Raw genomic sequence first — 67,626 nt, forward strand, 5'->3', positions numbered from 1 at the left:
TCAACATCCATCCACTCTGTCATTAAGTTTCTCTGTGGTCCTCAAAAACCCGATATAACCCCCATTCAACCAGCAGATGGCACAGTGCTCCAAAAGGAGAGGACAGCACACAGTTACACTTACTGTGTATCATTAATGTGTGATTAGCTAGCTAAACATGCAAAGAACCAAAGAACTAGCAGTTATCATAGCATAGAAAAAGGTCCAGGATTTGACTTTATGTCTGCTGGCAGCTGCCTGCTTTACACCCTGTGCGATTTCAATTTATGACCAGTTGGTATACTGCTCTTAAAGTTATGCCCACAAAGTTACAACCAACTTAGCTTAGGCCAGATAAAAGTCCCCTAGGCTCACTTTCAACAAGGACTTCCCAAATGCTTTAGTGCTTTGGCCCTGATTTTTGCTGCACTAGTAAGGATTGATGGTTCTGCTCTCAGCAAAAGCCTTCATCACTGCATTTTGATAGTGTGGCAAAAATGGAAGGATAGCAATATTGAAATTATACACAAAAAGGAAAGTGATAAAGTGATGTGTGGTACCACCAACAGCATCACTCTTCTTTCTGTGACAGGTCTCATAGTGGGTTTGGAAAGGACAGAAGCACGTCTGATATGATCTGTGTGACCTGCCCCAATAAATCGCTCTCTCTTAAAGATGGCATCCAGTTACAATTCCGCCATCATGGCACCCTGCTTAATTTAATTCTGCACTAAATTCTTACTAAAATATTCTTACTAAATGCAGCATCTCATGTGTAGACAGTCATACAAGTGTATGCAATGTACAGCAGCTGCAAAGAGATTTGGACATTTTTGCCATTGGTGAACATTAAAACTTCATTAAGGACTGGTTTCCCAGACCCAGGTTAAGCATAATCCTAGATTCAAAAGGCTTTACAATGGTAAATCAACATTGACATTAAAATTTATTCCTAGACTGACTCAATCTGTGTCCAGGAAACCGACTCAATGTTTAACAAAGCCTGGAGAACAATTCCAACCAGACTGCACTAAGGGTACTGTAAAGCACAGAGGTGGAAATGTGTTGGGGGGTGGGGGGTGGGGGCTGGGGCTGTTTTTCTGACAAGGGTATCGGTGAGCTTGTGTTGATTGATGGGACTGCTGAAGTCTGGGAAGAAAGTGCTCAAACAACAGAGGTGGATGTGGGTCAACAATATAACGATATGAAATACACCAGCTCACCTTTTTGAAATGTCTTGGAATGGTCTTTTTAAGCCTTTTATGCATGGTGCCTACATATGTGAACTGTTTCGTTATTTTTTTTTTAAATAAAAGCAACAGTATTTGCAAAAAAAAATCTTTAAAAATGTGGATGTGTTCCTTAAAAAATCTGTGCATTGGGGTTAAAATAAATGCCACTTGGTGTGATTTTTTTGTTTCCCGAAATAATGAACTTAATACATTTTTAAGTATGGCACAAATGTCCAAATACTTTTTGGGGCCACTGTACTGTCGTTTGAGCTTTCTGATAAACTCAGGGCTTATTGTTCAGCAGCAATCCCCAATCACCCAACCCTTCAGTTCCCTATTGAAGGAGGATCAGGCCCACATCAGCATAGTCGTTAGTTGTCTGTGCTCCAGTCTTTCAAAAGAACACAGGGCTCGTGGTCTACAAAGCTTTGTGACAATCCACATTTCTCTATGGTGTGAAGGACTAAATGGTCTACTGTTCTCATATCAGGCATCTAGAAGCCTTCCACTTCCACTGCCTTCAGAAAAATCTCCCAGAAAGACTGCATGCATCCCACAAATTAACACCATTGGTATTGAGGCAAATGCCATATTCTCTGGGTTTGTCGCATTATTCAGATGGCCAGAATGTATATCCTATGACAAGTTTTATGTGCCTACTAGTATTGGCTACTTGTAGGAGGTCTGGTAGACAGAAACATCATTATGAAGACTAACTAAGACATGTTATAAAATGGACTAACTTCACTTGCAAGGACATTGAACAGGACACCTTCAAGATACATTATGAACAAGGGAGTTTGCTAGGTCATAGGTAAGGTAGCTGCTAAGCTGGAAAATCACACTCTAGAGACTATTGCGGCACAACTGTAGGATGTGGATAGGCATGTCTACAACTGATAAAATAATCATTTTGCCCAGCGTGTTTCTTTAATGCCATAGACAAACCACCAAAGAGTCCAATAGCAGCTGAGACACCAATCTGCACCTCCTCTGCTCCTATGTCCTGACTTTTTTCATTTGTATATTACTATCAGTAGTCCAAGTGTTGCTCTCTATGGCCACATACATTTACATTACTGCAAAACAAACTGCAGTTAAACTGAAGTATATATGTGTTCATGTGATTTTCAGCTGATCATCCATATTTATTGTTACTGTGAACAATTTAACATATGGCTCAATCTGCACACACTGCACTTTCCTCTGACAGTGTGTCACTTCATGCAGCCACCACAGAATATCTGAAAAGAGAGAAGTCAGGGAGAGAGAATATATTGAACGTAGAAGGGCTGAGGAAAAAAAAATATGGAATGGAATTGCATGTGTGTCTGTGCATTGCGTACAATAGCACTATTCACTGTCTGATGGCCCTGACCCAAATGCAGTAGCTATTCATCACTTCACCCTTCCATTACTGAGAATAATGCAGCTCTTCCATTCAAATGAACACATATACACACATATACAAGTGGCACAGCTGAGTGAGTAAAAGTAGCGAAAGCATTGTCTTGTGTTCACTAACAGCATTATACTGTAACAAGGTCCAAGCTCAGGTCTTCACAAGAGACAGTGTTATGGCAGTGAAGTATATTATTATGTAACAAAACCATGAATATACTCCTTCTAACATAACATCTGTCAACTTTAACTAAAGGCTTAGTTAAAGAGGTATTTGGCTTAGTTAAAGAGGTATTTGGTTGTTGGCAAGTGTGAGAGCTCAAACTGTTCCCATTCTCCACATACGTGTATATGTGTGAGAGAGACTGTGGCATGTCTGTGTTAATCACACAGGTGGTGATGAATGGCTTGTAAAGTGTGCTTCTCTAGGGATGCTCCTTGCATGCTCTGGAAAGGAGCGTGAGTCCGTTTCACGTGATAAGATCTATGGCCTTCAGCAGCAGAGCTGATTCTCTTGTTCAGGGGCTGCTTTCTCTGAGCTGTCAGATTTCAAGAGTGTTCTCATTGTTCAGAGCTGAGGTGGGGTTGATGTTTAATACGGCAGCCCATCTGATGTGGTGGTTGATCGATTAGGAGCGAGATTTCAATGGGCATTACATCCTCCTTTTGTCAAAATACCACTAAGATGTTGTTGCTGTGAACCAACTGAAGAGACCAATTCTATTCACCTAAAACCAAATTATTCTTCCTTGGTATCATATAAGGACTGAGTGGAGATCATTTGCAGATTTTTGCCTATTTGCCAACCAATATACTTGCATGTACCGTTAATATGTGCCCTAGCGTTCAGTATTGCATTTACAAAACACAAATGTACAGAAAGTGAAGAACCCCAGGGAATATGTGTTGTGACACTGTAGTAAAGAAAGAATGGATAGAAGTAATATATTGGATGATATAATAGATGTGTTGTGAATTTCATTTCAACCCCAGCATTACCAGATATGCATTATACATCCAAAAGTTTGTATATATCTGAGCATCCAATATCTCATTGAAATCAAAGGTTTTAATCCCTTAAATTGCCAGGGCCCAGCAGCAGGCCCAAAGTTTTATTAGACACTTCTAAAACCTAAGAATAGCTCAGCCAGTTTAATTGAAGTCTCTGTAGCTACTGAATAATAACCAATAAGTCTTAGCATGTAATAAGCCTCGGATTTTAAGGAGTTAATAAGGCGTTCGTCTCTTCTATGCTGCAGTAACAGCCTCTACTCTTCTGGAAGGCTTTACACTAGATGTTGTAACATTAATGTAAGGATTTGATTGCTTTCAGGCACAAAAGCATTAGTGAGTCAGGTTTGGTTGATTATTTCTGGATTACAAATGCCATTCCAACTCATCCCATTAGATCCACTTCCCTACAGCACAATGATGGGGGGCTTTAAACCGCTGTAGCCGACGCTTAGCACTAGGCATGGTGACCTTCTCCAGAGCATCCCATTCTTTTGCCATTTGTTTTCTATTTAGATTATACCAGATGTTTTTATTCTTGGCAAGTGAATTCAGCTATGGGTGCTCCTTAAAGTAGTTGAATTTACTAATAAGAATGGGTGTCTGGATATTTTTGGACATATAGTGTATTTCCTTGCTCAATCTATCAGCATTTGCCCAATGGATAGCACTGCAGATTAGCAAATATGCATTACATGCATCTTCAGAGATACATAAATCAACCTTAACACAAAAGGTGAAACTGCTAATTGATTTTCAGTAACGGTGCTCACAGTGTCAGGCTGTAGATTGACCTCAGTTTTCCTCGACCGATCCCCCTGAGGTTGCAGACTTGCGTGATTACCAACTGATTATTCTGACAGAATAGGCCTGTGAGGATCAGATTTATTAGGCCTGCTAACTGTAAAACATAAATTCTCTTGCTCAGCTTACTCAAGTAGTTTGTGAAAATGCATCATCTTTATCACAAAGGCCTCATGAGTCATCAGAGCTGCCTTTATTCATTAATGCATCAACCAAATTTGCACAACCCAGCAAAATCCCAGCTGTTGAATGAATTCTTACACTGTTCATTTGTGTCCTGCTGGAACTGAATAAACATTATAGGTGGTAATTCAATGCTGGGGGCTTCCTGTGAACAAATAAATGGTTTCTCCAATACATTTGAGCTTTCTTTGCCGTTCCTTCTTTCTTGACTGCTTGCATCAATGCCCCAGTAACGTCCAAAATTCTTTTACTGACAAATAAAGCTCTAAACAGTCTTTGTGGCAATGACTGTTGCACTACATAAATAAACTTTAACTTGACTTCACTACATAGTTAGGTGGACTACAAGCGGGTGGTATTTGTGTTGTATATATACACTTATACAGTAACATAGACATACAAACATCCATACCTGTATACCTGTATTAACACAAAAAAAATTGAGAATAAAAAAATATTTATAGTACAGAGTACAGCAGCCAGATAGGAGTTAGCAATGCTGAATAAGATAAAATAAAATAGAAAAAAGAGTGAAGTACAAAAACAATGTACACAGTGCTTAGGTGTAACAACTGATGAGTGTTATGGTGTAAGGAAGGACAATTTTCTGGAGTCTGGTTGTTTTAACCCTCTGAAACAGGTGATGGACGTGAAACAGATGATGACCTGGGTGTGTTTTTCTCTGAGCGTTTTCTAGTTTTAGAGGAGTAAATTAAAGTCAGTGGACAGTCAAAGTCAGCTAGTCACTCCTATCTCTAAGCTGACATTTAGATAACAACATCTGAAGTAATCAGTGAGCATCTTGTATTTTATATCATGTGAAAACATGTACTTTAATGTGTTTTGGTAAGTTTATGATATAAACAGAGTGTAATAATTACATACACTATATTGCCAAAAGAATGTGACCTCACTTTGTGCAGTCATGCTGGAACAGGAAAGAGCCTTCCCCAAACCTCCCCAACATACCCAGATTTGTCCATCAGACTGCCAGGTGAAGCATGATTCACCCTACAGAACACATTTGTGTTTTACATGACTCCAGTTAACACTTCGCATTGCGCTTTGAAATCTTAGGCTTGTGTGCAGCTGCTTAGCCATGTAGACCCATCTCATGAAGCTTCTATTGCACATGTATTGTGCTGATATTGTTGAAAGAGGCAGTTTGGAACTCTGTAGTAAGAGATGAAACAGAGGATAGTTATTTTTACACATTCATTGCTTCAGCATTTAGTGGCCCCGCTCTGAGTTTACAAGATTGATCACTTTGTTGCCAAGGTGTTGTTGCTCTAAATGCTTCCATTTTACAATAATAGCACTTAGGGCAAATCTAGTGGGGCAGAAATTTTATGAACTGGCAAAGGTGGCATCCTGTGGCAGTGCCATGTATAAAGACAGTGAGCTCTCTGTTTTTGGGTGTCCAGTTACTTTTGTAATGCTTTTGTTGCCATCTACTGTATGTTATGCTATTAAGAAAATGAACTTCTAAAAATTGACTCACAAGTCATGTCACTCTGTATTGCTGAAAAAAATGTGATTGAAAAACAATATGGCGGTGGGATGTACTATGTCATCTAGGGATTTTATCTAATATTTGAAGAATATTATGTTTGCATATACACTAACCTTTCTGGAACACTATTCTGGAGTGCTATATTAAAGTATGCCAAGCAGAGCGGAAGGTCCCCTCCTGTCATACTTCACCTCTTCAAGCTAAGAGTGGGCTAAGGGAGCTACTTGCTGTGGGAGTGACAAAAGTCTTGTAAAGGCATATTAAAATGTGGAAGATGGATATAAAGAAGTGTGCTCTCCTGGTTGGAGGAGATAACGGAACTACATAATGCGTCTATGAAATGCTGGGAAAGCTAATAAAATAAAAAATGAATAAAAAAAGAGCTGGGCAAAAGAAAAGGTCATATTGCATAACAGACCCATCAACAAAAGCACCAGCTCAGGCTGTAGATGTGTATAAATCTGGAACTATTTGCATGTAGGAACTGATGGACAAAGGTCTCATGTAATGGTTTCATGTTTTTTTTTTCTTTCCAGAATCTGCTTGATGATGGAGGATCTCTGTAATCAGTCTTAAACCACGCATATCAAATTATTAAAATGACTTGCTGCAGTCAGCTTTTCTGCAGGTGAACTTGACCTACTCTAAATGCCAATATGAGAAATAAAGGGATTGGTGCAGCATTGCCTGGGGGGTATTCAAAAGGTATTCATAGGAATACTACATGGCAATAAGATTCCCTAGAATGAGGACTCTGAAATACACTTAATGAACTGTACAACCAAAATGTCTGTGACCTACTTTCATCGAGAGAGACAGAGAATATCTTTTGCAACAGTGGCACTAGAAGTGGACAAAAATATTCCCTGCTGTATGAAATTCTGTGTGTTGAGTTTGCACAAATGTGGCACTGAAATGCAACAATGTAGGGTAATCAATGTAGGAATTTTCCAGATGTAACATCCAGCTGTTTCCACACTTAACCTTCCATTGTTATACAATATTTGCATTGTTCAATGATCGATTTTACCAGATGGCAATGACCAGCCAAATGCAAACAACTGGTAATTACGATTTGGTGGCATGACAATGTTCGTACTTGATGTGAACAATCTGAATGCACCATAACTGTGCAATTCAGTATATTTGAGCTAAAAGACTCTCATGTCTGCATCTTACTGACCTAAACAATCCTTATTTGCAGGGGCAACTATCCTCTCTTGAACTGCTGACCACGGATGGTTGTAGCATCACTGGGTTTTGAACTAGCAATCTGTTGAGTTGTTGTTGTTATTTAATGTCACCTTACATGTGTATGCCCTGTAACCTAATTTACTGATACACACATTATAATTATTTGCTTTCCCTAAACTAAAAAACGGCAACCAAACGAGTCAAGTCAAACAATCACACTAAATAAACCAATGGAATAAACTCAGAACACAAAGATTGATAGCATATATTTAATCATTATTTTATCATTTCTATTGTGAGTTAGACAAGCATTTTGTGGCCTTATTGAGTTGAGGAAAAGTGTGTAAAGAGCTCCCTGTCACAGATGTCATGGCTGATAAATGTGTATTGTAGTTAGGTGGTGCCTCATGGCAAGAGAAGAGAGGCTGTGAGGAGAGTGCAGATAAAACTGTGTGTAGACACCTATGTATTTTCAGAAAAAAATCTTTGGCAGAATTGGAATGTTGATCATAGGTTTTGTTTGTAATGGAGGAACAGAAATGGGCCATATAGCTGATACACAGCTATCTCACAGCAGGACGTTAAAGGATCAATTAACTGACTGCTCTTTTGCACACTGATGAATTTGATTTTGTGTGTGATTGTGAGTGTGTATCTCTTAAAATGAAGAAGAAAATGAGAGAGAAACTGAACAAGATGGTTTGAGTCATTGTGAATCCTCTAGAGAATCTTTCAGTATCATAAAGGTCATGTCCTGCACTCTCTCAGGAGTGTGCTCCCTCTGTCTCCGATTAATAACACTGAGCCCATCACAGTCCCCTGTGCTGTGCGGCTGGTTCTCGCTGCAGAGGTCTCTTGATGAAAGGACTATCTATCAAATGATCATATGTGGTACCATGAAACACCGTGAAAAAAGAGGTGATTTCTAGAAGCTACTCTTGTACAGCTACTGGCCCAGTTTCCAAAAGGAATCATCATGTTACAGTGGCATACTGTAACTATTAGAGCTGGGCCATATATAGGCCTGTTTCAGTTCAGGCCAAAAATATCAAAATTCAAATACCATGTATGTATGTGTAGGTCATTAAAAAAACAACTTCTACACCCAAATAGTACATTATATTTTGAATAGAAGGCCATTTATATTCAACCATTAGCTGCAGACCCCCTATATAACATTTAGAGCCCTCCTTGTGTTTAGAAGCCACAGTTTCATGGCCTATCCAGTGCACTATATTGAGAGTATGGAACTATTTGAGATTCTGCCATTGTGGTATACAAACTCAAAAACTGCCTAAATTTATCATTACACAAAATTAACTATGGTGCCTGAGAGCACAACTGTGTAAAGAGTGGATTAACTCTTAATTTTCTTTAATATGAAGCAAATCGCTTCCCTTATAAAAAGTGGTGAACTTGCATGTCGCTAAAATGCAACACATTCCGATTTAAAGAGTGAAAGAACATGCAGAGTTGAAGGCTAGTTTAAGTCCCGATGAAACACAGCAAGCCTTAGATGTGTGCCGGAATGTTGAAACTTCATATTGGATCTGATTTTAGCATGTACCTAGGCTATGGGTCATTGGTTGTCCTGCAATATGATGCAGTCATGCTTGGGTATAAAAAGGGCATACAGGAAAGGCCTAGTGCTTTATGAGCAAAAATAACGCTCCTCAGTGCAAGGTATTTCACCTTCTTCAGTGCGTAATATCAAGCCTCTGCAACTCATCCAGAATGCAGCGGCACCGCTTGTCTTCCTAAGTTCCGTCACATCACTCCACTGCTGCGCTCCCTTCACTGGCTTCCTGCAGCTGCACCCATCAGACTTAAAACTCTGATGCTTGCCTACAAAGCCAAAAACAGACCAGCCCCCTCCCTACCTAATGGCAATGGTCAAAACTCGAACTGCACCTCAAGCCGTTCGAGCTTCAAGTACAGCTCAGCTTGACCCGCCATGATTCAAGATGCGTGTCAGACAAGCATCAAGACTTTTCTCTGTCCTGGCACCCAGGTGGTGGAATGAACTCCCACTGGCTGTCCAAACAGCAGAGTCTCTTGCTGTCTTCAAACACAGACTGAAGACACATGTCTTTTTACAGCACTTAAGTGAGCACTGAGTTAAGTATTTATTGTAATGTATTGTACTGCACTTATTGAAATGTACTGCAATGCACTGTTTTTATTCTGTTCCTTTTCCTCTAGGTATCAACATGGGCTTTCATTTCTAGCAGTATCTGAGCTCAGGACTAGCTTTCTCTCTAACCTATTTGTAACTAGCAAAGATAGACAAAGCACTTTTTGTAAGTCACTCTGGATAAGAGCATCTGCTAAATGCTGTAAATGTAAATGTAAACGTAATATCATCAAAGGTTTTAGGAACCCATGGAAATCTCTGCGTAAAGGATAAGGCCAAAAACCACAAATTAATGCCTTTCAAACCTTAGATGGCACTGCAGCAAAACAATTGTCAGTAAACAGTGCCAGCCTCTCTGGGCTCAAGGCCATATAAAATGGACTGATGCTTAGTAGTATGTATTGTGGTCAACCTTATAGATTATTTATGGAAATAATGAACGTTGTGTTTTCTGGGCCAAAGAAGAAAAGGACCATCCAGACTGTTACCGGTGTAAAGTTAAAAGCCAGCGTCTGTTTTAGAAATCTTGCTCTTTGGTGACAGCTCACACTGTACGTTTGAATCGCCTATCGTGTACAGCCAAAGCCTGCGATTTATATGCTCACACTGTACGAAAACACTTGGTCCAACTGACATGACGCGACATGGGTGCTCACACTGCACGTGAAATGCAGCCCCTACAGACAGCTCTGTCTACAGTAAAGATGTTTAATTCAAAACAACATACTGCGCCCCACGATATCCTAAATAAAAAAAAAAAAGTCTGTATCTCAAATGGCTCCCTGCTCCCTACATAGTGCACCACATATTAAAATAGTCACTTCTGCACCCATAAAGTGCATCACATGTCTACTAAATTGCCTTCTGAGATTTAGCCATGTGTGCACAGTTCCATACTGGACAAACAGCGCGCTATTTTGGTGCAGAAGCCAGATTCAGCCATTGACAAACCGCTACAACAGCTTTGTGCCATACTGTGCACTGAAGCTGAAGAACAGGCGGTCTACAGATAGCACTACAAAGACAAAAAAACACTGTATTTATTTATACCTCGCAGTTCAACTCAAATGGGGCAAAGTCGTCATATACGCTGGTGCCGCAAATATGGACTTTTTTTGTCTCTGTGTAGGAGCAAAACCAAATTGGTAAATTGGGAAATCGGTTCGTGAGGCTGCTTAGACTGTGAGACAAGCGAACAAAATTTCTGACATGTCAGAAATCCATCCGGTCGTCCGACCGCTCAATCGGAGCTTATTTAGGCAGTTAATCGGGCATCGTATCCCTCCTCACACCGCACGGCAAACGACGGCCGATGAAGCTGAAACCGACCAAATCGGGCTTAGAAACAAATAGTGTTTGCCCGGCTTTATGGTATGTTTTGGTGGGGGGGAACACATTTTGGAGCAACATATGCTGCCTTCTAGGCGTGTCTTTTTCAGGGACACCCATGCTTATTTCAGCATAATACCAAACCACAATCTGCAGGTGTTAGAACAAAATGACTGCACGATCAGAGAGTGCAGGAGCTAGACTGGCCTTACTGTGTTTTAATACACTCAAAATATGACAACAAAGGCCCCATACAGTTGCACTGCTGAAGTTTTGTATAACTGAAGAACAGCAAAAAAATCTGCTTTGAAAACTAGATCAGTTTGTGTTTAAATAATCCTAAAGTGATTATTAAGTGCTGGTAAAAGCAAATGTAATAAACACGTGGTAAACATATCCCAACTTATTTGAAACACGTTGCAGGCATCAAATTTGGAATGAGCATATATTTACAAAAACACTAAATTTCATACTGTAAATAAAATTTTAAAAAAGATTGTGGTTTTGTATAATTTTCAATTTAATCCACATCAAATAAAATATACTAATCACTTGCTTCCTGACTTTATTAGCACATACTATCTCAAAACTGGGTTTGTCTTGGACTTCCAGAAGGCATAGAGTGACATTCTCACAAAGCTGTTCTTCTGTTAATCAAAATATGATTAAGTAATTGATTGATTGATGGATGATTTTTCTGTCACTTTCTAATTATGTTAGCACGTAGGCCCTTCAGTTTAGCCCCTAAAGTCCTAACCAAATGGGACAGCTCGCTTGGCTGTATGTACCTGACACTACAGGGAAAAATGTTCGATTGCATAATTTTCTGTTGGGTGTTTTAAAAATTTAACCATTTTGTTTCCAACCAAAACTCAAGAATGAAATAAGAGTGCTACTACAATATGTGCAGCATATAACCCCTTAAATGACCAGGACCCACTTATTGTTATTATTAATAAGCCTTAATTAGTATTAATAATAAGCCTTAGTATGTAATAAGTTTGGGATTTTAAGGGGTTAAATACAACAAGCATGATGATTCTATTAAATCAAAATGAAATAAGAAGTACAGAGTTTTTAACTAATTACAGAGTTAGTTTAATTCTCAGACATCATTAATCATTCAGTTAAGAATATTGCATGTTTGTGTGGTAATCTTAGGCAAGACTGGCAACAACATAATCACACATTGTAAGCGCTCCTGTATTACATTACAGCTAATAACTGTAATCTATCAGTGTTATTAGAAAACACTGAAAACATTGCTTTATGGTTGTATACATTTGACAGTCCAATAATGACATCTGCATTAATTCAATTAGCATGCAGATGGTAGGTGATATTATTATTTAAAAAATGCTTCTGGCCATTATCATGAACCTGAGTTAAAATTGAATTTTCTTATTATCTAAATTACCTTACATGGGGACACTAATGTGTCACTGGCCATTCTACCATATATGGACCTTAATGGCAAAGACAGACATTTGTAACACTCACACACAGGTAGGTGGTTGTGCTCTGGTAGTAAGATGTGAATAACGATTATCAACTTTTGGGAAGGAAAACATAACAGAAACAGACTATGATGCTTTGAGAAACAAACAGTGCTTATTTAGTTTGTTCCGTGTGAGTGTAGTCTGACTGGGCTACAGTGACATGAGGGTTTCCGCTGTGATCCTCATAAGAAATCCTCAGTTATAATCAGCGGCTTCAGTCCCCACTGGGAACACAGTCTACCTTGATTAGGATGTGTGACATAACAAATTCCTTGTAACAGTGTCATTCTACCTAGATAATATCAGAATAAGTTATGAAGAGAATAGTACTATGTCTATTTTAAATCAAATTCAACAGTCTATTGAAACACATGGAAAACGCATTTATTTGATTTGTGGTCACACATTTCTAGCAACAGACTCACATAGAAAGGACTGGGAGGTACTGACACTTTCTATAATGCAATAGCAGCTTCTAAAACAGCTTACAAGTGAGGAGTACATAATTATACAAGTAGAAACAGGTACCATAATTATACAAGTAGATACAGGTACCGTACGGACACATACTAAAACCACAGGTGCTTTTACCAAGCTTGATCAAGTGCAAGGATGGCTTAACCCATTAAAATCCCAGGCTAATTACATACTAAGGCTTATTATTCAGTAACTACAGGATGCAAGCTTATTGAGCTATTCTTACGTTACAGAAGTGTATAATAAAACTTATGGCACATGGGCATGTAAGGGGTTAGACTAGATGAGTAAGAGCATTCAAAAATGGTTCACTGAATGATCAGTGTCATGTTTGTTTCTTTAGTTTTGCACTGAGCTACAGTCAGGTCTATAAATATTTGGAAGTCAACAAAGTTATTGTTATTTTAGCTGCTACCACAGCATCTTGGAGTTGAAATTAAATAGTACTTCCACCTTTAATTCACAATACTTGTTGCAAACCCTCTGCAGTCAAAGACTACCTGAAGTCTGGAATCCACAGACATCATCAGACACTGGGTTACTTTTCTGGTGATACTCTGCCAGGCCTTTACTACAGATATCTTCTGTTCCTGCTTGTTCTTCAGGTGTTTACCTTTAGTTTTGCCTTCAGTAAGTGAAATGCATGCTCAGCTGGAGAATATTTCTTTACCTTAAAAAAGTGTTGGGTTGCATTAACAGAATGCTTCAGATCACTGTCCATCTGCACTGTAAAGTACAGTCCAATGAGTTTTGAAGCATGTGGCCAGAGCAGATAATGTAGACCTATACACATCTGAATTCATCTTGCTGATTTTGTCAGCACTGACATCATCAATAAGAACAAGGGAACCAGATCCCTTGGCAGCCATACATGCCCATGCCATAACACTACCTCCACCATGCCTGACAGTTGAGGTGGTATGCCTTGGATTATGAGCAATTCCTTTCCTTCTCCAAACTCCTTTTTTCGCATGATTCTGGCACAAGTAGATCTTTCTCTTACCTGTTTATGAAATGCTGTTTTTGAAATGTACAGGCTTTTAGATGTCTTCTGGAAAAATCTGATCTCGTCTTCCTGTTTTTTCCAGTGACTTACATATTGTGGTAAACCTTCTGTTTTTGCTCTGGTGAAGTCATCTCTTAATTATTGACTTTGACACAGATATGCCTACCTCCTGATCTGGTCAACTGTTGTGAAGTGGTTTTTATTCACCAGGGAAAGAACTTTTGGCACACTCTCTTTTTTTTAGAATGTACCAAATAGTTAATTTGACCACATCCCTTAACAACTTGCTTCACTTGGTAGTGAAAACTGAAAACTCTTTTATCTGCTTACTTTTAGGTGAACCAATAAGGGAATAACACACACCATAAAACAGTTGAGAAGTCAACTGTCCTATTACATTTGAGCCCCTAAAAAGGTGGGAAGGGTGTTCTATGTGTGAAAATGGTTGAAATTTCTACACTGTTCATTCAATCTGGATTTAAATGCACTCAAATTAAAGCTGAAATTCTGCACTTTAATCACACATTTGTTATGTAATTTCAACTTTAATATGCTGTGGTAGATAGGTAAAATAACAATAGCTTCATTGGTATCGAAATATTTATGGACTCGACTGCATGAGACTAATAAAAAAAGATTGTGGGGACAAAGACTTCTACTACTTGTTTGCTACTTTTGCATACTTTGATTAATTTTTAGCTACATTATAACTCTAGTGTAACTTCTACAAATATCTACATTTGAGGTAAGGGCATTGTGTAAATATGATTTTTTTGGGGGGGGGGTCATTCCTTCAACTATAAATGCAAGTAGGTTTGTTTGGTTTTGTCTATTTGGCCTAAATTAGCCAAAATTAACTGCTAGGATTGCCATGTGGGATTAGTGGTTTGTATCTATTATGGCACAGTTATATAATGTATGCTGAACAATATTTGTTTAACTGATTAGTTAAACAGTTGATAAATAAATCTGTCAGACAAATCATCTCTTTCAAATGACACTGGGGCAATAAGGCTGGGCCTTGTATGTATCCCTTCTTAGATACATTACACAATTTTTACTTTTAGTTGATCCATCTCACTTCCCTGCCAAACAGTGTCTTTTCTATTATTCATAGCACTGACCCTCTCTGTGGCATTGTCTTTGCATGGTTTCTGTCATTTTATCCTTAAAGGGCCTATTTAAGTTTACAGTGCCAGACATTTGGATGGATGTTCACAATCTATAATCAAACAACCTATATTCAAACATTTTGTCCAGCTTTTAGATTAAAAAAAAAAAACAAGTGAGTGCTTTGATGTTATACTTGTAATACTTATTGCACTCTTGTGCTGTTCCATTGAGATTATCTGGCACCATCCAAGGACACTAGATAAGACAACTCAGGTAAGTCATGCTCATGCTTGGGTGGTTTTCCCATTCAGATGGGATCAAGAGCAGTGTGGCACAACTCTAGTTCTGGGGAGGCAAAGCACTGCACAGTTTAATGTTTTTCCAGCTCTAAAACAACTTGCCCAACTCAAGAAGTAAAAAAGGTGCAAGAACAGGTTTTAGGCATCTGTCTGACTCAAAATGACTCACAAATATAATTTAGTGTGATGACTGTGTCTTAACTCTGCTGAAAAAGGACCACTAGAAACCATTAGCATTAAAACCTAATGGTTTTGCTTTCTAATGGGAATTGACTTAATGGTTTCCAATAGAGACCACTAGTTTCCTGTAGAAAACATTTAGATTCCAATAAGAAACCAGTAAAAACATTTAGAATCAGCCAGTTGTCACCTGTTAAACCATTACGGTCCTTTACATTGTGATATCCACCCATTTAAAAAGCCAAAACACATTACAAAACCATCAGGAACCAACAGAAATGTTTCATGGTTTCTATGGGTTGGATATTTTCAGCAGGAAAAACCCTTCTAGCTTATAAAAAGGCAGATTATGTTTATGCAAACACTGTTTCAAGTGATTTAGTAACGTTATCCCAGAGGTCGGCAACCCAAAAGTTAAGAAGAGCCATTTTGTCAACAAAAAACCTTGTGAGCCACAACAGTTCATGTACATTTTATGGAAGTAACGTTTCACCATCTTTGCTGTAAATATGTCTCCGCATGTGCTAACGTTAATGTACTAATATAGGCTAAAAATATAAAATAAACAAAAACGCAGACTTACTTTGCTCTACTCTAAGCTGTAGCTCAGCTATAGCCACTTTTCTCGCATCTCCCGCAGGAAACATTTTCACCATAGTAGAACAGTTTCTCGTAAAATGTCTCCTGGTGTTCGTCTTTTTATGAAGCTGAAGTCAGCTTTTTGTTCGAATTTTCCTGTTCCACCTTAAATGGTTCCTGAGGCGCCAGAATGAGGCTAAGTATGCTAACTGTTGCACCATTTAGGGTGGAACGTGAAAATTCAAAAGAGAAGCTTGCAGATTAATCATATCAGGGAACCAGCTGGAGTGCTTCGCAAACACGTCCAGTTGTATCCAAATTATGGATCAAATCTCAAATCTCAAATCTATCTCTGACTTTTCGTTAGCTACTAGCTAGGCGAGACTGTTTTCTGTGCCGCTGTGTGACCGACAGTCTGCACGCAAACCTTCAGGATTAAAGGGTAAGCAGTTGTACATATAACTCGAGTTTAAGCCCATTTATTGTTAAAACTCTGTTAAAAACGGTCAGCAGAGTTTTATTTCACTGCAAATGAGGATTATTTTATTTTTACCTAACTATCAAATTCTGCTGGGGAGCCGTAACAGCACAGTAAAAGAGCCGCATGCGGCTCCGGAGCCACGAGTTGCCGACCCCTAGTATATCCAAACATTTCACTTACTGGTTTTTAATATACTTTGCTATTCAACAAATATCTTCATTTAAAGGACTTCAGCCATGTGTCTGAATCTGGAAATGTGAGAAAACTAACAGTATTTTATTAATTTTTTTTAATCAGGCGCAACAACCATATTCACTTTAAAGGCATTTTGTGTGGTTCCTAAACTGTCGTTTACAAAGAGGTGATTACTGTCGTCTTCAAATACAATCACAATATTTTGTCGCCCCCTGCCGGTGAGTAGAAGCAACAAGAATTCACAGCATTTTCGCCGTTGTTATGAAAAGGTATTTACTTGTTTAAAATAATTCTGCGACTTACACCATTTTGGTGTTGCTTGCGTGTTTGTTTGTTCTGTAACAGATATGATGCCTGGATTACCGTGTGACCTGTCCAAGCTTTCAGGAAACCGCAACAGAAACATTCTAACGATAGAACAGCGCTGGGAATATCTGTCTCACTGTGACATTATTAATTATATCAGTTAGATTGCTGTAATTTTATTAGATTATAAATTAATTAGTATAAAAAGTTATATAAATTTGGGCAGAAAATTGCAAAGCCTCTTCTACCAGGAAACATTCCCACGCTTTCAGTTAACCGCGATTTAAACAGGGAGTCAACCATACACGGGACAACCCTACCCAGCAGTTTTGGTCGGAGGTCAAGGACAGGCTATCGGGGATTTGGGGGATTGTCATTCCTGTCTGTTGCAGTATAACACTTATTAATTACCTTTCTTCATTTTCAGCCCCCAATCACCTCAAAGCCTTTATATTCATATCACTTACAGCAAATCTTAAAAAATAATACAAATCCTGGTCTCAGTTTTTACAATAAATTAAGAGCTGAACTGTCTTTCCACACGCCTTAAGAAAAGCTTGTACACAGAATCTGAAAATTACTCATATCATAATTATAGCGTGCAAAAAAGGGGGGAAGGGGGCATTATCTCTCTGTTTATTGTTTTGTCAGATGTTTTTGTCTGTCTGTCCTGTCTTTACTTCTTTTTCTTCTACTTTGTCTACCTCTATCTCTCTCTTTCCTTTCATTTAGTGTGGTGGGATGGGTGGGAGGGGAGGTGTTGTGGGTGAAGGAGGAGGGACTGCGGGTGTCTGGGTGGTTTGGGTGGTTTGGGTGGTGCATGACAATGAATGTACAGTGAATTGTGCGACATTAATAATTAAATAAAATGGAAAAGTTAATGTCCCCGTAAATGTGGGGTGGTGGTGTGGCCGAGGAATACTGGCTCAGGCAAAAAAGAAGAAGAAGGGAAAAAAAAACAATATACGGGACACAAATAGTGTCTGGTTGTCATATTGTTAATGATAGGTTGTTAATTGTGTTAATAATGAATATTAATTATTGAGAATATTTCCAGGGGCCTTGAGTAGATTTTTTTACTGAACCGCCAAAAAACAACAAAAGAGAAATATGAGGCATTGTCTCTTCTCCTTCTGTTTGTTAATAGCTTAATAAATAAGATGGAAAGCGGTTTGGACGTTACCCCCAAAACAGTTAATTACAAATAAAATTAAAGAAGTGTCCTTTAAAACGATCCACAGATATTACCCAGTGAATGTATTCTTACAAATGCCTAAAAATGATATCAGCCTCGGCTGCAGCTTCTGTAACGAGCATCCTGAGACCCTGCTCCGTTTACCTTGGTACTGTTCATATATACGATGCAAATCAAGATTACCCAAGATATGTAATTGACAACATTTTAGTTGATTTCTCTTTACTTTTTAAAAATGTATTGTTGGATTCCATAATATTTGCAATCAAAACAAGAATCATTATTAATTTATTTATTTTTATTGTTAAATTCTATATTGACAAATGCAAATTCAGTAACAAGAGGCCTTTTTTTCTCAATCTACATCTTAAAATCCAAACACTACTTTATGGCACTGAAACAACAACAAAAGGCAATAAAAACTATTTCTATCCGCCAAACACACACTGTTGTCATTTAATGCATTTATGTAACTCCATTTTTCCACCCCTAACAAAGAGTTTTCTCTTTATTTCTTCCTTGTCATTCTATTCTTATGCTTCCCTGTATTCATGTGGCTATTACTCAATAAAATAAAATAAAATAAAATTATATTATATAAAAAAAATAAAAACATAAAAAAACACAGGCGCCGTGCCTGTTCCTGCGCTACAGGAAGTGCGTCGCTGCGGGCCAGAACTGACGTGGCGCGAAGGGCGGAAGTGCTTGTTTGTGTTTTGGTTCTAAAGGGAAGTTGCGAGAGAAAAGAAAAGGAGGGGACGGTCGGGGTTCGGCGGAGTTCAACATCAGCTCACCCCCAAAATCCAGAAGAAACGCTCGTTCATCCCAGCGCCCTATCGCCCGAAATCACTTTACACGTCCAGGTAAAATAAGTCGGCGCGTCTCGCTGCGCCGAGCGTTTTGCCTGATTGCCGATCAGCAGCTCAGTTAGCCTGTTAGCCAAACCGACAGTAAATAAGAGGCCCGCTGCCCTAATTCTGCTTACAAAGAGTTGCTGTCTCTGCCCGCCCTGCAGTCCAAATGAGTCCAGTTCTCATTGAAAATGTGATATTGTTATAATACCGTCTTCATAGTGACTCTGAACTGTGTCAAAATGCAGCCAAACTGACTTGTGCGAACTAAGACGAGTATTAGAGCTGCTGCGTCTTTTACCAGCGTTTCTGTTATGAACAAATCGCAACACCGTGCTGCTCAGGACAGAAACATTACTCTGGGACAAGGCGATGCGACTCGTGTCGTCAGCATGTCTCTGTCGATTTACGCATCGAGCAAACAAGTAATTAGGGTGTTTTCTTTAAAAATGGCGGCCTCCAAACGTAGCGCTTTTGGAAAACAGAGGAACTGAGAAAATAGAGGGAAATAATGGGACGATGGTGTGAAGCCGGCATGCTAGGCGATATAGTTCGGGTCTCTGTCAGCCAGTCAAAAAGGGAATTTTCCGCTCCAAATGTTACCAGTGTCAACAGAGTGGAATAATCCAGCTCAGTACGTCAACTTCCTTGATTCGCCCTCGACCAATGCAGCGTTGGTTTGGTTTGTCATCATTACGCTATGCGGACAGTGCCCACTGATATTTCTCTGAACTGATGTTTTAGAGACAAATGCGACGTTTATGCCATGGTAGCAGGCGTGCTGTTCTCAGCAAGAGATATTTAATTGCTAGACACACGCGGTTGCCCACAGACGCGACAGATACATGGAATCGTTACTTAGCACCACACGTCATGTGTGTTAAACTTAACCTTTTTCGCAGAGGTTAGGCTATGACTTTGGCATGACGGTGACGTATCAGGCTTGTCTTTAAAGATTTAGGCTACGTTAAACATAGTAGTGCGATTGCATGTGAGAGTGAGTGTGTCTGTCTTCTGTAAAGTCCGAGTAGTGCTCGGCTGTTGGGTAAACATGTCAGAAAGTGTTGTTGCGACATCACAGTATCAGTGCAGTGTTGATTTCATTGTTGCACTCTCCCATCACAGAACTAACATGCTGGTCCTTAACGTACATGCAGTGTATGTTAGATTATTTGCTCTTTGCTTAGCATGTAGACACTGATGTCTAGGCTGATCTTAGTCACCTATTGCGCTTTAACTTGGTGCCATATGTACAAGTATGTGTGCAATAGAGATGTCATATCAACATTGAACTGATATCAGCAGATGTTGGATCGGTGGATGTTGGATTTTTAATGTCGTTTTAGCTATGTCTTTCTTTCTGTGCGGTAGTAGTGTTTGATTAGTTTGAGCACAGTGGCCTACTTTTAGATGCTCAACATATCTGAAGTACTATAATTAAAATAGATGATTTTAATGCTAAGTAGTTTTTGAAGAAAAATGTCAACATTTTTATCACTCAGTATTCAAGATTTCAATATCTGTAGTGGAAAAGAAACAGAGGTATTGTGCCACCTGTAGTATATTCAGTGTCATGCAAATTCAGATACCTCCCTTCATTTCTTTAATTTGCAGTCAACATGGTTGTTCAGGTGTCTCTGTCAAGAAAAGAGACAGAGAACATTACACAAAATTACATCAAAGTCTTAACAACTAAATATCATATCAAATTTATTAATGTTTGTTGTTATTTCTTTATCCTTCTTTTCAACAGACTTTGCTTTCAGTTTTTCAAAAAATCTGTGGGAATATTTTCCACACCTTCATAGTTGAGTCTACAAGTCTAGTTGGTTGCATTTTCTTCTTCTCAAGATCCAAGTAATCCCAAACACATTCAATGGCTTTGAGGTCTGAGAACCAACACCTGCTTTTGTTTTGTTTGATTTGCAAATGTTTTTCTTTTCAGACACATAACGTGGAGTTGAAAGGATGGTCAGAAATAATTAAATAACTTTTTTGTTTATTAGGATGAAGTTGACGATGGCACAAGCAAGCACAAAAATAGATAATGTTGTAAAATTATGCATAATATTATGCAAGAAAGAAGTATAACTATAATACAAATAGTAGCGGTGAATGAATATCACAGTGATGATGACTGTAATAATATTGCAATCAAAATCAATAATATTGATAGTATATTATCATTATCATATTTTCTTTTTATATAGTATATATATAAAAAGAAAATATGTGCATTTTCTGACAAAATCAATAGGATTAGACTATACATTAATAGCTTTTCCTATTTTCACTTATTTTCCTTTGAATTCCCCCTCCCTTATGATAGTGGATTATCTTTATATATAATCATATATGTAATCTTATAATCTTAAATATAATCTCCTCTGAAGCATCTCCTGAAAAAATGAATAACTTAAACTTAATGGCTGTTTTAAATTAAAATTAAGTACGTGAGGAGTGGTCTCCAACCTGGAAATTAAATACATAAAGGAAGGTGTCTGACTGTGTGTGTGTGTGTGTGTGTGTGTGTGAGAGAGAGAGAGAGAAAGAAAGAAAGAAAGAAAGAAAGAGAGAGAGAGAGAAGTAATGTGTAATGATATCAGTGGCAACATACAGACATCAGTTCTGTTACTTTGATATACATATATATATATATATATATATATATATACACACACTTTAACCCACAACTTGTCAGAGATTTTTGACAACTTCTTGCCTGAGTCATGCTGGCTTAGTTCTTTCCATTGAAGATACAGATCTTACTCTTTTCTTACAAACAGTCAGTTGCTAAGTTTCCATCCAAAGTGTTGTTTGCAAAAAATGTTTTAAAGCTGCAAAAAGTTTGCTGATGTAGGCTATGGAAATGGAAATTGTCTGTAATATTTAATGAAAGTTGATACTTTTCCTGGTCAAATTTAGTAGAAAAGTTGTTTATTGTTACCCAAAATTTTGCAAAAACTTGCATTGTAAATGTTTTTCTTTCCTCTGGGGGAATAATAGTAAATAAATAAATATATAGAATAAATTTAGATTTTGCTCGCTCGACTCTTACAGCATACAGAGGCGAACATAAACAGCATGGTGGAGAGGTATAGTTGAACTGAGGAGGAGAAAGGAATGCTGCCATTTCTCAGAAAAGGCTACAGGCTTTCTAAATGGAAAATGCTCAAACGTCTTTGTATGGCAAAGAATCACTTACATGATGGTGTAGATGGAGAAATAATAAAGAATTTTAAAAATAAATAAATAAACATTATCAGTAGATCGTGGGGGATGTTGTGGAATCAAAGAGTTTTCAACACATGTAAAATTACTCATAGAAACATGTTAAACACTTTTTTTGTACCAAAACTTTTGCAACCACAGTTTCTTGCATGAAATGACATAATTACATACAGCAGTTTTCTCACTATAAGTCAGTTTGATGGAGCTGGATGGATTTTTTTAAACACTTTTTCCTTTTGCTGCTTGCAATTTGTGCAAAAAGTCAATGAGAGCATTATCACAATTTATGATATATAATTTGATAGAGCTTCTTTCTCAGCATGCACACACTGATATCTAGGCTAAATAAAAAAACAGCCACCTATTAAACATTAACTTGATGCTTAAAGCCAAATAGATTAGGCCTGTTCTTTCTATGGTATGTGATGCATAAGCTGAATTGGGAAGTCTTGAAATCCTATGGCGGATTCAGACATTCAAGAAGAACACCCTAGTCTGAATAGACCTCGCCTGGTTTGGGAGTACCTAGCCTAGACCAGAATTTCATCATGACCAGCAATCAGCGACAAGGACTGGCTTGCTATGTAATTATATACTGTGTGTAATGGTGGACTGTTGGTGTGTTATGTGCTCTGTTATGACAGAATGTCACAGAAATGATGAACTAATTTCCATAGCGGTAGTACTTCATTCTTCCTTAATGAAGTGAAAGCAGTTGTCGGTTACTCTGATGTGATTTGCACTGGAAGTCACTCATCATAAAGCTTGTTCACATGTAAAGCTTTAGAAACAAAAACCAAGAGAGCCATGTTTGAACAAAGGCTAAAAAAGCAAAACCTTTATTACAGTCAAGACGACATCGGAACTGGGCATTTAGCACTATGCCGGCAACAAGACAAGGAGTGAGAGAAAACAGAAGGCCAGTGGTCAATGTGAAAGTGCTCATTTCTTCATTTTTTGAAAACTTTGTAGCTCTTACTGGAACAGTGCAGTGTGAGCGTGCCAGACGGAGAAGGGGACATAGACAGCTGTCATGGCCAATCGGGGAGGAGCGACCCGGCCCAACGGGCCCAACGCGGGCAATAAGATCTGCCAGTTCAAACTGGTCTTGCTGGGAGAGTCAGCTGTGGGCAAGTCCAGTCTTGTGCTTCGTTTCGTCAAAGGCCAGTTCCATGAATTTCAAGAGAGCACAATAGGAGGTAGGGGATTCTCTGAACATCTGCCTGTATCTTTATGCATGTGCTTGCAAGATTTTCTTTTTCTTTAGGTAACCATTCGAATGAATGAAAGTAAATACAACACTATTGTGGTCTAATCTTACACTAAATATTTTATCACAGTCTGTTTTAATTTCACTATGGTATATGTAAAAGGGTACGTTGGTTTTCTTTACATCATGTCTGCTCATTTATTTGAACTGATCCCACTAGAAGCCTGTACTTCGTATTGTAATGCTTTTGAACCATTCTAAACATGACACTGAATGTGGTCCAGAAAAACAAGCCAGCTCATCAGTACCAGTCATTTTAACCCGCTGTGGTAATGTGTGCAGCAGATTGTGGGCAGCCATACAAAGCCTAAACAGTTATGAGAAAAGGTGTTTTTAACACTTTACTGAATTTTGCAGTCCTTTAATACAGTATGATCTTCATATACGTTGTATTAATAATTAAAAACAGTCTTATTTAACAAATAAATGAAACAAATTTACACATCTTTAATGAACAAATTGTTTAAACAGTCAAGGTCTTTGGTGGAAAAATTATGGGTGATTCTTGGAGAATGACCTCTTAAATCGATGCAAATAATTTCCACTGCTCTGAGCTTTTTGTAAATGTAAATGGCATTAGTTTTTAAGAAAACAAAACACTATGTCAGTTTCAAAATCTAGTTTCATTCTGTAGCACAATTTCAGGCTATTAGTGATACTAAACTGAAAACAGTTTGGCTAACAGAATATGACACTGATTTGAAATGCAAGAGTTAATAAGTGTCAGAGTTGCTTATATAGAAACTAGCAAACTAAATCTATATTTTAGTTCAGAGTCTTAATCTCAGTCTTACTGAAATGCCGTGATACAATCTGTAAAAAAAGTAAAATAAATGAAAAACAGCTATATATAGAGGAGAGTTCAACCAGTGTGTGTTTCTCTGGGCCAGTACCAATTATTGGTAAACAAAGAAGCCAATAAGCAGTATATGGGGCTGATGTCATTTTGATTTAAAGAACATATTGTTTAATGAAATACTAAAAGCAAACATGTGAACTTTACAAAAATAAAGTACATGGAGCTTCCACACAGTATAAACATTAAGAAATAATAAGAAAATATAATTAAATATTTTCAGTTATTAGTAAATAGATAAATGGGTGTTTAAAATAATAAAAGTAAAATATATAATAAAGTAAATAGCTGCCCAAAATCAAGCACAAAAAGATAATATGGGACAGGCTTTGATTCAAGCCATGACGTGCTATAAACACGGGTATTTAGATAGCATTAAAGCTTATCTAGTGTTTCTATTATTATTATTATTATTATTATTATTATTGCAGAGTTTCTGTCAGTTGCTAGAAAAACTGGTTTATTAAGTTTATTATTATGTGCAGGATCTACAGATTAAGCAAGTGTGAATTAGTGAAGTTATGATACAGAGCAAGTGGTGCGTTTTGCTAAACGACTCAATTGATCAACCTCCGCATATCCTCACCACTCTACTCATTGTAGTACAAAATACATGCGCTGCCCTCTTTGGTTTGTTTATTTTTCGAAACATGTGCAGCTTGTTACCCTTGTCTCTTGCAAAAGCTGGGCAGACAAGAAAAAGAGTATTTGATCTCAGTTAGGGCTGGGAGTCGATCCCAAAAAGAATCGTCCCTTTGATTCTAGTTATGCAGCAATTGAGAGTCATCTCCAAAGCTTTGGGCTCTATTCCACACGGTGACATTTAAGTTTGCCCACACCTGCGTGCCCACAAAGTGTGAGATATTCTACTGTCACTGTCTAGACAGTCTGAAAATCCTTCCTTACACAACTGGCACAGCTGTATTTCACTTTAAAGTGGCAATCGTAGTAAAATGTAAAATTTGTCAAAAGAAATTGGCTTACAATCAAGCATTATTGCCTGTGCCAAAACCTCTACCCACCTGACGGAGTATCAAGTACAACTTTGCCGGCCCCGGTTAGTAAGCTAAGTAAGTTCAGCTTGTGTTAGCTCTCAAAGTTCCTTGTGAAGGTCAAATATTGTACTCTATATTGTACTCTTATTTTGCCAGATGTCTTTCTATATGTGTTCATTTTTGGAATCAAGGCTATTGTGTGGAATCAACTCCATTAATTCTTGTCACTTGGAATCCAAAATTTCTCGAATTGAACAGCCCTAGTCTCACTCGAAACATCATCAGGAATTCAGCCATTTCATAACAATTGGGGCGGGACATTAAGACAGGCATACTGAAGTTTTGATTGGTTGTACTCATCAAATTTATATCAACCAATCCAGTAAGGCTGCAGGTGAGGCACTGAACCAGAAGCATTTCTGTCAGCTGTGGTTGTGCTACAGAAGGACATAACTCTCACATAAGGCTATTGTTAACCGGGATGCAAGCCCATTTCCGATGAAAAGAGAATGATAAATATTGTAATGGATTTTCAGCCAGGCCACTAATCAGTTGACCCCTAGTATAGAATACCGTGCACAGAACTGATCAGCGGGTACAGAAAGCATTTTGTTGACTGTAAAAGTTTAATAGTCTGAATTGTGAGTTATATGATCTGTGTGTGTTAAATAAACTTTATGTAATATATGATATTTATGATGCTCAGATCAGTTTTCGGCACTATTAACTCAGAAATCCAAACCATTCTAAAAGGTTCCTTTACTTTTTCTGACAACTGTGTATGCTTTCCCAACCTGGCAATGCTTTTTTTTAAAATTGTTTATATCCTGTTTTCTTCTGTATTCTACAGTGTGTCTTAATATATTTGTTATTTTAGCGTGATGGTATTAAGTCATAAATTTGTTTAATTGAAATGCAAAAAATAAATAAATACTTCGCAGAGAGATGTTTATCTGAGTCAAACATACCTTTGTTTGACATACCTTTGAACTGTGCAATTTGTTAGAAAGTGACTGCATGTCATGTTACAGAGAAAAAAAATAATTAAATAAGAAACTTGTGCGGTCTGTTCACATGCGTAGGACAGACTAACATTTGGGGGTGTTGTGATTGTTTTTTTTTTTTGTTGTTTTTTTTTTATTTATTTATTTTTTTGGTGTATATTTTGTTCTTGTCACTATGTGCATTTAATGGATTGGAAGTAAAAATGAAAAGAGAGAAAAAGAAATCCTTACTTGAGACTTCATTTTGGCTTGATTTACCAGGCTGTTGGGTGACTGACTTTTTTTTTTTCAATTTGTTCCAGCGGCTTTTCTGACACAGACAGTGTGCTTGGATGACACAACGGTGAAGTTTGAAATTTGGGACACTGCCGGACAGGAGCGCTACCACAGCCTGGCTCCCATGTATTACAGAGGTGCCCAAGCTGCCATTGTGGTCTATGACATCACCAATGAAGTGAGTCACTGGTGTGTTGATTCACCACAGCGATTTAACATTGGTTTTTTGCATGTTGACTAAATACTTGTGTTTCAGTGCTAAATACTCACACATGATATTTTGGTAAATTGTTAGCCCAGCATAGCTTGCTAACGGTATTTTTACTGATGGGTATGGTTGCAAGAGCTGTACCCTGTAGTATATACAGATCTTCCTCCTTTTAATTTTGCTACTCTAAAGGCTATTTAGTAGTGCAAGTAACTTTTATTTTCTGTCTTTTCCCCATTTTCAACCTATCCCAGTCAAATCTAATCAAAATAATATCTAATTAGTCTGTATGCTTCTTTTCAGAAAATATTAATTTGGAATTTCTGGTCATTGACAAAGAAGCTAATTAATAAATTAGATGTGAAAATAAACTCCCTCCACTTCACCTGACAGTGAACTCATTTTAGATGGTGTAGTGTGTATGTTAATCAATGCTTTATAATATTTGTCTACTACCAACACTGATCAATATGTGGATTTTAAGTAGAACCGTATTATCACACATTAGTTCTCATGTTTACTACTTCTTCTTTAAATGTGAATTCCATGGATAACATGTTTTTGAATTTTGAATATGGTCTGCTATATGTACAATGTGATCATACTGCTAAAAGCTTCACATCTGCAAATGTATCTGTTTATTTATTTTTAGCTATTCTAATTGAAAGGTTTTCTTGTCTTTTAATAGTGACCACCAGCCAGTAAGCCAACATTGTTCCAAAAGTCAAATAGACAGCTCATCTTGGGGAAAAAAAGACCCCAATGTAAATACTGAAAAACAAAAGTTTCTAACCATTAGATGCTGTTACTCTCCTAAATTGCAAATGCTTTTTTTTTAACTCTTAAACAAATTAAACTCTCAAAGTTGTTCTAATTCCCTAGGTGACAATATTACCAGCAATAAAAAAGCAAACTTAAGTGACAGGCTTTTGGGGAAATCAAATGTGTTTAACACGCTGTCCTTTTCTCAGTAACACCAGTTTTTTTAATAACTGTTATGTGGCTGAAGAAGTTGCTTTCTTCCTAGCACATTCCTCAGCCTTACTATGAATCTCTGTTGAATACATGCATCTCTAGACTGACAGTAAGCTCTTACTGTACACTGACATGCCAAAAGTCATGGGATAGCTGTATGTAAATTGATTATGAAGTGGTGTTACTTCAGGGGACCGCTTGGGACCAGCCACACCTGTATAAGTTGTGAGGTGTTATTTTGTGAGTGAGGTTGATTACTGGCCAGCGTGCTCATGGCAAGGCGACATGAATTATGGATGGGACATTCCATTTGTACTGGGAATACGACATTAGCACCCACAGTGAACAGCGCAGTGGCCGCCCACGGGTGCTTAATGATCGTGACCAGCGTCTGGATAGAATTGTTTCTGGCAGATATCACATCCACGTTCAATGCGGGAGGCCCACACATATATTCCACATGGAGTCGCTGCACTTCACAGCAGTCGCTGTCCTACACGATATTAGTTCCTGTCCCACGACTTTTGGCATGTCAGTGTATGTTCAGTTTACAAAAAACCAAAGTTAATATGAACGGTATTAAACAAGGACTCCTCAGCTAAAGGGGACTTCTTCTTTTTTTAAACTGAGACTTGATGTTCCATTTCTCCATGTGAAGCTGAGCATCTACCATAAAAGATGGTCAAAATGAAAAAAGCACTTGAAAACAGCCTTTTAGTTTATGTAAGAATTTTTGTGTGTACATATTTACATATATATGAATGATTGCTTGTAATAAGCACACTGTAATGAATAAGTAACGATTGTTTGAAAATGAGTGTAATTTTCTAAATTTTGGTTTATAGGTGATTTATAAAACACGATTGTTATGCCTATAGTAAGTAACTAATGTTATACTAGTAGCTGCTTTGTCTAATTTACTGCTAACCAATTTCTTACTTTTTATGCTATTTAGGAGTCGTTTGCAAGAGCAAAGAATTGGGTGAAGGAGCTCCAGAGGCAGGCCAGCCCAAACATTGTCATTGCTCTTTCTGGAAACAAAGCTGACCTTGCTAACAAAAGAGCTGTTGACTTCCAGGTGGGTTTCAAAGCAGTACCAAAAAAAAACATTGTTTGCAATGCTAATTACAACAGTGATTTGGTTTTGTTTGACCTGTATTAAATTGAAATCAGTACTAAAACACAATACCTGATGTTTTTATGAACTTTAATACTTTCTTTATGTTTGTTTTGTAAAATGTGCTACTTCCAAATTTGATGCCTAAAAAAATTTGGGACAGTAGCTTGTTTATCATTGTGTTATATCACCTTTCCTTTTAACAATACTTAATAATCGTTTAGAGACTGAAGACATCGTTTGAATTTTTTTTGTTTTTTTGGAGATTTCCGTTGTACAAGTCTTCAGCTGGCCTTTCTAGTAGCACCTGCACTCTTTGATTACACAGCAATGCTGTTGTAGCACATACAGAATGTGGCTTGGCTTGTCATGTTAAAATAAGCATGGACGTCACTGAAAACAACATCATCTAGAAGGAAACCTGTGTATATGTCTTTCAGCCGTAATGGTGCCTTCACAATTGTCCAAGTTTCCCATGCCATGGGCTGTAATACTACCTCATACCATGACGGGCGCTGACTTTTGAACTTTATGCTGGTAACAATCTGGATGGTCCTGTTCCTTTTTTGGTCTGGAGATCACAACATCCATTATTTCTGTAAACTGTCTCTAAGGTTGAGTCATAAGACCACCAATACATGTTTGTACTGTGCATCAGCCCATTTCAGATGAGCTTATGCTCAGAGAAGTCACCAGCATCTCTGAATGTTGTTGACATGTTGCTTCTACTGTGCATAGTACAGCCTTGACTTGCATTAGTGGATGCAATGACTAACAGTGTTTATTGACTGTGGTTTGTCAAAGTACTCCTAAGCCTAATAATATCCATCACAGAAACATGTCGGTTTTTAATGCAGTGCCATCTGAGGGATTGAAGGACACAAGCATTCAGTTTTGGTTTTCGTTTGTACTTCATGAGATTTCTCCAGATTCTCTGGATGTTTTAATCATATAATACGCAGTAGAAGGTGAAATACCTAAAATCTCTGCAAATGCTTGTTGAGGAACATTGTTCTTGGAGTTGGATCATTCATTTTTCTTTTTTTGACAGTGTGATGGGCCTTAAACCATTCTTAAGCAAAAAGGACTAGGTCTTTCCTGGATGCTCCTTTTATACCTAAGCATGATTGTATCAGCTGTTTAAAATGTTATTTGAACATTTTACAACATTCTTATATAAATGTTCCGGTCACAGATTTTTTTTAAACGTGTTGCAGGCATTGATATAAAAAAATAATTAAATTGATAAAGTAAAGCATTAATTGTCTTGTCTTGTACTGTTTTAACAAGATCAGTTTTTTTTGCTTTTCATGTGTTGTACCAAATCTTTTAGAATTGCGGTTTGTATGTACGTGTAATTTTATTTCATTTGTTTTTGTGAAAGAAGTTACATTAGTCCATGAGTCCTTGAGACAGATTTTCAATGGTTGACTGTGTTCTTGGGAAGTTGTTACCAGACAGATGGATGTTTTTTCTGTGTCATTTTCTTTCAGTGCGTTGACTACTATTGTTATGGAAATGTGTACAATATCATGTACAATAACTCTCTCTCTGAATTGACATGCCAAAATCATAAGGCAATTATTCAGTAACTGCATGAAATAACTAAATGTGTAAAAGTTCCCCTTAAATTAACAGAAAATGTCTTTTATGGTCATAAATATAATGCTATATGCTTACAATTTACTGCTGAAAGCCAAAAATCTTAGATGCTCTTTGTATTTTTTTATAAAAGTAATTTTTACAGAGCATTTCACTGAAGAGACACCATCTGAGATCCAGATTCTAGCTCAAATTTGTGGAAAAATGGGTCAACTTTCAGTAGAAAATAAATTGTGAGTTCAGCTTCTTTTATTATAAAGTTTTAAAATGACATTACCCATCTATTTGACTGGAAAGAAGACGATTGCAGCTCTCATATGACGCCCACTTTTTGAATGTAGCTTATGAAATATGAAAGTTATGAAGAATATGACAAAGTGCCAAGGAGTTAAAGAGGTTAAATTGATGAACAGCAGGCAGAATTTGAACTTTTTTGTCTCTTAATGTGTTAGAGAACATGCTCTGCAGCCAGACAGCATCCCACCCCAAATAAGCATTCGTAAAGGGTTTTGTTTGTAATTGCAGACATTGTTCATCTTTGAACAAATTATTTTAGTTCTGCGTAAAGGACTGTCGAGTTGTTTTTGATGTGTTCCTAAACAGTGGAGGCTTGTTAGGTTTCTGCTTGTTGATTTAGGGCTAGGTCTCCCATGAGCACTGCTGGAAGGTGTTGCTTTTAAAAGCTATTTGAAAGCTCGATTTGAATGACAGGTCTACAATTGCAGATACTATCAGAGCAACATAGAGTGTGTGAGCAGCTCTGTTTCAGCCAGTACTACTACAGATTGTTTGAAAGATCAGCCTAGGGAAGTGTGTTAATGCTCTCTTTTGCATTGATGCATTTTAACCCTTTAACTTAAACACCAATAGATGGAACAAGACATTCAAATGCATTTTGAACTCTAATGACAGCGCAACAGAACTCTCAATACATTAAGCTATAGTAACATAGACCTCCACTGGAAATAACTGCAGAGTGCGATGCAGGGCTACAGACAATGTGGCCAGTTTGTTGACTCATTTGTCTGGGATGCTGTTTTTCAGGATGCCCAGTCTTATGCAGATGACAACAGTTTGCTCTTCATGGAGACATCAGCTAAGACCTCCATGAATGTGAATGAGATTTTCATGGCCATTGGTAGGTCTTTATTTGTGCTACAATGTCACAGCTGTTAATACAGCTTGTAAACAAGCCATGAGGACAATGTTTTGTGTGTTTTGCAGCCAGTTCGTTTTACAAAATTTTACATTTCCTTCCCCCTTTTGTATTCCAGCTAAAAGGTTGCCCAAGAGTGAGCCCCAGGCTGCTGGAACCAACAGCGGGCGGAGTAGGGGCGTGGACCTAACTGAGACAGCCCCACCCACCAAGGCCCCCTGCTGCAGCAACTAATGCAGACATCCCACACACCAAACTCTGTTACCACAACAACTAACGCAAGGCCCTGGCCCTGCCCCTCCTCTGACTTGGTTATGACTGTAACTAATGAAATGCCCTGCTCTCTTCCTTTCCGTAACTTGGTGGCCAGCAGTAACAAAAGCTATGCCCTGACCTTTTTTTGATGTACAAGGCCCTTCATTTTGTTTTCTGAAGGTTATGGCTTGTGTCCAAACATTACTCTGCTTTCACAAATGCTCATCAGATAATTCTTCCTTATGCCATTTGCTAGCCCTAGGCACAGGGGCGGGGCTTCTGCAAGAATCCACCCATCCTGTTAATAGCTAAAGACTCTATAGCCTCCATTTTTCAGACAAAATCTTTTTTCTCTTAATTTTTTTTTCTTTGTTTTCACCTTTTTTATTGTTTCATTTTATAGAAATGTACTTTGCAGAATAATGGATGCATGTTTCACTACAAGGCCTAAACATAAATCAGAGTTTTATCCGATGGCACAAGCGATGAGAGAGGATGAGACAGATGACCCGTTATCCCCTTTTCCCCTCTTTGTTCCCACAGCACATTCTGCTCTGCTTCTAGATGCCCCATTGACACCGTGCAATAGCTGACTGCCCACTTCTTTTGACCGTACTGCCTGTAAAACTCCTACAAACTAATCACGCTGTTATTCACATACTTATGCACACGTGTACCTACATATATTGATGATTCCTTTCCCACAATGCTATCTGGCCAGTCATGGTGAGCCTTTACTACTTTGTCGGCATAGTTCTTTTGGCACAGTGTGAATGTGCGTGCCTGAGTGTTTGTCAGTCAGCATGCATGTTTGAGAATGCAGAGGAACCTATGCTGTGACACTGCATTCATGTAGTGAGAAATTAATTGCACCCCTTAATTTAGTGCACACTTCCACTTAATAAGATGAGTAGTCGTTTATTTCCCCCACCCCTTTCACAAACATGAGCCTGAGGCTAATCTCTCTCTTTTTCTTTCTTTCTTTCTCTCTCTCTCTCTCTCTCTCTCTCTCTCTCTCTCTCTCTCTCTCTCTCTCTCTCTCTTTGGTTTTAACACAACCAGGTGTTTCTTACTCCATGCCTTGCACTAATTTTGTTCATGAATTTATCTGCTCTAAATACAGCCAGAGTGATATAAATATATATATATAAATAATTTACTGTAAATAGGGTGTTGCAATGTAGTCTACTTTTCCATTTACCATTGCAGAACTAATGCTTGATAGGGAGTTGTCTAGATAATCATTAAAAAAAAAAACTGTACAGTAACCAGAAACTGCTTTGATAGGGGTTTGGACTTATGTTTCTTTTTTCACAAAATGGTTAAATTATAATCAATGGTGGTCTTATAAATGTATGTAGTGTTATTAACAAAAAGAAAATAAGAAACAAACATCCAGTTCTTTTGTGGTGTTTTCTTTCTTTTCTTTTTTTTTTCTTCTTTTTTTGGAAAGTATCTTGAGTGACAATATAGTGGAATCTTGTGTAACCAGAGCTACAAATGTACAAATGCACTGACGTTTTTAGACGTTATTTTAAAATGTCCACGGTAACAGTATGTTGAATATCGCGGTGTATATCTGCACGTCTGGTAACTTCACTGAGCTGTTTGACAAACAGCTGTGTGCATCGAGAGGCCATCACAGCGATCATCTGACCACCAGTTTATGATGGGGATAACTTTAATTTTGTTGGAACAATTTATGAGATTATATATCAAGTAATTATTCTAATTATGTATATTTCAATTAAAAAAAATAATCGGTAGTCGTGCACAACATAACGCTCGGTGTTTAAAAGTGGTATGTGTCCTATCAGGTTTTTGGTTCTCCACACAGATATGAGCTCTACTCGAAAACTTTGAACTGACACGCTGAGCCACAAATGATGTGCATCTGTTTAATCTAGATCGAGAATGGGACAGCACTAACTGGTCCATTCCCATTTGTCCTAGTTTTGATGTCCATAAATGAAGATAATGAATCGTGTGTCTGATGGAGCAGACTGGGCGTGTACTGTTAAAGCTGCTAATTTAAATTCTTCGTCTGACCCGCGTCGTCACGGTTACTTCACAGTTGACTTTAGCCGCTTATCATTCAAATCATTTTTGACTTCGAGTCAATTTGACCTTGAAATTCCAGCCACGGAGCGAGTGCGTTTTTTTTCTTCTCAAGTCGTTGTGGAATCATATTCTTTTTGTTTCCCCTAGCGGACGCGCGGCGCACTTACAATGTCAAATGAAAAACAGGGATGAACGCCATGTCTGATCCTGCCGTGGAGGAGTAAAGAAAGCGCGGCGTCGTCGAGGATTTCGGAGCGCAGAGAAGCCCGTCGCCCCCTCCCCTTCTCCCTCCCTCCCCCCCACTGCGGGGCCTGGAGTGCGAGATGGCGGAGAGCGCGGCCATCGCCCAGGGCTCCCCGGCCGTGGGCGCTGCTGGCTCGGCTCCGGCGGCTCCAGGGGTCGCGGGAGCCGAGGGTTCCGGAGCGGCGGTCGGTTCCGCGCGGATCGCGGTGAAGAAGGCGCAGCTCCGCTCCTCTCCGCGCCTTAAGAAACTGGAGAAACTCGGAGTGTACTCGTCGTGTAAGGTAAAGCCCCTAACGCACATCGATCTGCCGAAGCGCAGAGTGAAACTGAGTGCCATTTGTGCGTGGTTTTTTTTTTTATTTTTTTGGTTGTTGTTGCACATTCTAGCTGATGTGTTCAGCTCCTGTTCGCTGAACTCACTCTTAAATTTGCAAGCGCAGCACAAAAGCCGTCGCTTCAATCCGTCATTCTTTTGCAATCTGCACGAGCTAGTTTACCTCAGAAGCACCGTTTTTGTGCGACGTGTGCTCACTTACGAGCTAAAACGCGATGTTGTACGCCAGCATTTCCGCGAGCAAAACAGATAAACCGCCGTTTGGCCAAAGCGGCCAAGAGGACGTAAACATTTGGGCTAGAGTTGGCGGGCCGTCAGTTGCAGTGTTGTAATGTTTTTTGCCGTGTTTTGAACCGGGCGTGCGTGTTTTTTTTAACTTCGTGACTTCATTTTTATATCTGTTTGTGCTCACATACCTGCGAGCCTCGGAGTGAAGTTTGTTATGAAACGCGATACAGAGTGAATTTGTTTCGTCGGGAGGCTCGAGCGCCGTCTTTGTTTTGACAGGATGACAGCTGCCGGGGGGCGGGGCCTATCAGCGCGCAGCTCGAGCTTGCCTGCACGCGCTGCTTCGTGTATTTTCGCAGCTGAGTTCACTTTTATTAAAATTTAAAAACGCTAAAATGAACTTCGAGTTTAAGACTGGAGAAGTTCACGTTCATTTGTCTAATTCTCCTTCATACGAAATTATTTTGTCTGGGCCACAGGTGTGCAGAATTCTGTCGTTGAGATGTAAATAAAGTGGTTTTATGTGAAGTAGTTCACTGTAGAGACTCTTGCCAGCTCGGAATATCTTTACAGTGCTGGTGGTAGGAACCAGGGGTCCCAGTGTCTACAACACAAATATAGGTGTGTTATTTACTACTTAAAATGACCACACACGTCTTCTCAATTGTCTATAAAATGTTGAAAACAGTAAAAGAGTAGTAGATCTAAAGACGTTTTCTTGTGGGATAATTTCTCCTTACAACGTCCTGCATGTGCCTCCGCATATGCATTTAGTTCAAAATTACTTTTCCCCGCTGAAAAAAAGACAGAACCATTAGGATTGATATCTGATGGTTTTGCTTTCTAATGAGAACTGGCTTAATGGTTAACATTAGAGACCTCTACTTTTCTATGGGACACCTTAGATCTCATTAGAAAACCATCATATACATCTGGTATCAGTTCCAGTATCAACCCATCAGGAAAACACAAAATACCATTAGTGACTATTGGACACCACCAGGAACTAAAAGAATCTTTAATGGTTTCTGTGATTTTTTTTTTTTTCATTGTTTTTAGCAGGAGTATATGGACACCTGTACATCACACCTGTTTGAGCGTGTTGGACATCCTATTCCAAAACCAAGGGGATTAATATGGAGCTGCCCCCTTCCTTTTGTGGCTATAACAGGTTTTCTCTTCTGGGAAGGCTTTCCACATTTGTGGCTCACAATGAATGTTCCAGTTTATCCCAAAGGTGTTCAGTGAGGTTGAGGTCAAGGCTCTGCTCAGGCCACAGGAGCTCCTCCATACCAAACTCGTCAAACCGTGTCTTTATGAACCTCACTTTGTGCACAGGGCCACAGTCATGCTGGTACAGGAAAGCGCCTTCCCCAAACTGCTGCCACAAAGGTGGAAGTGTATAATTGTCGGAAATGTCTTGGTATGTTGTATCATTAACGTTACACTTCACTGGAACTAAGGGGCCAAGCTGAAAACCTGGAAAACAGACTCGGACTATTATTCATCCTCCATCAAACTTTACTGTTGGCCCTGTGCATTCTATTAAGTGTTCTCCTGGTATGTGACAAACCCATATTCGTCCATCAGACTGCCAGATATTTAAGCATAATTGATCACTCTAATGAATACATTTCCACTGCTCCAGAGTCCAGTGGCAGGGGCAGATCTAGCAGGACAGAAATTCCACAAACTCACTTTTGGCTAATATGGCATCCTATGACAGTATCATGTTTAAAGGCACTGAGCTCTTTAGTATTATCCATTCAACTGCCAGTGTTTGTGTATGGACATTGCATGACTATGTGCTTGATTTTATCCACGTGTTAGCAGTGCTCGTGGCTGAAACACCTGTATTCTACAAGATGTAAACAGAGTAATTCAGACTGGTTTGATGTGAAATTGTTAATTATAGAGAATTGTACCAACTACGATTTCTTTACAGTGGTGTTGATAGGAACCAGGGGTCACAATGTCTGCAAGATTAAAACAACTAGTAAATGTACACACGTCTTCAGAGTTTTTTGTATGTGATGTTGATGATGGTAAAATAGCAGTAAATCGTAAATTGTTTTGGGAACTGTTTTGCCTTACAGTACCCTACATCTTACGTCAAAACTGTTATAAAACAATATCTCAGAAATTGAGCAACATATTCATAATTATTTCATGTCACAACTTTCTGTGAGGAAACATTTAGAGGTGTTAGACGCTTCCGACGTCTGGTTAATATCCCCACTGTGAGCAATTCTGATTTTTTCTCTAGAATAGCACATTGCAAATGAAACTGTTCTTAAAGACTTTGTTTACATGTAAATGATTTAAATAGGCAGAAATTTAGAAATATTGGTGGAATTCCTCTTACTTTGGAATTAAATGAGTATACTGTGATTACAGCAGTGCCTATTTTTGACTTTTTAAACTTTTTGTTGATTTATTTCTTCACCTGATTGCATTTAGACAGGCTGTCTTCTTGCAGTCATTGACTAAACTGATGGTGTTGGAATTTTAAAGACGTGGGTAGACTTCAAGAAAAATAAACAGAAGAGTGTATGACATGTCAGTGGATCTCTCTCTCTCTCTCTCTCTCTCTCTCTCTCTCTCTCTCTCTCTCTCTCTCTCTCTCCTCTCACTCTCCCCACAGGCAGAGGGAGCTTGCAAGTGTAATGGCTGGAAGAGCCAAAATCCACCTCCAACCCCACCTCCTCCAACCCCTCCCAGGGCAGAGCAGCCAATCGCTGTTAATCTACTTGAGCCTTGTAGAAGTTGCAGTCACCCGTTAGGTAAGATGGGCATGTCTCCGAGACTGTAAATAATGCTGTAATAGTGAATGTTTTCTTAGCACATGGTTGGATGAGACAGACCACAGTGAGTGTTCCTGAAGTGGATGCCTTTCTGAAGTTCATCAATTTTGTTGGCCAGGAGATCATGTAACTCACCTGGAGAATGTATCAGAAGAGGAGATGAACAGGTTACTGGGTATTGTACTGGATGTGGAATACCTCTACACCTGTGTCCACAAAGAAGAGGATGCAGACACTAAACAAGTCTACTTTTCCCTCTTTAAGGTGACTACATTTGCACTGGCATCTGCTTCACCTCTTTCATTCCATACATAACCAATAGAGGACCTACCAAGCAGTAAGGTACATTGCCAGTGAAAAGTCCCCCTCCCCCCTTCCACTTAAAAAAAAAAAACACATTTTCTGAGTATTTTCTGAGAAACAGAATTTCATACATGTATGGAATATACAAATGAGCCTAAGGTCATCATTCGCAATGCCAAGTGTCAGCTAAAGGGGCATGAAGCTGCTCGGAATTGGGCTGTGGAGCAGTGGAGCTGCGTGGTCTGTAATGGAGCACCATTCATGACCTTTGAGAGGAGTTGGAGGACATTTGTAATTCAGAACTAATTAATGTTTAAACAATGATTAAATTATTAATTCTACATTTACGTACTATTCATTACGTACACTCATTAGTTACGTACATATTACGTAACTAATGAGTGCTGACATCAAAACAATAGAATAAATTGAAATATATTATATACTATAATACTATATATATATATTATAAATTTATTTTCAATTAAGTTATTGCAAACTGACAAAGTAAGCATACTTACATGTTACAAATATTTTGAAAGGCTAGGTATGTCCAGTCTTTTGACAGGGTGTGTGTATTTGAGCATAAACTATAGTTAAAGAGGAATTTCACTAATTTTTATTTCATTTTATTTTGCTTAATGCAATCATTAAGACATAAACTACGTCATTCAGAGTGTGTTAATGTGAAATACTTATACTGAAACTTACCGAGTCAGAATTCACACAGTGTTCACAGTGGTGGTGATAGGAACCAGATGTCCAAAGTGTTAAATGGGCATTGTAAGGGAAAAAAGAGTCTATGTAGGGGTCTCAGAGAAAAAAACTTTTTTCATCAGATTTACTTCTACTATTTTACAGTTATCAACATTGCATATAAAAACTCAGACACAAGTAGGCTCACTGGTCATTTTGCATGGTAAATAAACTGTCTGTATTTGCATTGTAGAAGAGCGACTCCTGGTTCCTATCACCACCACTAGAAAAAAATATCTGAGCCCTGGAATGCCTCATTTCATACTAAACCACTTTGAATGACTCTTTCCATCTCAACAGAACAATTTGAAAAAAAAAAATCAATGCAAGTGCTTGTTGCTTTCTGATTAGAATTAGAAATGCTTTCATGTGTTTATTGCAAAGATGAGCTCTGACATGCATTTTTAATCTTAGTTGCTGAGGAAGTGCATCCTGCAAATGGGGAGGCCTGTGGTGGAGGCTTTGGAGAGCCCACCGTTTGAGAAACCCAGCATTGAGCAGGTAAACTGTAATTAAGCAGCGCAGATGAGCTCCAGTGCAGGCAAAGGAATTAACTGGTTAAAGCTGCCTTCCACTAGATCAAGCTCAAGTCTAAGATGGCTAGAGTATGCTGTACAACACCGAGTGTTCTTGAGAGCATCTCTGATGATATTCTGGGATGTTAGCTGAGAATTTTTACATAAGTAACTGCTTTCTTGTTGTGCTGTTTAAACAACAGGTTATGGTTTTTCTGAACAATCAATATATGACTTTCACTGAGTAGTCATTTACTGAAATTGCGCTTTCAGAATACAATTGAATTGAAAAATGGAATTGAAAAAGTTTAGCATTTTTGCCACTGACACCGATGTGACATGTATTACATATTTAGAGGATTCGCTGAAGGTCTGAATGCAGTCTTTGAGTCACTTGAAAGTAAATTTGCTAACTGGTTGTTTGTGTATTCCAGGGAGTGAATAACTTTGTACAGTACAAGTTCAGTCATCTCCCGTCTAAAGAGCGGCAGACCATTGTGGAGCTGGCTAAAATGTTCCTCAACCAGATCAACTATTGGCAACTGGAGACGCCATCGCAGAGAAGGCAGCGGGTTCCTACTGATGATGTGGCTGGGTACAAAATCAACTACACCAGGTAGAAAAACAAACCGATTGATCAAAAATGCTAACTTGGCACACAGTGTAGATGAAAACCACCAGTTGTATGATAACATTTGCAAGATGGTGTGGGGAGGCTTTTTTTCAATACTTCAAAAGGTTTTGTTCAGACTATGGATTTAAAGTAGTAGTAAAATCATATTTTTTATCATTGTGCTCATTGTAAGTGTTGTAACACTGTAATACTGAAAAGAAAATGTCAGTGTCAATGTCAGTAATCTCAACAACACTGTTCTCTTTTTGCTACCATGTCTTATGGCTGAAAATAGGGAATAATGATCACATCACATAAAAATTATCGGCAATGGACAGACCGAAATATTGTTAAAATCTAAAGCTGGGCAACTCTGCTGAAATGTCTGCATTTTACTTTATTAGTATCTCCATTTTTTGCAATATTTAGTTTTGTGCATAGTTTGAGGTCAGCAGCTGTCTTTTACATTATATAAAAATTCATAATGATTGGACCAACAGAAATGCTCCAAAATTACTTTTCTTTACATTAACTTAGTCTTCTCAGAAGAGTAGAGGCTGTTACTCCAACAGCCTCAAACTTAAGCCTCAAAAATATGGACAAACTCCACATGAATTCCCTTGATTTCAGAAGAAATGTTGGAGGAGTAGGTGCCTACAAACCTTTGGACATATAGTGTACATACATCAGCATTGGCAAATATGTGAAAAAGATCAGATAGGGGCTCAGAGATGCGAATTTAATTCCTGACAATGCCTCAGCCATCCATAGCCAAGTGTCCAAGAGAGCTAAGTAGGCCTCACAATCACTGAGCACAATGCTAACTATTGTGGGCATCTGTTAGCTGACATAACAGAATTATGAATTAGCATTCTCCTTCAAGGATGTTGAGCTGTCTAATGACATTGTGCTGGCATGCTCAGTCACATGTGCTGGCTTTATGTGACTTGGAGGAAACCTGTGCTGGCCTTCACTCTCCTAGCTCAGCAGCATTGCATGATAGGGGGAGTCTCGATAGAGGGTGGAAAGGACATGATTAAACTGGGAGGGAAAACTGGGTAAAAACAAAACAACAAAAAAAGAGAGATTGTCATTAGCCCACAATTCCCATATCAGTTCATCCCTGTTTGAAAGGTTTTACATCTTACTCTTAGCCATATGAAAGATTTGTGTGTGTGTGTGTGTGTGTGTGTGTGTGTGTGTGTGTGTGTGTGTGTGTGTGTGTGTGTGTGTGTTGTAGGTGGCTGTGCTACTGTAATGTCCCACAGTTCTGCGACAGTCTTCCACGGTACGAGGCCACGCAGATATTTGGCCGCACTCTCCTGCGCTCTGTCTTCACCGTCATGAGGAAACAGCTGCTGGAGCAGGCCAGACAGGAGAAAGACAAACTGCCTCCTGAGAAACGAACACTCATCCTCACTCACTTCCCTAAGTAAGAAAGCGCACACACAACATTATACAACGTGTAAGGATGCACACTGCTGTGAATGTGTGATGTGTCTGTTTTTTGTTGTCTGTGTGTTTAGGTTCCTGTCCATGCTGGAGGAGGAGGTGTACAGTCCCAATTCTCCTATCTGGAGTGAAGACTTCATGGTTGGCTCATCAGGTGGACAGATCCCTCGAGGTAATTTTGATTTTACATTTTGAGATGTTTTCCCACAATTATAATGAATCCTTAACAATATCCATGCTTTAGTCAAACCTTTATATTTAGATGGAGCAGTTATAATAACTTTTTTCAAAAATCATTGTGAATCTTCAGAGTTTTCATTTAGTTCTGGTTTAAGCTTTCTTTGGCAAAAGAGCATTCCATAAAACGTACCATCTGCTGTCTTTTTTTTTTTGGTGGGGTGGACTGCGTGGCTTGCCATAATTGTAAGCCTAATATATTTCTTCCTCTTGGTTTGAATGTAGCCTAATTAGTTCCTGATAAAAACAAGGGAGAAACAAATCATAAATTAAGCGTACTTCTGAGAAACGAGAGCAAACAAAGTTGATTTAAAAATATTTTAATATTGTTTAATACTGTAAATTCTCAAAGGTTCAATATGTCATACTGAAATGATGTAACAAAACAACGTCTATACAAAATAAGCACCAAATTTCTACAGAGAAATATACCGGAAAGGACAAGAAGTAAAATAAAGCGCTCTTAAACTTATTTTCGTACAACATCCAGTGTGCACTGTGCGGCTCTGAGCTAGGCCTGGGCAATATCTAAAAATAATCCGAACAGTATTTTCTTATCATTATAAAGTGAGATTGTCAATTATGTCCCCCGCTCCCAGCCCAGTCTAAATGACACAAGGCATGGTACACAAAAGATGCATGCTACAATAACTGTAAAAGCATTTATACACTATATGTGCATAAGTTTATAGACACCTACGTATTAACTGGGTATCAATAGACTCATAAGTATTAAAAGGGAGTTTGTCCTCGTTTGCTGTAGTAGAAGCCTCTTCTCTTTGGGGAATACTGTAAATGTTTGAACATTGCTGTGAAAATTAGATTGCATTCAGCCACAAGAGCATTAGCGAGGACAAGTATTGATGTTAGCTGATTAATTCTGGATCACAAACGCCACTCCAACTCATGTGTGGCTGCTTCCAAGCTTGCCATTCTATTGGCAGTGCTTTTCCATAAAGCTTATACAAGTTGTTTTTGTGCAATTGAACGCCTGTATCAGCAGTGGGTGCACGTTAAACTGGCTCAATTCACACATTACAAGACCTGTCTGAATACTTTTGGACAGATAAGGTACACAATTTACATGTTTAATATAGCAATAATGTGGTGATTGGACAAAATTCATGGACAAAAGTCCTTGCAAAAGTGGCAAGACTTAAATTAGTGTGAATGTGTGATTGCAAATTCCTGGAAGGACTGAATAGAGTCTTCTGACTTGTGGTGTTCTATCTATCTCTGTTTGACTGGTGCAGTTATCAGTGCGCCTCAAGTGGCTAGGCCACTGTATTACACCAACAGTTCCTCTCCTGTGGAGTTGTCAGGGGGAGGCAGTGTGAGCCCAGCACGCAAAACTCTGGAACCCAGCCTAAGTAAGTAAAATCAAACCACCTCTCAGAACATGAGTTGGCTAACATAAAAAGACCTTGACAGTGTTGTGATCGTGCCAACTGATATTGTCAGCTGTGGCTTAGGTAGGTTTTAGGCATGTTCTAATATCATGTTGCAGCCAGTGCAAATGTGACCCAACAGTGACTGTGCTATATTCAAATGAACGTTAGCACATTGCAAGCTGCATGTTTTTTGTGTGCATTTGAAGGTGGAGAGAAGCGAAAGTCCTCTGAGCCTTTGTCTCATGAAGACACTAAGAAAGCACGGGTCATTGGTGACATTCCTATGGAGCTGATTAATGAAGTCATGTCCACCATTACAGACCCTACTGCCATGCTGGGACCAGAGGTAGGAGTCTGCGTGGTTCTGTAAGATTTTATAAAAGCCTGAAGAAGACTTCCTAAATATGATGGTCTGTGGTCAAGAGTGTTCACTGTGTTGACAAAGAACAGTGAGAGTTTAGTAGAAGACCAGATATCCCACATGCCAAAATGGATAGAAGGGTTAGGAGGATAGTGGGATCATACAGTTATAGCATGTATACATTTCTAAACTAACTGACATCTTTTTCCAGATAGAAGTAAAAGGAATGTCCTTGTTAAATGAGCTTAAACACCTTTTCGATATTGGACTACCCTTTATTTATTTGTTAGAAACAGTAATAGCTTTTATTAAGGATTTCATGATATTGAAAATTTAGTTTGAACTTGACCTGTCAGTGTTAATACATAATGTGTAACATGCTAAATTATTATTACAAATAATTTTTCTAAATTGACCCTTGAAACCACCTGTAGTACTGCAGGCTGAAGCCCAGCTGCTGGTGTGCTCTGTATAGCTACGATAGGATCTGTGATTGTAGCCTGCCATTGTAGCATCAAAGCAGACTGCCCTGGACAGTTATACAGATATGACAAAATGCTCTGCCGTTCAAATAGAAAAAACTCTCTTTGCGGTTAACTTTGAGCATAAATTGCAATAAATTGTACAGAAAATAACAATCATATAATAAATTATTATAATCGTTTAACAGCTCTAGTCTGAACATAAGGACAATGCATGTTCCCTGTATTGGACAAGCAATGAAAAAGCATTCTGCAATATGAAACAAATATACATATTTTTTTTAGAAGAAGATAAGACACAACAAAACTGATATGAGTAATCCCAGTCAAGAACATGATTTCAAACACAGCCATGCCTTTTACACGTTAAGCCGGGGTTACACTACATGACTTTTACCCCGATTTTAGCCCTGATTCAAAGTCTGGCCGAGTCTGTGCTAGTTGGCTCTAGTCTGCAGATTTTTGGGTCAGTCGGATTTGACAGTTGGAGAGAGAATTGAGTAGCGTGTGAGGGGTGCAGAGTCACTGTTTCAGACCAGTCAGAGTATATCAAACGTTAGATTTTTTAGCATGAGTTTGCACGAGTTCAGTTAGTACTGTTTGGTTCAGCAACAGCTTAAAAGTTGAGTAGTGTGTGATCCCTAATCATTTAGTGTGTGATCTCAAATATTTCAGTCACCCAAAAAATTTGCAGAAACCAGTTGTATAGTGTGAGGTGCCCAGTCTTTTTATAATCTGTTAAGACTTCAAAAGTCATGTAGTGTACCCAAGGCTTTAGTTGTGTAGAAGGCACAAAAATAGTTTCAACTGACCACATTATTGTTTCTCTTTCTTTGTGTCTCTCAGACCAGTCTCCTCTCAGCCCACTCAGCACGAGACGAAGCTGCACGGTTAGAAGAGAGACGAGGTGTGATTGAATTCCACGTCATCGGCAACTCCCTCAACCAGAAGCCCAACAAGAAGATCCTGATGTGGCTGGTGGGCCTTCAGAATGTCTTCTCCCATCAGCTGCCCCGCATGCCCAAAGAATACATCACACGCCTCGTCTTTGACCCGTATGTCTCTTACCTTTTGCCACTGAAGATCTTTGAACTCTACCATCCTCTTTATGCTTCCATTTGTGTTTTTTAGATCATATGTGCTGACTAGGGATGCATGATTGAAATTGTCCTAACAAGAAATTGCATTTGTTCACGCTAAACACCACTCTTCCATAGCAGCACTGGGGTTTTTGTTCTGTTTAGTCATCTCCACGTTCTGCTACCACTACTGGTACTAACATAAAGCATAAGATATTCTGACAAGTTAATAAGCTTTACTCTGTTTTCTCACATAGTCATAGACATTGCATCTTTTACGTAACAGTATTTCATGTGGAAACATTTACTTTGAAAGCAGCCTTTTTATCCACTAGTATACTGCTTATTTCTGCTAATTTCCTATGCTAAGCTAATGGTGAGGGACAGTCATTTTAGCACACCTATTACATTTGAAACATGCAAGTTTTGCAGTGAATCCCTCAGTAGATGCTTCAATGTTTTAATTACGGGGGGAACCAGGGGCAGCTTAGGCAGGGCTGGGAAGTTCTTTACATGACCTCAATGTAAAAAAGGAGGAATTGTCAGTATGTTAAGAAAACATATAAAAGGGTTGCTAAGGGAAATTGGGTCATGGAATTACCAAAGGTCATACAGAGGACAACAAGGAATGGATTCTTAAGGAGGAACACACTTGCCTTTACCTAGGCTAGCCTCAGTAAGATGATCAGTTAGCTAAGCAAACTGTTGGAATGTGCAACTTTGCAAATATGTCAGAGATATGGATATTGATCTTATTATCATGTTAACGAAGCATTGAGGCAACATGCGGCTGAAACATGAAGCTATGGGAACGTAGTTGTTTCGTAGAAAATAAGTAAGCGTAGGGCCCTGGGAATAAAGGCTGCTGAACATAAAATAAAGGCATGCACAATTTTAGATGTTTCCGTTCTGTGGGATTTTTAAATTTGTGCGTAAGTAGGTGAGAAGTTTTATTTAATCCTTGTTTTTGTATAAAAATGTTGGTACATGTACTGTACGTATGGGGTTTCACACATGCTTGTTTGTACAGTACAGCACATCTAGGTCAGTCGTAGTGTTCAGCATTGCAGCGTACCAGACCTGTATTCCATTGTAATGCATATAACAGTTGATTTTATTTATTGTGGTTGTGCTGTATTGCATTGTTTGTTTGATCTGTGAAGGGATCTGTAGGCCTACAGATTGCCTTATTGCCTTGTTTTGTTCAAGTTGTTTTTTTGAGTAGTGATGCACCGAAATGAAAATTCCTGGCTAAAACCAAAATTTAAGAGTGTGTTTATACTTGTAGTTTGGTTCCAGTTTGCTCCAAAGTAGAAAATGATACATAGTTGCATTTAATTCTGATTTGCTTGGCATTCACACAGACATATATTTAACATTGAACCAAAGGAGATTAGAAATATAAGTCATGTGTAAAGGGTCACAACTGATTGGGCAGATTTTATGACGTGCAATAACTGTGATAATGTCCAAAGAACTTTGTGAACCATGCTCTTCTCTGTTCTATCTGGGCTTGTTAGTATTATTTTGGTCTTGTTTTATCTGTCTTGCATGACAAAAATCAGGGTGAAATCTCTGTAACACAGCCTCGATGTATGGAATTAATTTTGTGCCAATGGTAAAAAAAAAAAAAGTAATAAAATCCACAAGCAAAATATTAAGTATCAAAATGTCCAAAATACATTGCAAATACAAATAATGAAAGTTAAATCAAACTTTTCAAAACAATACTGATTTTCACTAATTCTGATATAAAGGTATTACTCATTTTGCCAGTTCTTGCTTTCATTTTTTTCTATTTGCTGATTTTGCTGATATATTTTTGGTTCTGGAATCACTCTTTTGCTTCTGAAATCTTTTTTTTTTTTGCTTCTGACTTTTGGCACTTTTTAACTAGGGATGGGTCTTAGAAGAGGGCGTTCACCTGCACATTCTATTGATCAATTGATTTGGAGTAACAAGCCCTCTTAATACGTAACTGCTCAGCATGAACCGCCCCCAGCATGGCGGAACACGCTGTGCAGCGTTTTACTTGGCATGTCTGACATTATGAGTGATGTTTATCATATGTTACACAAATTTATGGGTCCTGTGTCAACCTGGGTAAAACAATGTAACTTGATAAGGGCATTGAAGCACAAACTTAGTTGTTTGTGAATGAACGGAGCTGCACCACCTTTCAAGTTCGCAGGGCTAACTATGCTAGTCATGCCGATAATGGGACTAAACTGTTATTTCACTGTATTAATGTAAAGATAGTGATTTGGAGCAGCAACATTCTGTAAACTGGCGTGCTGAGATAGGAAGCCTAGTTTCAGTGACCAACACGGCATTCTGTGGGTAGAAACAACAAAAGCCATGACAAGTTGACTTGATTCCTTTTGTAGTGATTAAACATTACTGTCTATCAACCATTTCACGGCAGCAGTAACTCATAGCTGGCAGTAATCGGTGGTATTTTCCACTCTTCACTATGTTTAGGTCAGTGCTGCATTATTTTTCTTGATCCCACAGCACCGCAGATTTATCGATTTCCTGACCCAGCACACCTGATCCAGCTCATGAATGGCTTGATAATCAGCTGATGAGCTTGATCAGGTGTTTTAAGGTAAAGAATACTTGAAAGCGTGCAGAGCTGTAGGTCTTTAGAAGCAGGGCTAATAAACCCTGATTTAAACAGCTGCAAAGTCTTTTAGCGAACACAGCTAGACTAGATATTGCTAGCAGCTGAAAACAGCCAAGTTTACCTAATATACTTCAATTTCCAATTTCACACAGCTTAACACAGGACCCTGAGCATGTGTTACATTAATAAATATGTCAAACACTGCTCATGAGGTTGGATATATCAGTGCAATCCTCTCTGGCAATACTACGCTGACTACGAAGTGCTCCGCCATGTTCGATGCAAGTTCTCGGAGTGGGTGTGACTACGTGTTCAGAAGGTCACTCCAAATCAGTTGACCAATAGAAAATGCAGGTGAACGCCCTCTTCTAAGACCCACCCCCTATTAAAAAGTGCCGAAAGTCAGAAGCAAAAGAAAGATTTCAGAAGCAAACGAGCGATTCAGATGTTTCAGTGTAGCAATTAGAAAAAAAAATTACAGCACAAACTGGCAAAATGAGAAATACATTTAATACTCAGAGTGAAAATGAGTAGAAATCCTTTTGAAAACTTAGTCTGATTTAACTGTCATTATTTGTATTTGTAATGTGTTTTTGGACATTTTGATAATTAATATTTTGCTTGTCAAGTCAAAGTCTATTTATGTAGTGCTTTTTACAACAGGTGTTGTCACAAAGCAGCTTTACAGAAAAATCCGGGTCCAAGCCCCCATGAGCAAGACAATGGCGAAAATGGCAAGGAAAAACTCCCTAAGAGCAAGAGGAAGAAACCTTGAGTAGAACCAAGACTTAAAAGGGGACCCATCCTCCTCTGGTCGACACCGGATAGCAAACAGCATTAGTATAAAATATTAGAATACAAAACAGGAAAAACAGGTGGAGCAATGGTTAATTAAATAGTTTGAGTTTATGCAGCAGCATCAGCAGGAGGGTCAGTTCATGCAGGTGAGGTGCAGATCAGCCAACAGAGATGGAGCTCTGGTGACTCTAGCAGCTCTGGTGGCTCACGTGGCGATTCAGGCAAACGTCGCTCAGGGGCTCAAATAAAGGGAGGGAAAATGAGAGAGAGAAAATGATTAACAGGACAGGTATGTTAATGGAGAGATATTAGTGAGTTAATAGTGCAACAACTGATATTAGCAAAATGCTTGTGCAAACAAGTTTTGAGTCTAGTTTTAAATGTAGAGAGAGTCCCAAACAGAGATCGGGAGATGATTCCACATTCCTTGTGGATTTTATTATTTTATTTAAAACTTTTGGCACAAAATTAACTCCATACAAATTGCTTACTGCTTTTACAAAACAGAGAAAACATGGTGATTTAACACATAACATAATTTATGTGGGCAGTCAAATTTGTATATAGAGTATTTTATAATGACTTTAAACATGCCTCAGTCTCTTTTCCAGGCCGAAATGATTTGTTCTATAACTACAGATTCGGAGAAGAAACAGTAAAACGTGCATGTGTCAAAATTCGTCTTTTCCACATACTTAAGACGTTCTGCAAAGAGGTGATGACGGTTTGAATAAACGCACTAAACATGAAAATTACAAGGGTAATAAAGAAAATAAACATTTATTATAATCTGAAAAAAAAATCAGTAAGACAAAACCGAGCTGACGAATATGATAAAACAAAATCAGTAAAATTTGGGTATTGTACCTCCTCTTGATTAAAAAAGTGATTACAAATCGCTTGTCTAATATCCCTCATAGAAACTGTGACTTGCTGCAGCATTAACTGTTTGAAAGTATTTGTGCTGACTGCTGTGGCAGGGTGTTTTTTTGTCTTCCTTATCATTAAAATGATTTTAATTTGACAGTTTGACATCTACTTATAATCCTATTTAATTTTTTGGCCAAAAATTTTTGACCTTTTTTTTTCTTTCAGTCTACAAACTGAAAAAATGTTTGTGGCCAAAATTTCAGAGTATCCCTAGTTTTGAGTGAATTGATCAGATTGTTGGCTGTTGGGAGGCGAGTTAAAAGTGTATACGAGAATCTGACAGAAAGGTTATGTTGAATTTATTAAATTGGATATATTAGTAACATATGTCAATTTTATTTTGGTGCATCTCTGAATATTACAGGATTAGCCTGTTAGTTTGTTAGCAATCTGCTAGAGGATGTGTGTAGAATAGTTGTAAGCTGTTTTCTTTATTCCCATACAGTTTGTTACTGCAGATATGCAGGCATTAGTGCCTTCTCTGCTGTTCAGCACTGCAAACTGATGCTCACTAGGACTCATTTGATATATCCGTAAGAACTATGTCAGTAAGCCTCGCTTTCTGTAAAAATGTATGGCTCTCTGAATGTTTTATCTGAAGTGCATGCATCGGTCAGAAAAAAATCATGACCAGTGCACCTCTAGTGCTGACCTAGGAAAAGATGCCTCCTTTTATGCTGGTCTGTGGTATTCTAATTTGTTACTAACACCACCTGAGTATTAAACCTAATAAACCACAGCAACCTTCTGTAAGTGGTCCAATAACTAGTGCAAGTTATTAATAAGGAAGGCTGGACTGTAAGGTAGCTTCTCAAGTTAGTTAGTAAATAATGATCCACTTCCTCTTCACACAGGAAGCACAAAACGCTGTCTCTAATCAAAGATGGCCGCGTGATTGGAGGAATCTGCTTCCGGATGTTTCCGTCTCAGGGCTTCACTGAGATTGTTTTTTGTGCTGTAACCTCCAACGAACAGGTGAAGGTAAGATACAGTCACCTTACACTTTTGTCTAATCTGTTATAGAGGAATTTCACAGATGTTTGAAAACATGATGTAAACAAAGTCATTAGAGTTGGGGTGTAATGATGCATGATACGATATGTTTTGTTGTTTTGTTTTTGCATTGCGATGCAATACATTTTGACACATATTGACCTTTGACCTTTTGCTTTTATTGATTTTATTGTTGTTTTTTTCCCCAAAAGACAATGGTGATTGTTTAAGGTATAACTATGACAAGTTATTTATCATTAAGAAATAAAGAAAATAATGTAAAGAAAGTGCAAGATCTATAATTTGTATGTTGTACATGTGTGTTTGGCCAACACATGTTGTTATGGCTCACAACAATAGACAAAAAACAATAAACAAATCTGTAGAGTATGAAGCTACATAATAAGATTAAATAAAATGAACATCACACATTCATTTACAACAGGATCTTGTGTTTATATATAAAGTGTGACTCTTACTGACTGAAAAGAGTGAGAGAGGGGATTTTCTTATGTTGCTCAGTCACTCTGATTTAAATTGCAGTTTGTACATTAAGGTCTAGGGCTTGCTAACAAGACTAGTGCATCCACTTTTTCTTCCTTGAGGCCTGAACTTGGCGCAGAGTGCCAGTTAATTGTGGTTGTGTTGTCATGTACATGTGGTTGTTGGGTTGTTTCTGACTGGTCTAACTCAGCTACAGGCACACAAGCTTGGTGTTATTAGGTTAAATTTCACCGCTTAGATAATGATCTCTGTTGGAAATACCAAAAGGACCGAAGTACACCTCACATATATGTTTTAGATCACAACATGTCTTGTTGTGAATGCATTTACTGCTTTCTTTTATTTGCATTCATGTGCATTTTTACTACCTTTCTGGGGGGGATTATTGCATATGTTGGGAAGTTGGATTGGGAAAGTCTTACAAGTTTACCCACAGTTGTGTCTATACAGTTGTGTCTTGACCACAGTGGCAATAGAGAGACTGTGACAAATTTAACCAAGGGCGAATACACGATTGTGACCACAGGCCTGGCATTAGCTGCAAGGATAGTTCTGAGACACCGGAAATCCTCTAAAATACCTGACCTGAAACAGTGGGTGGATTTATTGATAGAAACTGCCTCTTAAGAATGTATGTTAGTATCTGATCAATACAGAAAAGATAGAAAGCCACGGCAAAATTTCTGATGTAATATGTCATTGGGTGTTTAGCATGAATGTACTCCTTTCCACATGTACATTCCTTGTCACATGATCTTTCAAGGTTGTTGATAATGTAGGCTATAATTAAAATTGCAGGTCTTGCCATTTGAAAATTATACACCTTCAAATCTTACAGCTGTACTTCAGTCTATTGTCACAGGAGTGGAGAGCTTGATGGTAAATGTGTTGAAATAATGCAGAGCTGTTTTAATACTAGCCACTCTGATTTCTCTCAGGGTTATGGAACTCACCTGATGAACCACCTAAAAGAGTATCACATCAAACATGAGATCCTCAACTTCCTCACATATGCTGATGAATATGCTATTGGGTACTTCAAGAAGCAGGTTAGTGTGTAAAAAAAATCCTTTATATGGGTAAAAATTACAGGAGGCACTGATACCAGTACCAGTATTGGTATTGTCTCCAAAGTTGACACTAAAGTTCTTCAGTGGTGTCAGTAATATGACTTTTAGCAGTACTGGTACCATTATGTTGTATTACTTTTCTTCTCATGCGGTGTTGTAAAATGAGACATTTCTTAAGTAGCTTGAGCTTACTCATTTTTGATGGATTGTAATAGTAAGAACGACACATTCTCATGATTGACTTCAGTCATCTGGTGTTTACAGTGCTCAGCAATAGCACACTTAAGCTTTGGTATATATTACTGATAACAATATAATATTGGTGTCTCTCTATGTAAAATGCAAACATCGAGCACAGCAAGCAAGATTATCCCTCCAAAACTCTACTGTTGTGAAAGCATTAAAGTGACCTGACTTAATAACTAAATATGCTTATTGAAGAATGATTTATTACAACTGTTATGCTGAAGAGCTGAAGAGTTTACAGACAGCGCAAGCTTCTGCGGCTTGTTAACTGTCAAAGTTAACTGTGTGTTTTTCTGAAAATATTGTAAGGTATTAACAATAATTTAGTAAGATCACAAATTTTACACTATTAGTAAAGGTGAAGCCCTGCTGTGGATAGAATCCACAATTGTCATTCCAGTAAAGCTTTTAAAGCCATATCTTTGGCATGTATCTACTACACATTAACGTGCTGAAAATAATGTAATTGTAATGTAAGTAATAAATGCATTCTGATGAAGCTTATTTTGTCCACTCATGTAGCTGTAACAAAATGCCTTGCTTTTAAATGAAGTAAAAACAGCTTAAATTTCAGCGAATAAAACAGTAGTAATGGATTGCACTTAAATATACAACATGATGCGATTAATGGTGTTTAATTATTTGTATAGTTTTACAGCCCTGATTGTAGTACTTGAAAACTGATATACTTTGTCATGGTTTCTGTGCCTCTTTATACTGTGAATGGAGAGTAGCAGACTAATTACTGAATTGTGGGCCATGTTTGCAAATTTAAGGGGTTAACATACTCCAGTAAGAGGCCCAACATAATTCTCTGTTTCTAATGTAAAACACAAACCAAAATGTGATGAGGTTAAATGTCAAATGTAGTAAAGTTAGTGTTAACTAGTAATGGCTAATCTTCATATCTCCTTTTTCTGTTGTAGGGATTCTCTAAGGACATTAAGGTACCTAAGGCCAAATATGTAGGCTATATTAAAGACTATGAGGGAGCCACACTCATGGGCTGTGAACTGAACCCCAGCATCCCCTATACAGAGTTCTCAGTCATCATTAAGCAACAGAAAGAGGTGTGTACCTATGCATGTGTGTGCATGCACATGCTTGCATTTCTAAACTTAGGGGGAATACATTTACTAGAAGCTGTAGTTAGTGGTAAAATTAAAAGGTCTGTGTCTTTTGTTTTTAAAACTAAAAAAACACTAAGATATTAACATTCTGTGTTTTCTCAGTAGTTTAATTTTCATTTTTCATTAGTTACATTTGTGATTAGCCTTGCTTTCCTGGTTTGCTTGGACTTCATGTAACTGTTAGATTTAGGCTTGGAATTAGAGAGATTTACTTACTTTAACAGATAGATTAGTTTCTGGTAGTGAGAGATATTAAAATCAGAAGATACACAGGAAAGTATTCAGACTCTTGTGCTTATGTTGTTTTGTTTGGTATTGCCATACACACAAATTATTAATGTTATTTTCAAATGTTATTATTGTACATCATATTAAAAAAAGGTTTGGGTTATTTGGCCCTAAATCAAGCATTTTTTTTTTCAACTTTTAAACTATTATGCTCAAAAGTACACACACTCCTACCAGACCTGAGTTTAATCATATAGACACACAAGGATAAAATAGATGAATAACAAAACTGTCAGTGAAATCTGTGTGTGCACGTTTTACAATCATACAGATTGTGTAGATTGTGTCTCAGACTAATGATAGGGACAGAAAGAGTGAAACCAGCACTTACTGAAAAAGAGATGCAGGATGACCTGAATGCAGCAGGAACAACAGTTACATAGACAACAGTAAGCAAAGAACAGCACTGCATCTCCGTTCCTAAAGCCTATGCAAAACTCCTCTGCTAAAAAAGAAGCACAGAGATGTACATCTAAAATTTGCAAACAAGCATTTAGACAAATTTAAACTTCTTTGGAAAGTTGGACTCTGGCCAAACAAGACATGAAAAGAACTCTTGGGCAGTAATTCAGCTTGTCATATTTGGAGAAAAGAGGGTGTTGTGTGTATGATCCCAAGAACACTATACCCACAGTGAAGTACAGAGGTGGGAGCATCATTATATGGAGCTGCTTCTCTGCAAACAGTACTGGGGCCGTTTAATCTCCCTGGCCAAGAAACTGAAAGATGGACAGTTAAACAAGACAACCCAAAACATACGGCCAAAATAACTCAAGAACGGACAATTTATGAAGGATTTTGGGTTCCATTAGAGGGATCCTCGTAACCTTGGGGAATTGAAGACTGTTTGCCAAGAGAAGTTGGTCAAAATTGATCCACAATGCTGCAATAGGTTAATTACTTCTCAAAGTCTGCCTCGAAGCTGTAATTGCCAACAACAATTTTGCAGCAAAGTACTAATATTATTCATTTGTGGTGTCTAAATGATTTATTTAAACACATCTTGGTTTATGCTTGTGTACATACTTTTTGTTCAAGTACAAAGTCAAAAGGCATAATGTGTAAATTTGAAGTAGTTATATTCACTAGAAGTGTATTACATAACACAAACAGAAGTGTCTGAATACTTGATTCCCTCACTATATCAAACACGTGCTTGTTGTAGTTCTTAGGGGATTAACAAAGAGGGTGAGACCTTATTAGAAAGTTAAGCTGCTAAGTTTGCCATCTTTATGTGTTTGAATTAATTGTAACTTTTTTCATGGTATAACTTTCTTAGATCATTAAGAAGCTGATCGAGAGGAAGCAGGCACAGATACGCAAGGTGTATCCTGGCCTCTCCTGTTTTAAGGAGGGTGTTCGCCAGATTCCAATCGAGAGCATTCCAGGCATACGTATGTCAGGATTCTACTTTCTACTTTACAAAATACAAATACAGTGTAATGGCAATTTTGAGTGTTCTTTTTTCAATTAATTCATTTCTCTCTTTCTCTCTTTTTTTCTTAGGTGAGACAGGCTGGAAACCTATGGGGAAATGGTGAAAATACATGCCTTGTTTTCAGTGGTTGCCTTATATCTGTAAAAATCAGAATATCAGGCTAGGTTTTAGGCTAGAATCTTCCTCTGATTTGTGGTGTGTGTTTGCACGGAAGTGTCTGAAACATCTGTCTTTGTTTGCTACAGCAAAGAGGTGAAAGATCCAGATCAGCTATACAGCACTTTAAAGACCATTTTGCAACAAGTCAAGGTAAAGCACTTCACTGTGTTTGACCATTTTTAAATGGTTTGTGTGAGGATTTCTCCAGTAAAGCTTATGTATGCATACTTGTTTGCTCTCCAGTCACACCAGAATGCATGGCCTTTTATGGAGCCTGTAAAGAAGAACGAAGCACCTGGTTATTACCAAGTCATCCGCTTTCCTATGGGTATGCATCATTTCGTATTTTTTTTCTTTTAAGAGCAGTATTATCCCCATGCATGGGATGCATTATGTACTACACCAGTGTTTTGTAATCCTGGTTGAGTACAGAGCCTGCAAATGCAGGGATTGCACATATTAGGGTCTTCTCTATTTAAGCACACCTAAGTGTAAATAACTTATTAGCAAGCCCTTCATGAGTATAAAATTGATCTTTTTAATTTTTGGCCCAAAGATTCTCTGGTTCTGGAGAAACTTTAGGTTTCAAATTTTAAAACTCTGTTGAAATTGACTAAATATATGATATAATGCAAATTTTCCTTTGGGACATTTTTTTCCACTGGGCAGTGCGGTATGGTACGATTATTGTTACAAAGTAGACAAAAAGGCAGGATGCGAGTTGGTTTTATTGCCATCCAAGAAGTCAATGATTGACATGATTGATTGAAGCAAGCAGTGCAGAGATATTCATATTGAAGAAAAAAAAAACAAAAGAACAAAGGCAGTGGTGTGACTGGGGGGTTGGCGGCGGGGGGTAGTCGCACTAGGGCCCTCAGCGAACAGAATTTTTCTTTATTGACTTGGACTGCCCATCAGGAGTACCCAGACATTTTCAGTCCGGTAGTCTGACCTGTCAGTTGTGTAAAAAAGAATTAACTAAACTAGGGCACAGCACAAGCACATCCATTCATATGTGAAAAAACACCCCCCGCCCCGCTGACCCCTAATCTCTTATGCGACTGGTTATTTTAAACCATGCGGTCTATGCACACTAAAGGATGTTGCAGTGTCCGCCACAGGCTCCACGCATGCAGATGTACAGTTCAACTAGCTGGCTAGCTAGCTTAGTTAGTTAACTAGCCCACAGCATCACGGTGTGTGCTCACAACTTTGCAAATGGATTAGAGGAGGAGAGAAAGGAGGAGCTGAGAGGGAAAGAGAGAGTGTGCTATTACAGCAAGTGAGAGCAACAGGTCAGTCATTAGCCATGTCTGCTCACCTGATGCCTTAGCTCGCTGCTATTCCTGTAGACTATTTCCCTCAGTCAGGAAATATCACATTCACCAGTACCACCTGAGATCATGTCTGTCATTAATTTTCATACTCTAGCTAACCGATTTCATTAACAATGACATGTTCACCTGCTTACAAAAATTGCTTTTGCTTCCTAACATACTCAACTTATATCTGATTACAAACAAAACCCAACAGAAATCATCACAATCATGTGGTAGGCATACCTTTTTCTTATATTTGTAGTTTCAGCTCAGGCTGATTAAAGTTTTTATTTTTAAATTAATATTTTTATAGAGATTACAGAGTGTATAGGAACACAAACATTGCATCATACAACAAAATACTTCACATTTAAATGATAAAAGGTGTCAGTGAGCTTTACCTTAATTTGTCCAATATCATACACTCTCAGAAAAAAAAGTACAAAACCGTCACTGGGGCAGTACCCCTCTTGTCCCCTTAAGGGTACGTCTGAGAATCTTTGGTCAAGGAAACCCAATTGTACCATAATCCACTGAAATTATATTTTCTACCATTAAGAAAACCTTATTCAAGATACACAGTTGGACCTTAAAACCACTGTTGTGTCTTTGATGGTACATTTACATTGTTTGTATCTTGTTGAACAAAAAATATACCTGCACAGAACCTTTATTTCTAACAGTGTATGTAATTATTAACACTGGAATGTAAAGTGACTGAGCTGATTATGGAACTGTCATACATGACATACATTTTAAACCTGGAATCACTTCTTATTGCAAACAAACAATAACAGGCATCTTAGAAAATGATATGTTAAGTTGCCTGGGCAGTAAGTAAACAAATAAAAAATCCATTGTGATTGTGTGTGTCAGCTAAATCTCTCCTGGATGAAACTTACATTTATTAAACTAGGTACTGGATAGTATTTACAGTCACTATCCAGTACCTAGTTTAATGAATCTACCTATCTATTCAATCCATTAAATTAAATCCAGTGTTGCAGTGAGAAGTAAGGAAACAAACCTGTGTTCTTCTAACTGTATTCATCTAATCTACATAATAACTTTGCAGCCAAATAACACATTATTTTCACTGTATTTTTGTTTATCTGTATTTATACCACGGTTATATAGCCAACCAAATATATTAGATTCTAAAGGGTGGAGTGGCATGCCTTGAGAGCATCGACACATTTGAGACATAACAATACAAAATACACATGCAAATTACATTATAATTTTTTGATTGATTGATTGAAAGTAATTTTTGTATGGTGGGGAGGAGGACAGATTCATTATCCATAAGATCCTAGTTATGCCGCTGAACAAAGAACGCCAGAGAACTAGAACAAAACATCAATGTCAAAACTGAAGTGAAACTAAAACCTTCAAAAGAAAGAAATACTGAACAAAAATATAACACTTGATGAATTTCCAGTAATAAGTCTGCTTAACAACCAAAACCACTCTGCTCTACTCGCCACTCCACTTCAACTCAGCACCACTCACATACTCTGGTATCTGCTGCCAACTCAACTGTACCTGGACTGATTTAGGTACCAAATTTGGTGTCTTGCTGTGGTATCAGGTGTACCAAACTGAGAAGTATGGGTGGAGCCAGAAGTATTGTAGACCATTGATTGGTCAAACACATTCACTACTGAATCATCACGCGTCATTCGAGTCAGATGTCCAGTACAAAAAATAAGAAAGAAAATACATGTTTGAACCTGAATATACATATGAAAAAAGCATCAGTTGGCCTCCTGAACCACCTGTTAGCACAAGGCTGAAATTAGCTGCTTATTAAAACTTTCCGTTCCTTCCTTTTAATCATCAGCTGAAAAATCATCACATACACAAAGATTTTGCATGGTAACCTTACTGAACATCTCACTTGCTGGTTTGTGGTTTATTGCCAAAAGCCACAGTTTGCATGCGTCTGTATCTGTAAGGCAGCACTGGTTATGTACCAGACTATGGATAGATTTTGTTGTTCTGTTTTTGCAAAATAGAACGCAAAATCAAATTTTTGTAGGTTTACCATTATTTAATATGCAGCTCTTTTACACTACAAAATGATGCAACAGTTTGTGTTCATATTCAAATAATAAATTAACAAATTGATTGTAAAACAAATTATTCTTCTTTTTAGAAATTATTAGAAGTGTAAATTTTAAGTTAACGTGACTAAGTTGAATTCATTTTTTAATTCTTTTTTTTACATATGCAGTGAGTAAGTACTATGCTAGCGCTAGTGGTGACATTTCACAGGAACCTACAGTAGTACCCAATAGCATGTCAACGTGCAGACGTGAGTACCATAGTTCTTTTAGCTTAAATCTGTAAATAAGATCTGTCCATGGCATTTTACCAAATTATTTTTTTCTAAACAAATTTGCATAGCTTATTGATGTAATTTGAAGCAAATATTGTGTGTATTTGTGGAAACGGATTTTAGTGACTATTTATTTCCAATGTCTGTTAGCACTATTAAAACTGGCAGCTCCTGTACTAAACTAAAGAAGCAAACCTTGGACACCAAGCATGTCTTTGGTGATCAACTGCATTTGGAATAAGTAAAAAAAAATTATATAATGTTGATTTTTTTTTCTGCCAAACTATTCCTTTAAAGCAATAGTCAAAGAATTTCATGTTTGTGTTTCTGCATGTGTGTAGACCTGAAGACCATGAGCGAGCGTCTGAAGAGTCGATACTACACCACGAGGAAGCTGTTCATGGCAGACATGCAGCGGATCTTCACTAACTGTCGGGAGTACAATCCTCCCGAGAGTGAGTACTACAAGTGCGCCAACTTGCTGGAGAAGTTCTTCTACACTAAGATTAAAGAGGCAGGTCTCATCGACAAGTAGACATCAACACAGTCCTCTCCAGCTTTCTCATTCTTTCTTCCCCTTGCCGTCATATGGCACTTGTCAGACTTTGCTGGTGCGAGCCATGCAATGCTCAGGCCAACATGAAGGGGTATACTGTTCAGAGCTTGGTTCCTCCAAAGAGCTGTAGCACAAATGTCATTGTATGTCAGTAGAGCTTTGAAAGCTCTCCCTGATTGTGTTGATGAATTAACACTACAATGCTTTTGGCATAACTGGGGTAAGAGTTTGGTTCAGTGCTATATGTACATCTTACTGTGTACAGAGTCTTTTATCTCCCTCTTGTTTAAGCGTTACTCCTGCCAAAACATTTCACATGTCATGTGTGTTTTAACTGAGAATCTGTGTACATACGAAAACTTTCAAAAATAGCTGTACATTTTTATATTTTATGGCTGGTAAACAGTCACATAGACATACCTTCTCTATACTTCATTTCAAGCAAATTTACTCAAAAAAAAACACATACTTGTACTGTGTGTTGTATGTTAAATCTGTACTTATTTATTATTTTAAAAAAAAATGTGATAAATATTTGTAAGATGAAAGTTTATGTTAAGAAGTGGCTTGCTTATGGTTCAAAATGGAGTGGCTGGTGTGCTACATGGTGCAGGCTCTTTAATGCGATGATCTAAAAGTCTTACTGCATTTGGTCTTAATGGCAAGCCAGCCAATAAAAATACTCCACTGTATTTAAAGATAAGGACAAAAGAGATGTGCAATAACTCGTAGATTTGTTGTTTCGTAAAATGTTTGTACTTTAAAATATTTACCAAAAAAATTGACTTTGTACTATGTTGTGGGGAGGGGGTATTTTAAAGCCTTTTTATCTTTGCTTTTAAAGACAGCATATTTTATAGAATTATTAAAAACTTTAGACCAACCAATGTGTCTGTGTCCTAATTTACAGTGCATTTCCGCAGAGTCACATTTACATCACACACTATATGGCCACTATATGGTATGTGGACACCCCTCCTACTTACTAAGTTCAGGTGTTTCAGCAACTCCAATTGCTAACAGGTGTGTAAGCACATGTTAGCAATTGCAATCTTCATAGACAAACACTGGCAGTACAATAAGGACTGAAGAAATGGAAGTGTCTAGAAACAACAGCCATCAAGCAGTAGATCACGCAAACTCAGAGTGTGGCTACCAAGTGCTAAAGTGCATAGCATCTAAAAATCACCTATTGTCTGTTGCATCACACTCTAGCAGCACTACTGTGTCTGATCCATTAGTAACAGTGCTTCACACATTAACATGCCACCACCACATCAGTGTCACTGCAGTGCTGAGAATGATCCATCACCCAAATAATACCTGCTCTGTGGGGGTCCTGACCATTGGAGAACAAGGAAAAAGGGGACTAACAAAGTGTGCAGAGAAACAGATGAACTACAGTCTGTAATTGTAGAAGTACACAGTGCTCCTATATGGTTAGCTGATGAAAAACGGATAGAAAAAAGGAGGTGGGTTTTAAAATTATGGAACACCTATTACATTTTAATATTAAACTCTCTTTAGTATTTGTTGACAGACTTTGAGAGTTCCATTAAACTCAGACACATCCTGTTAAAGCTCTCCCTGCTTCACCTTCTGATTGGTCAGCAAAAGAAAAAACATGTTCAATGCGATTGGACAGGGGCTGGAGCTGTCCACATCTGATTGTTCAGAGTTAAATCTTGTGGGTTTTAATGGTGTGGCTGATGAATGGAATGAATGAAAGGGAATTTGTGTCAGATTTTTGCATAAGCAAGCATTTACTACAGTCTGTAGTAAATGTATACTTAAACTCGGCTCATTAGGCATCTACACCCCACTGGGCAACTGGTTACAACTGGTTGGAAGAAACACCTCTGAAACAATCATTGCTAACACTGGAGTTCCCCAGGGCTGTGTGCTGAGCCCTATGTTGTTCACTCTGATGACTCATGACTGCCGTTACACTACCCCACTTAACTCCACTTCCATCCATACAAGATCTCTACCTGTCACGCTACATCAGCAGAGCCACAAAGATAGTCAGAGACCCCACCCACCCTGCCCATGGACTGTTGAGCCTTCTGCCCTCTGGCAAACGCTACCGCAGCATGCGGTGCAAGACCGCCAGACTCAGCAGGAGCTTCTTAAGAAGCATGAAGACTCGGCCCGAGCTTGGCTGATCTGTGGCAGCATCAGCAGAGACTCGTCATCAGCCAGCTTGAATTCAGCTGAGTGTTGCAAAAGGAGCTTGGGATGATTCCCATATGTACTGACGTGGCCCAGGTGTGCATGCATAGGCTCAGGCCAGTTGCAGTTTACGCTCGGCAGTTGGCAAAAGGAGCTTGGGCTGATTCCCATATGTTCTGATACGGCCCAATTGAGTATTTATAGGTTCGGGCCGAGTGCACGTTACACTCGGTATCTGGATTGTCGGCAAAAGGAGCTTGGGTCAATTCCCATGCATGCTCATATGGCCCAGGAATGCACTATAGGTTTGTGCTGATTATGGATAAATCTCAAATGGCTTCCTGCTGCCTGCATAGTGCACTATATAGGTCTTGAAATAAGGCTCCTGAAACCAAACAGTGCATAATATGTCTAACAAAGAGCCAGTTGGGATTCAGCCAGGTGTGCACAATTCCCTACTGGACATATAGTGCACTATTTAGTTGAAGAAGTCAAAATTTCTTAACTGATATAGTGTATCATCACTATATAAGGAGCCATTTGAGATTCAGCCTGTCTCTGCAATCGCAGTAACATATACCAGTCCACACTGAATTATTAAGAATCAAATACTGCAATGTTGTATTCTATTCTAATAAAATTTGGAAAATTAATAATTTGGTAAATTAATTATTAATATTAATAATTAATAATCTTTTGGCAAAAAACGCAGATAAGACCCCACCCTCATTGGAATCACCCCTTTCAGCTGGACTTCAAGAGAGGCTGTTTCATAATTTCCAGTAAGTTTAATTATGGTTATATCATAACCTAAGTTAAAATGAACTTTCAATGCTCTGAACAGTTTGTAATAGGGATCTAATATTAACAAAAATTAATTAAAAGCTTTGTATTAAAAGGTTAACTTAGTAAGTCCTTTGAATAGCATATAACTCAGCTGTGTTAGCTAACGCTAGTTGGCATAATCCACACACACTACAGCAAGATTTATATATATATATATATATATATATATATATATATATATATATATATATATATATATATATAGGTGTTTTTTTTTTGTTTTTGTTTTGTTTTTTTAAGCAATAGAACACGAGAGGGAATGTGTTTTCACAAAATAGCATCATGGCTGTGATGTTATTCGCGATAACACATGACCTTGAGCGTTCTATTGCTTTTATACAACAGTTAAATAAATAAAGTAAGAAATAAATAAACTGGACCGTGAACGTGGCATTTAATATGTTTTAATGGTGGCAATTCCTTCCTTATTCCTTATAGTTCCTTAACAAGCAGCTTGCTTCTTCGTCAGAGCAACGAACTCCGCTCACTCCTTGCACAGCCAGCGATTCGTTCTCCAGCTCCTTACACTAAATTCCGAAACTGTCGGCAGCTGTGACAGAAGAACACCTAAACAACCTGGAATTAGCCAGAAATGTAATCTTAAAAGTATCCATTTTCTGCTTCTGTGCGCAAAGTAAGAAGTAAAAACGTTCAAATGGCTTGAGCGTCTCCTACAGCTGTCAAAGTCGTTGCTTAGCAACGGCGTCTCAGCAGAATGATAGAGTGTTTATGAAAAAACTGTGCTGTTATGGCGAAATAACAGCACAGTTAGAACACTTCTCAACCAATAAGCTTGCGTGGCCAGAACTAACTGTTGTTTAAGCAATAGAACAGGAGAGGGAGTGTGTTATCGCGAAATAGCACAGCAGCAGCGTCTCTGCGGAGTGATACAGTGTTTGTGAAAAACCCGTGATGTTATGGCCAGAGCCATATAGAGAGAGAGTAGCGTCAACGGAAGTTGAAAATGCTTGATGGTCACGTGATTCACGTAGATAGTTCCAGGAAGTTCTTTGCGGGCAATTAAAACCCATAAACATAGAGCAAAAGAACTGCGTCTTTTGGTACTTTAAAGTCAATAAAGCACTGATTTACAATATTTATATAGAAAACCAACGTGTGTGTATAGTTACAACAATATGATATATTTTAAAGTCAAATTCGCTACTATTTGAGGATTAAACAGCTGTCGTTACTTGCCTTGTTGACATGTTGGGTTAATGTGAACATGGTTTCAAAGTGTGTTTTCGTTGTTTCATTGCTTTGACTTTTCAGTATTATAGATATTATGTTCTTAAACTTGTATGGTAGTTAAGATCAGTCATATCCTAATGTTTATTGATATACTTAGAGGGAGGGAAAGGGATGTTTCAAAATTGAGATCAGATTAATTTTCAACATAAATACATCTTTAATTAATGGTTTACATACATATATATATATATATATATATATATATATATATATATATATATACACATATACATACATACATACATACACATATATATATATATATATATATATATATATATATATATATATATATATATATATATATATATATATATATACACATATATACAACAACTTAAAGTAGTTACCTGTATCTCATCTTTCTAGTTAACTGTTTAAGCAGGGTGTCATGCATTCAGCTCCCTCTATGGAGGAAACGGACATCATCTCCCAGAATTCTCTGGGAGATCATGTGACTGAGAAGCCGCACTCGGAATCCGACTCGGATGTGAACTCCATTTCCCAGGATACTATGGAGTCTCATGTGACTTCAGACTCTCACAGGCGCTCCTATCAGCGCTCACAATCCCCTGAGTTTTGACTGCTTGCACCTGTGTTGATGATCATATGACAGGTAGTTTAGAGTAGATAAGCCCGGGCTTTAGATAGAATCACTGCGAGGTATTGTTTCTCTGAGACTACTGAGCGTTTTTTCTTCCTGTTCTGATTGTTTACCGTGTTTGACCTTTTTGCTTCGTTTGACTCCGTTTTTGACTATTGCCTATTCCTTTGGTACTTTCGCTTGTGTTTATGATCTGTGTTCTGACTTTCGGACTGTTTTTTGACTACGATCTCTGTTTTTCCCCTTTTGACTACGGCCGATTGGTTTTTATTAAACCACCTGCACTCACCATCCGCACACGTCTGGTTTTCTGTCCGAGCGTTACACAGGGCAAACCACCAAGACTTCTTTCAGCTACAGAATCAATGAAAACAACCCTTTAAGCTTCTACACAGAGAAACTATCACAATGCACATATCAATAAACCTGCTAAAATAATCACATACCGTTTCCAATGCGTACACACAAATAAAAGTCTGAGCCTCTAGATTACAGTGGCGTTCTAAGCACGTTGCCGGCATACCACGGCTCTCGTGAGAGCTCAAGATATTCGCGTTTGCTCTCGACACTGAAAACTTGCCGTCCTACTGGGTGCTAGTGCCCCTTCCGTTTCCATCCCAGCTGGTACCTAGTGTCACACAGGCTACATATATAGATATAGATATATATAGAGAGAGAGAGAGGGCAATAGGGCTATGCATAAAGCATCATCATTGCCATGTTGGAAAAATAACCGACAGAACTAGAGAGGACTAATTGGGGTTCATGTTCCTTTACACTCGTGACAAGAAATTGTAAAAGTTGTTTGTGGCTTATGTCATGTGTGCACAGTCCAAATAGCCTTGGTTTTAGACAGGGGTGTGGAGCACCACAGCAGTTCTGGTAGCAAATGTTATTTACTTTGGTCTTTCTTCAAGAATTTTTGTGCGTATGGTGTATAGTTAGGTGCACTCCTAAAAAGATGGTTCTTCAGTTGTTCTTTAGTACTGGTTCTATATAGAACCATGAACGCTCAAAGAACCCTTTGCATGATAAAAGCGTTTTTGCATGGTGAAGGGGTTCTTCAGATTGATGAAGAATGTATATATATATGGTTCTATATAGAACCATTTTGGAAAGGGGTTAAATATAGCACCAAAAAATGTTGTTACTGTTGTTACAGTTGATTACGAAGCTTGTAATAAAGAAGGACCCTTTCACCAAGCAAAGAACCTTTAATCATTTTCTTTACTAAAGAACCATTTAAATCTTTTTTAAGAGTGTAGCTATAGCAAAAAAACCTACTGAGATTGTACTGTAGTGTCAGAAGACTGTCATTCTTATCGTTATTACGTCTTTAACAGACCTAAAAAGTGTTTTATGTTAAGTGTTCATTGAGTTTGTTTTCTCATGTTTTAGGATACAGTATTCACTGATGTGGCTTAGGGTGCAGAGCACAACTCCATTACCACTGCATATACTATCAGTCAATGCTGCTGCATAAGGAAGACTTTGAGAAACATTTAATTTTGTGCAAGGCTAAACAATCAACCACAACACCACTGTCAAAGCCAGGTTCTGCCAGTGCAGAGCCTTGTCCACCCAGTGCAGAGCCGTGTCCATGCAGTGCAGAGTCTTGTCAGCCCAGTGCAGAGCCTTGTCCACCCAGTACCAAGTCATGTCCCCCTAGTGCAGAACCTTGCCCATGCAGTGCAGAGTCTTGTCCACGCAGTGCAGAGCCTTGTCCACCCAGTGCCAAGCCATTTCCTCCCAGTGCAGAGCCAGCAGACCCGGAATTTCATGCCCTCACAAGAAGATTCAGTGTGAGAACTGTTGTGCGGGAAAAGTGTCCTATGTGTAGTGTTCTTATGAACAAACGTAACATTAGAAAGCACGTTGACCGTAAACATACAAACCCAGAGCTTTTTGATGTAAATTCCAAATATCACCTCAGGAGTGAGTGTATTGATGAGGTTAATTGTATCTTTTCTGTCCAAAAGACTTTCTATGGTCACAGTGTCCCTCTTCACATCCAGAATAAAACTTGGGGTGAAAATGATCATGTGTCATGTGAGTCACAGGACTGCCAAGTGAATATGGATTTAGCCTGGAGGAGTGGCATGAGATCATATAGATGTGTACATCTTAGTCACTTACTGTACCAACTCAGCCAAATCCAACACACTGAGGGAAGATTCTTTGGCAAATATGATGCAAACCAAATGGTTCAGGGAGGATATGAGGAAGAATTGCCTTGCACAGCAAAGCCTGGCCAGAGAAAATAATGTTCCTCTCTCTGTCTGCCTAAATATTGAATTTCCTAAAGTGAAGAAAATTGTGTCTGTATTTGAGCCCACAGTCTCATATTACAGTCGCCTTGGACGGGTTATGGTGGTGTACAACACCAAATTAAACTCATGGCATTTTCCTTGTTCAAAAATGGTGTATGGTGAAGTACATACTTAAACACAAGAAGATACCTGCTGTGTTGCCAGATCATTTACGCCTACCATCAAAAGAGTTGCAGTACCCAAGACAACTCATTCCAGAGGAAATGATATGCCAGACGTGTCCAGGAAATGTGCCTCTCAGTGATCCAGTCCTTATCACTGTGAAAGCGAGAATCCTGACCAGCTTTGGCATGGTATCCACCAGTTTTTACATTGTCATGCTCTGAGAAAAATGTGCCTAATTTCTAAATCTACGTTAAACCTGTTAACATTAATGCGTCTCCTGTTGAATCATTCAATCACTAGATGTTTCCACTTACTGTAAACATTGCCCAGTCTGTGACTTGTGTTACCGCTATCAAGAGTGGAAGGATGGTATGCACAATTTCAGCGACTGCATACTACTTGACCTGCCCTTGTGTATCATATTGAGAAACCTACTTCAGGTAATGTCTTCGGATATCACTTGGTTGATTTTTAATCTCTTTAAAATGGCAATTTTTGTGGAGCATATATACACTATATTGCCAAACGTTTTCACTCACCCATCCATATATTTGAATTCAGGAGTTTCAATCACTTCCATGGCCACAGGTGTATAAAACCAAATCAGAGTGGAGACTGCGAGCCAGGCCTTCTCATCCAACATCAGTGTCTGACTTCACAAATGCGCTTGTGGAAGAATGGTCAAAAATTCCCATAAACACACTCCTAAACCTTGTGGAAAGCCTTCCCAGAAGTTGAAGCTGTTATAGCTACAAGGGGTGGCCCGACATCATATTAAACCCTAAGGATTAAGAATGGGATGTCACTCAAGTTCATATGCGTGTGAAGGCAGACGAGCGAATACTATATATATATATATACACACACAAACTAACAACATTGGCATTCTGTTATTTTTCCACCCAGGTTCATACAGCACTCAGCAGAGCAGTGGATTACCTCCAGCTTACCACAGGAGTAAAGTTCCCCTCAAAAGACATGGTGCTCCACGCATATCTGCACTTTGAGCCTCTCATGGACCATGAATACAACTAAATTTGTGTAACCTGTGATGATCAACCTGCTGTGGTCATAATAGATTTGCATAAGAAGGGTGCTTTTCATCTGTCAAGTAAGAATGTTTTTACAGAACATGCTGATGCAATTGTTCTTTGC

General features: G+C 38.3%; 2 protein-coding genes across 3 annotated transcripts; both read left to right on the plus strand.

Moving 5' to 3' along the window:
- The first annotated feature begins 18,792 nt into the window (after positions 1-18,792).
- Positions 18,793-33,307, plus strand: rab5aa (RAB5A, member RAS oncogene family, a). Its single transcript, XM_036567013.1, has 6 exons — positions 18,793-18,973; positions 23,165-23,391; positions 26,620-26,771; positions 28,732-28,854; positions 31,540-31,633; positions 31,770-33,307. The coding sequence occupies exons 2-6, from the start codon at positions 23,226-23,228 to the stop codon at positions 31,883-31,885; spliced, it is 651 nt and encodes a 216-aa protein (XP_036422906.1). The 5' UTR covers positions 18,793-18,973; positions 23,165-23,225; the 3' UTR covers positions 31,886-33,307.
- Positions 33,308-33,773: 466 nt separating this feature from the next.
- Positions 33,774-59,800, plus strand: kat2b (K(lysine) acetyltransferase 2B). Of its 2 annotated transcripts, XM_036567011.1 has the most exons (19): positions 33,774-34,491; positions 37,417-37,555; positions 37,695-37,840; positions 39,050-39,136; positions 39,585-39,766; positions 41,004-41,195; positions 41,290-41,387; positions 42,706-42,822; positions 43,050-43,189; positions 44,533-44,741; positions 49,974-50,100; positions 51,555-51,665; positions 52,859-53,002; positions 54,630-54,744; positions 54,857-54,887; positions 55,034-55,097; positions 55,191-55,275; positions 58,503-58,583; positions 58,949-59,800. In XM_036567011.1, exons 1-19 carry the CDS (start codon positions 34,291-34,293, stop codon positions 59,140-59,142), a joined length of 2,463 nt encoding a protein of 820 aa, XP_036422904.1. In that variant the 5' UTR covers positions 33,774-34,290; the 3' UTR covers positions 59,143-59,800. The 2 variants fall into 2 exon arrangements, with proteins under 2 accessions (XP_036422904.1, XP_036422905.1); XM_036567012.1 differs by lacking the exon at positions 58,503-58,583 and having other exon boundaries at positions 33,781-34,491.
- The last annotated feature ends 7,826 nt before the right edge of the window (positions 59,801-67,626 follow it).

The sequence above is a fragment of the Colossoma macropomum genome, unplaced genomic scaffold (assembly GCF_904425465.1).
Source record: "Colossoma macropomum unplaced genomic scaffold, Colossoma_macropomum, whole genome shotgun sequence".
Lineage (NCBI taxonomy): Eukaryota > Metazoa > Chordata > Actinopteri > Characiformes > Serrasalmidae > Colossoma > Colossoma macropomum.

Excerpts from the sequence above, each read along its gene's own strand:
- rab5aa (XM_036567013.1), top strand. The coding sequence starts at position 23,226 with ATGGCCAATCGGGGAGGAGCGACCCGGCCCAACGGGCCCAACGCGGGC. Across the intron at positions 26,772-28,731 it reads TCTATGACATCACCAATGAA|GAGTCGTTTGCAAGAGCAAA; the intron begins GTGAGTCACTGG and ends TATGCTATTTAG. Across the intron at positions 28,855-31,539 it reads AAAGAGCTGTTGACTTCCAG|GATGCCCAGTCTTATGCAGA; the intron begins GTGGGTTTCAAA and ends GCTGTTTTTCAG.
- kat2b (XM_036567011.1), top strand. The coding sequence starts at position 34,291 with ATGGCGGAGAGCGCGGCCATCGCCCAGGGCTCCCCGGCCGTGGGCGCT. Across the intron at positions 41,196-41,289 it reads ATCCTCACTCACTTCCCTAA|GTTCCTGTCCATGCTGGAGG; the intron begins GTAAGAAAGCGC and ends CTGTGTGTTTAG. Across the intron at positions 55,098-55,190 it reads CCATTTTGCAACAAGTCAAG|TCACACCAGAATGCATGGCC; the intron begins GTAAAGCACTTC and ends TTTGCTCTCCAG.